This window comes from Herpailurus yagouaroundi, unplaced genomic scaffold (assembly GCF_014898765.1).
Source record: "Herpailurus yagouaroundi ecotype Mexico unplaced genomic scaffold, PumYag 162448, whole genome shotgun sequence".
Classification (NCBI taxonomy): Eukaryota; Metazoa; Chordata; class Mammalia; order Carnivora; family Felidae; genus Herpailurus; species Herpailurus yagouaroundi.
This window is the reverse complement of record NW_024423176.1, coordinates 1-72,089: the sequence shown is the minus strand read 5'-3', so window position 1 is coordinate 72,089 and position 72,089 is coordinate 1. Positions and strand designations below refer to the sequence as shown.

General features: G+C 36.5%; 1 protein-coding gene and 1 pseudogene across 1 annotated transcript; both read left to right on the top strand.

Moving 5' to 3' along the window:
- Positions 1-46,554: 46,554 nt before the first annotated feature.
- On the top strand, positions 46,555-70,903 carry LOC121026772 (thrombospondin type-1 domain-containing protein 7A-like). The gene is made up of 5 exons (XM_040469547.1): positions 46,555-46,762; positions 54,926-55,160; positions 59,829-59,944; positions 68,952-69,084; positions 70,733-70,903. The coding sequence occupies exons 1-5, from the start codon at positions 46,555-46,557 to the stop codon at positions 70,896-70,898; spliced, it is 858 nt and encodes a 285-aa protein (XP_040325481.1). The 3' UTR covers positions 70,899-70,903.
- LOC121026773 (uncharacterized) lies at positions 70,240-70,371 on the top strand (annotated as a pseudogene).
- Positions 70,904-72,089: the final 1,186 nt, after the last annotated feature.

Here is a 72,089-nt window from a genome sequence, read left to right as displayed (position 1 = left end):
GTTTAAACAATGCAATAATTTTTAAACTAGAAATATATTCAGGTGCTCACTTCAGCAGCACATATGCTAAAATTGAAATATATTGAGGGTGCTAAGGGGCAGAGCAGGTAGAGTTTACTTTCTACCTTGGAGGGTCACTGAAGGCTGTAGAAAAAAAGATGACTTATGTGTTAACTCAAAGGATAAATAAAGATTCTGAAGAAGGTCAGTATATTTTCAGTTCAGAGCAGCCTTACAGGAACATAGAAGTGTGAAGAAACTTAAGATATCTGGGAGCTTGTAAACATTTGTACTTTTCACTGCAGAATTTGTATTTGGAAAGTTGGAGGAGATGAGTCTCTGTGGATGGTACAAAACATGAAAGAAGCTTAAAGAGACTCTGTTTCATCCATTGGAATTAAAAGTGTTCTGCTAGGGAAGTGGTATAATCAGATCATTTAGAAATAGAACTCTAACTACAGAAGGGAGGAAGGGTGAGATGGACACTCTTGTTCTTTTTTAAACTAATCCAAAATTTTGTTTGTCTATAAAATAAAATTTGATCTAAGCATAACCCTGCAAATTTTACTGCCATGAAATTTGTTTTTAATCAGTGATGTTGATGTTCTCTTGTTCCCCTGTCACACATTAAATTTAGAAAGTGGGGAAATATATCCATATGTTGTAGAATTTATGTTCTATGTGAAGGACTTTTTACGGGCTGTCATAATGCTAATGAAAGAAGGAATGTTCCAAATGAGTATAATCTAGCAAGTGAATGAATAAAGAAGTTATATTGAATATTTTTGTTTTAAAGACCGCTGAAAATGTACCTATAAGAATATCTTTCATAATTATTGGGGAAATCCCTATTTGAGCTTAACACATACACTCTTCTGACATCTACATAAGAGTATGAAAGATTGATATAATAATATCGGTGAAAGCTGTAATTTTATAATATATTTTATGTGTCAGGAATACTTGAAACAATAATAGTATAATTATATTAATTCTGTTACTTACACATAGTAAGTTTCTTAAGCTTCCTATTGCTAAAATTGATCTATGACATTATTAAAAATGGTTAAAATTTGATAGTTCTTATCTTTTTTATTTAAAAAGCTATTTTTGTATATTTTCATTTGACATGCACACAATGTCATTTCTTATCAGATCGATTTAAATTAAGTAACGTTACTGTTGTTTAGATGCCATGCATTCTGTTTACATGGCTATTTAGATGGCTGTATTCTGGCATGATATACTGACTGCAGTTAAGGGAAAATAAAAAATAAAGTTGCATGTTGAGTCATAAAAGAATCCTTTACCATTGTTCACAGAGTAATATCCTCTTGTTCTAATTTGGTAAAAGCATTTTAAAATGGGTTTACTGATGGTTTAAAGTGTAGCTTTTGTCAATAGAAAGACTAAATGTGAAAAACACAATCATGTGTCTGAGGAACGTGTCTTGTATCCCCAGAAAATGGAAGTGTATATCTCCCACTAAAATTAACAAAGGCAAGACTGGTTCCCTGCTGTTTTATAAAAATAATTCCATAGTCTTTTAGTTAAATTCAGGAAAAAGAACATTTCTTTTTTTGAACTCTTCTTCTACAAAATTATTTCATGTTGATTTAGAGTATGCATTAACCACACATTCCGAATCAAATATATTTTGATTTCTTTACACATTCACCCTTCCTCATAGAAGAGAATGGCAGTAATTGTTTTGACGTAGAGTGGTTCCTGTTATTATGATACGTAAAAGGAGGAAAATAGAGTTCTGGGGCCATTCAGAGACCCCTAGAGAGCTCAGACTGTATGGAACTGTGTTTCTGGCTGGGTAGGTGCATGTAACATTAAGATTTAAAACGCCTTCACAACAAATCACCTTTCTACTTACCTTAAATACGCATTTATCTTGTAAAGTTCCTACATCCGGTCAAAGAGTATTCATCTTAACTGAATTAGGTTCAGCTAACACTCAAAAGGGTTATTCTAAATGAGTGGGGTTCCTGCCTTTTGTAAAACAGTACGTGTCGTATCTGCTGCAGCTGAGCAGTCAAGACCAGAAGCCCTCTTGTACTAGGAATGGACAACATGGCACAAGAGTAGGAGCCCCATCTCCTTCTGGGAACTTGTGGAGCCAGACTGTCATTTATCTGCAATATGAGTTGCAAGATGCCTCTCTCGAGTCCTCCACCACACAGGCTTTCAGCTTCATTAGGGGTAGGTTATGATCACCACCACAAAACCAGGAACCAATCTATGTAAACACTGCAACAAAAAGATGCAAATGGGTGAGACAGTATCTATCTTCCCCTATGTGTCAAGTCAGTAAAACAGCACCCAGTCCCATGAAATAAAAACTCATACGCAGAACTATTATGATATTTGGAATGTTGTTTAACAATGCATCCCATAAACCTCAAATAGGTTTGTCTATGTCACTTCTAGTAATCTGTTCTAAGGACTGATACCCACAGTGTGGATTCTTAAAGAAAAATTGTCTACAACATTTACTAAAGAAGTAAGCAATCCAGAACACCTAAAAGATTGCAAGAAAGAGTAGAGAATGATACAGATCTCTTTGTGTAAATAAAATGTATTAGTTTTACTAATCCCTATGTAGTAGGACTATGCAGTATGTTCTGGTCTGTTGATCTTCCTGTGTATTATTTTTATCTATTCCATTCTTTTACCGGGACTAGACTAGTTTTTTTTCTATAGTTTGATCATTTAAACATTCAGGAAAGCCATTCTTCCTTCCCTTTCCTAAAGTTTTAAAAATTCACTGATTAGTCATTTTCCAAAATGGAAATTCATCTTTTTTATAATATTTTGACTGGGATTCTGGAAATCTTGAATGAATTTAGGAAAAACTGATTTCTTTATCGTGTGTTTCCACTCCATCCAGAAACTTGGTGTATTCCTCCATTAGTTTTCAAGTTTTTCTTTATTTTTCCTGGTAGAGATTTGAGTTTTGTTACATAGAACAAAAATGCTCTCAAAGGAAGAGATGGAGTTGTATGATTATTGCTATTACTTTCATTTCATACTCCCTATGTCTCTCACTTTCTAAAAGCAAAAGTCAATATAGTAAGACTTAAGCCATATTGCATTAATTAAGATGCTTAATTAATTAATTAATTAAGCCAATTGCATAATGCATATTGCATTACTATAAGAGTGCCATTTTTCTGTAACTTTTCTTTGTAATTTGGGCAATTTCTTTGTAATTTTCTTTGTGATCTGGGTTTGTCCACCATAATAAACCTTTTATTTCCTTGGCTTTCACATTCTACAGAAATATATAAAGTGTCTTAATAGACCTAGTGCAGATTATCCTAAAAGAGACAGTGAATGTTTAACAAAAGAAAAATACAGTTAACCCTTGAATGACACTTTTGACCCTTGAATAACACAGTTGACCCTTGAACAACATGGGTTTGAACTGAGCAGGTTCATATATGAGGATTTTTCAATAAATGTACTGGAAAATTTGTTAGAGATTTGCAGATAAATTAGCCTAGAAGTACCAAAAATGGTAAACAAAAGTTAGGTATTTTGTAAGAATACAGTGTGTAATACATATACAAAATATGTGTTGAACAATGTTTTTTATTGGTAAGGCTCCTTTCTGGTCAACAGTAGGATATTAGTGGTTAAGTTTTAGGGGAGTCAAAAGTTAATGTGTAGATTTTCAACTTTGCAGGAGGTCAGTACCCCTAAAGCCTGTATTGTTCAAGGCTCAGCAGTATTGTGTGTACATCTTGATAGTTTTGACTAAATGTGTGCTATACATTGTTATTTTTGTTTTCCAAGTACTTACATTTTATGGTGAAAACCAGACAAACATTATCACAATAAGTATCTTCCCATAAGAAAAGTGAAAGCAATAGGCTGATAAAATTTTAAAGAACCCTTATCTTATTGTTTTCACAGCCTTGATGTGGTTCTTATATCAGTATTGTAGCATTGAACTGATCACTATTTTATTTTATCTTTATAATAATTTATAATGATGCAAGATGCCGTAATAGGAATAAAATTATTCTTTAACTGTCAACAAGAAGTTTTATCTCAGATTGTCTGATATGGTAGTAACCAAAAATTAAACAATCCAAGAAAAAAGAAGAAAAAGCCCATAGATAAATGAGAAAAATACTAGAAAACAGTATATAAGTGTTAAGTGTTATCTATAAATGTGAGAGTATGTGGAAGAAAACTGGGGTAAATCAATGTGATGAAATGAAGTGTATTATTTTTACTATACTCTGAACATTTAAGAAAGAAAAAGTATTGATTTCTACTAGTTCCTATTTAGGGAAAGTGACCTACTTCAACTGGGCATTTGCCTAGTGGCCTATGGGGAAACATGCACTTTTTTTTTGTTTGTTTTTTAATTTTTTTTTCAACGTTTGTTTATTTTTGGGACAGAGAGAGACAGAGCATGAACGGGGGAGGGGCAGAGAGAGAGGGAGACACAGAATGGGAAACAGGCTCCAGGCTCTGAGCCATCAGCCCAGAGCCTGACACGGGGCTCGAACTCAGGGACCGCGAGATCGTGACCTGGCTGAAGTCCGACGCTTAACCGACTGCGCCACCCAGGCGCCCCGTAACATGCACTTTCGGCGCCCCGTAACATGCACTTTTGAAAGGAAATGGGAAAGCACGTTTGGGTCTTGAGCTTCTTTTTTTTTTTTTTTTTTTTTTTTTTTAAATTTTTTTTTTTTCCACCTTTATTTTTATTTTTGGGACAGAGAGAGACAGAGCATGAACGGGGGAGGGGAGGGGCAGAGAGAGAGGGAGACACAGAATCGGAAACAGGCTCCAGGCTCTGAGCCATCAGCCCAGAGCCCGACGCGGGGCTCAAACTCCCGGACCGCGAGATCTTGACCTGGCTGAAGTCGGACGCTTAACCGACTGCGCCACCCAGGCGCCCCTTGAGTCTTGAGCTTCTAAATCGTAACAATATTGTCCTAGGAATAACGGGATTTTGAATGTCCTCACTCTGGCAAATAGTGCCATTTCCTTACCATTCTCTTTCAACTGAATTTTTCCCTGGCAATATCATGGAAGACTCTATTATCAAAATCTTTATGAAGTCCTAATTCTTGTTTCCCTAATTTCAGTCACACCTTACCTGGATTCAGGAGCTAAAGAGCTTAGAAATTCTAAAGTTTCAGGACTAACTTCAGAAATCTAACACAATCCTACATCAGAAAGGATTTATAGAATTCTTTTGGAAAATAATGATTAGATGTAAAGTTTTTTCCCTGGAATATATATTGTAACTTCTCTATACAGTTGCCTTTCATTATTTTTTTTTCTTTTACATATCACTGTGTATATTGAAGGCACTATCGCAAAACTCATGTTCAAGTTATTGTAATATGCATTAAATTAGGTAATATCTCCTTTATAAAAATTGTAGGAAGAAATTTACTTGTTTTAAAATCAAGGACAATTTTACATCTCCTGAAAACTCTGGATGAATTCTGTAATTAATCCCCCTTTGTGTGGACTGCTAAAAAAGATTATGAAGAACCTATAACCAATGTATGGGGTTTCATATACACAAACATTTCTATTAACCTCATTTCTCTAGTGTGTCTCTCTCTACTTTCTAAATAAATTTCCCATTTTTTAAAAAATTACCATTAGCTAACTCTTAGGTGATGTAAACCACATTAAAATTTGGGGGGAGGACAAGAACACAAAAATAATGTATTGAATTCCCATTTCTAGACATCTGCCTTAAAATTCTTAAAGTAAACCACTCAGAGGGTAGTGACTGCCTATACCTACTATGTGGCAATCCTCTTTTTCTCCCACATCCCAGTCATCTGAAAGCAAAGTCATACAATAAAAACATTGAGCTATGCAAACTTTTAAGAATGTGGCCCTATCTCACTGTCCTGAGCTTATAACTTCAGTGTCTCTAGAGAGTTCTATCTCAGAAATCACCTTTGCCAGTTTGTTAGCAAATGAATTTTTCAGAGTAGTGAATACATCTACACAGTTTTATGAAAATATGAGGCTATGCATATGTAGTTGGCATGTTTAGCTCCTTAAATGTCAAAGAGAATAAAAGGTGACCTAGATGACATTTTGTGATTGGAAAGTATTATAATGGCACAGCTCAGGTTGGGTACTTTTTCTTTATTTGTCTTTGTGTATATGTGTGTAGGGATGTGTTATGATTTATGAAATGGTTGAGTGTGTAGTATGTGTTCCTTAAGTGATCACCAATCATGATTGGTGATGTTCTGAAAATTCCCTAATAAAAGTACAGATATTCTAAATGGTTACATATTAGAGAGCAGTACTTGCGGGCTTTTTAGAAAGAAATAGTAGTCATCATCACTACAATTTCCTTTAAAAACTTAAGTGTATTTGAAGACTGGTGGTCTACATATTGATTCCCCTGCATCCATGACTAAAATTGATTTTCCCCTCCCCATTTGAGATCTTTGCCTGTCATCACACTTGCTTTTTTCTTGCGCCAAATCACATTTGATTGGATTATTCAACAGAAGACAGCTTACGTTGTTGAGGAAAATCAATATGTTGAGCAAAATCAATGTGTTCACTGAAATTATAGACTTTTCAGGGACTACCTTCAGAAATGAAACCTGGACTGGTTCAGGTTCTAGTCAGACTATACCAGACCCTGAAGATCTTTTACAACTGTAACATGTTTTATCAACCCAAAATAATATTCATCAAGTCTATTCCTAAAAATATTATGTAACTCGTATGTAAACATATCAGTCAACAAACATTTTCAAGTACTTCTTATATGCCAGATATGCAAAGGCATATATGTGGTTCTTACTCCAAAGAACTTTACATACCAGTGGCATATATGGAATATCTACTTAAAAGGTAATTGACAATAAAAAGGACATAATTAATTTTCTGTCATACTATCAATAATGATGGAAGTAACATCTACCACTTATGTTAACAACTGTTACTTACCAGATTCTTTACACTGTGTTCAGCTTATAACATTCCTATGTAATTTTTATAAAAGCTCTCCAAAAGAGTTAGTATTAACTCCATTTTGCAGACAAGTCATAAGTTAAGATTGTGCAGTTGGAAAAGAGTTTAAAATTCAGCTTCATTTGACTCTAATGTGTGCACTCTCTCAAAACACCACATTGCATTCCCATAGATGTTACAGATTTTCCGAGGAAGTTAGCGATTGCCTACAGTCATGAAGATTTGACAGAGATGGTACAAAGTGATTTAGCATTTTGTGGTATGAAGCATTCAAAACAGTTGAGAGAAGGAAGAAAGGGTTTTAAGTTGGTGATTACAGGCAAAAGGAGGAGGAGCTCCTGCATCCTGAAGAATTGAATATATTGATAGGTACCAAGCGAAAACTTCATCTGAAGGTAGTTTGGAAATAAATTTGAAGGGAGAGTCAATTAACATAAAATCATAGAAGGGCTTGTATGCCACCTAATGGCTTAGAATTAATTCTTGAGTGTACCAGACTTCCTGGAAGGCTTTTGGGGAAAAGTATAATACTATCAAATGGTATATTAAGACTACTATATTGGGGCACCTGGGTGGCTCACTTGGTTGAGCAACTTGATTTCATCTCAGGTCATAATCCCAGGGTTGTGGGGTTGAGTCCTTTGTCAGGCTCTGTGCTGAGCATAGGGCCTGCTTAAGATTCTCTCTCTCTCCCTCTGCCCCTCTCCCCGACTTGCACTCTCTCTCTAAAATAAAAAAAAAAAATTAAAAATTAAAAAAGAGACCTCTGTATTAACTGACCGGACTACAGGATAGAAGCAATGCATGAGCATCTGGAAGTAAAGGGAAGAATTAGGAAATGTTTAAGCTAGTCCAAAGATATGGGGCTAAGTTTCACAACATTCATGCATTGGAACTAAGAGTATGGTGAGAGACATTTTTAAGAACTGATCAGGTTTTTGAGACTGAATAATTCAATGAAGTTGATGCAAATATTGTCTTCAAGATTTGAGGCCTGAGTAACTAGAAAAACTATGTTACCATGAAGAGATTTATCTAAATTTATGGGAGCAAATGACTGAGAAAAAGGCTGATTTAGATGAATTTATGTGTGAGATATTGGCAGTACAAACAAGTTGAAAACAACCAGCAAATGATGAATACAGGATAGAATATCAAAAGAGATGTCAGAAAACAAAATAATGGCTTGTCAAATGTATGTAGATATATAAAGCCACCAGACTAGATCAGATCTCTCAATAAATAAAGTATGGATAAAGCCAAATATAATTCTAGTCTGAGTTACTATTATATGCCAAGTGTACCCTAGAAAATTTTAAAGGTAGTAATATATTTCCGTTTTGTAGAAAAGTCAACTGAGACTTAGGTTAAGCATCTTACTAAAGTCATCCTTACCAGCACTTCTGCTACTGGTGATGGAAGAGTAATAATTAGGACTAGTGATACTTTAAAAAAAAAAAAAAAACAATTAGGCAGGAAAAGTATGTTTATAGAATATATGAAAGCACTGGGGGAGCCAACAAGGCATTAAAGAATTACAGTCAAAGATCTGAGAGAAGAATGGCCAAAATAGAAGTTTGATAGTTGGATAGTTTTAGCTGTGTGGGTATCTGCACCTCCAGAAGGCAGTGGCTGAGAAGATTTGCAGAACTTTTAATAGTCTCATCATGCTGTGGAGACAAAAATTAGAATTCAGGGCCACTAAACAAGGAGGGTCTTAGTAAATTCATCTGTCTTTGGTTGGGACCCTCACCACGCCATTTATCATAGCTCTACCCTATGATAAATAAAAAGAATAAATTAAAAAATAGACCAATACGCAAAGAGTCTGAAGGCCACTTCAGTTATGAAAATTGGATTAAGTTGTCCAGGACTGCAAGACGTACGTACATAAATATTATATAAGATTTTAATAGACCATTGTCAATAACCGATAGAACAATCACTCAAAAATAGTAAAGATAACAAAGATTTGAAAAACACGATTAACAAATTTGAACTAAAAGCATACTACATCCAACAATTACAGAGTACTCTTCTCAATAGATGTGATATCTTTAAGTATTAGGAGACATAAAACAAGTCTCAGTATATTTAAAAGATTTCAAATCTTCTGGATTATGTTTTCTAATCATAGTACTATGAAGCTAGAGATGAGTATAAAAAAAGATTAATTCTTCATGTGTGTGGAAACTAAGAAATCATTTTCCAAGTAACACACAGAAAAAGTCAAAATGAAAAGTAGATTATATTTTGAATGGGTTTATAATGTAAATGCTATCTTTCAAACTTTATGAGATTCAGCTAAAGCCATGTGTAGAGAGAACTTTATAGTCATAAAGGCATATATGTTAAAAGTAAAAATAATACTGAAAAAAATCAGTGAGTTGAGTATCCTTCCCATGCACTTAAATAAAATAAAAATATAAACTCAAAATAATAGGAAGGAAGAAATTTTAAAGAGCAAAAATTTTCATGAAGAAAAGAATAAACTGGATAGGATAAATGAACAAAACTTTGTTTTTCTAAATCTATGCAGAGACAAATGAAGAAAAAGAAATGATAGCACATAATACTAGTTTCAGAATGAAAGAGGGGGCATCATTACAGATCCTAGGCATCACATAATACTAAAAAAAGGATATGATAAACAATTTCATGCTGATAGATTTTAAAATTTAGATGAACAGGGGGCGCCTGGGTGGCGCAGTCGGTTGAGCGTCCGACTTCAGCCAGGTCACGATCTCGCAGTCCGTGAGTTCGAGCCCCGCGTCAGGCTCTGGGCTGATGGCTCAGAGCCTGGAGCCTGTTTCCGATTCTGTGTCTTCCTCTCTCTCTGCCCCTCCCCTGTTCATGCTCTGTCTCTCTCTGTCCCAAAAATAAATAAACGTTGAAAAAAAAATAAAATAAATAAAATAAAATTTAGATGAACAGATTCCCCCAAAAATATAACTCACTCAAACTCTATCCAAAATACCCAGATGGCTTTACTGGTAAATACTGCCAAGATATTAAGGAAAAAACATTGCTAATCTTATAAAAATTTTTGAGAGAATGATGAACATTTCCAAACTTATTTAATGGTACCAAACATAGTATTAATACCAAAGTTAAAGCCAAAAATAGATTCCAAGATTATACACAAAAACCCTAAATAAGATTAGCAAATAATATCCAATTACACATAAAAAGGATAATACATAGTAACTATATGTCTTTTCCAGGATTGTGAAATCCATTTATCATTCAAAAATTAAACAGTTGATTCAACTAATTAACACAGCAGAAGAAAAAAAATTGTGTTAGTAGACTCAGGAAAGATATTTATTTGATCAAATTTAACTTTCATTCATGTTTTAATAAAACCCTGTAACAATCTAGTCATGAAAGGAAACATCTTTAGCTTCATAAGTATATGATAAAAATACAAAACATACATCATATAATGGTGAAATATTAAAGCTTTCCCTCATATAAACAACAGAGAAGGATGTACATTATCACCGTTCGCATTATCAACTTAAATTGATTTGCACATTTAACATATCTAGCAACTATAAGATTGTAATAAAAATTATAATGTATTTATTTAGTCACTCTTCAGTAGGAAACCTAGAGCTTGTCTAAAATTCATATGGACATTCAAAGGCCAGGAATAAACAATGCACTCTGGAAACAAAGATGGAAAAGCATGCTATATCAGAGAGCAAGACATAGTTGTCTTGGGACAACATACGCAATTAGGCCACTTGAACAGAATACATGGTCCAGAAAGAGAAAAATGCATTTATGGGTTCAATGTATGATAAAGTTTGCAAAACATAGGGAAAAACATTTTTTAAAGCCTATCTATTCAGTTTTACATATACTTTTTTTTAATGTTTATTTGAGAAAGAGAGACAGTGCAAGTGGGGGAAGGGCAGAGAGAGAGGGTGAGAGAGAGAATCGCAAGCAGGCTGTGCACCATCAGCAAAGAGCCTGATGCAGTGCTCGAACCCATGAACTGTGAGATCATGACCTGAGCCGAAATTAAGAGTCACATGCTTACCTGACTGAGCCACCCAGGTGTCCCCCCAATTTTTTCAATAAATGATAACAGGTCAAAGGGATAACAGTAAGAAAAAAAAAAAGAAACTTGATCCTTCTCACATGCAATAGACGTAAATCAATTCCAAATCAAAATATAAAACATAAAACAATAAAGTTTCTAATCTGGAAGATAATGTAGGAAATTATCTTTATAAACTGATATAGAGAAACTTGTCCTTAACAGCATATAAAGATTCATAAGCTAGAGCCAATAGATGCTATTAATCAAAACATGATCATAGAAACACAAGGAAAAGAATGAGGGAACATATTTGCTGACAAAGCTTTTGTATTCAGAATATATAAAGAACTGCTACAATTCAGTAAGAAAAACAGAATCATGCCAGTAGAAAAAAGAAGTCACAAGACTTGAACAGATTTTTAAAAATATAATTTATTGTCACATTGGTTTCCATACAACACACAGTGCTCATCCCAACAAGTGCCCTCCTCCATGCCCATCACCCACTTTCCCCTCTCCGCCATCTCCCATCAACCCTCAAGCCTTGTTCTCAAGCCTTAAGAGTCTCTTTTAAAAGACACACCCTAAGCCAATAAATATATTAAAACTTACTCTTATTAGTAACTGGGAAATGCCAGTTAAAACTAACATCCTATACTACCAAACAGTCACCAGAAGAGCTAAAATTAAAGTTAGACAATACCAGGGCACCTGGGTGGCTCAGTCACTTAAGCATCCAACTCTTGATATTGGCTCAGGTCGTGAGCTCATGGTAGTGTCATAGAGCCCCAATTTGGGCTCCATGGTGATTGTGGAGCCTGGTTAGGATTCTCTCTCTTCCCTCCCCCACTTGTGCTCTCTCTCAAAGTAAGTAAATATTTTTTTTTTAAAGTTAGACAATACCAAGAGTTAGTGAAGATACAGAGCAAAAGAGTTCTGAAATACAGTTGGAGAAAAGTGACATTTTTCCCATTACCTAGGCAAAAAGAATACATTCCTCACTGGTGACTTAGGAAACCCACAGCTAAGTATATACGAAAAAGAAATGTATGCATAAATTCACAATAATATGTAAAGAATGTTAAAAACTTATGACTTTCAAAACCAGGCAAAACTAAAAGACTGAGTTAAAAATAACACTAGTGGGCACGTTTAAGGAGGAAGGGAGGGGAAATAGTTGGAAAGGTCATGACATGGTACAGGTTCTTCAGGGCTGCTGGCAAAGTTCTATTTTGTGCTCTGAGGGATGACTATCCAGGTGTTTGCTTTGTGATAACTATTGAGCCATACATTTTTGAGAATGTTATATGTATGTTTCAATAGAAATATAAGTAAAACCATAATATGAAAGACAAAAAAAAAATATTCTAGCTGGAAAATTAAAGTAAAAGATTCAAATTCAGGTCTACCTAACTTCAAAGCCTTTGAATGAATTATCCTCATTCAGGAGAACAGATAAAAGTATTAACCCTGGTATATATTCAGATTTGGTATACAGAGTTGTCAGGAAGCCTATTTTAATGAACAGTGAAAATGGAAACATCATAAAATACGGTGACTGAAACATTTTCCTCCGTCCTCTCCTATTCTTAACTCTGATTTCATTTATAGTGCTACAAAGTTGCTTATTATTGCAAATGAGTTCACTTTATTCCGTGGACTAGACTATATTTCTAGAAACCACAAGTCATATACACTTGGCTTTTTTTTTTTTTTGAGAGAGCACGTGAAGTGTGTGTGAGCCGGGAGGAGCGGAGGGAGAGTGAATTCTAAGCAGTCTCCACGCTCAGCCCAGAACCTGAGCACTTACGGCTTAATGAGGGGCTTGTGGGGCTCAATCCAATGACCCTGGGGTCATGACCTGAACACAAATCATGAGTCGGATGCTCAACCGACTGGGCCGCCCTGGTGCCCCTGTATTTGGCTTTTAATTTTCCACAACATGTAGTTCTCAGTGCATGGCACAGGTATGGCAAATATTTCTTGTGTAATACAGTTTCGGAAAAAAATATCTGATACATGCTTGTGTGGTTGTTTTCTACTTTCTCTTCCTTGCTTCTACAAGGATAATTAACTGATTTCACTTTGTCAGGAAAAGAATATCTTATCCTCTTCACTAATGTGACCATTGTACCCAGAGTGGTGCCAGCACGCTCAGGAGTGCAGCTTGGTCCCAACCAAATCATTTAGTCATAAATACACTGTTGTGCTTCTCCATCAACTTAGAATACACTCTCTTAGCAATCTCTTTCCTTTGGAATTCTACTCCTTCTCATAAGCCAAGACAATCTCCAGAGTTTCCTTTACTCTTCCCAGTCAGAGCCAAATGCTTTCCTCCTGTCTTCCAGTAGTGATTTCTTTGTACCTCTGTCGTGACTTGCATGACACTTAGGTGGGTATTTTTCTGCCTCTCCAGCTTAAACTGTAAGAAGGTAGATTAAAAACAAAAGGCAAACAGGACCTAGCATTTTTAAATAGCTGTGTTGTAGATTCTGAGCAGAGTGACACTTTGGCTCCGAGAAGTTAGATGTCGTGGCCAAGGTGACACATCTAGCAATCAGGCTTTTATTTATACACAGGTCCTTGTGTTCCGAAGTCATTTCTCTTTTCACTTCTCTGTGCTGCCTCCACAGCACTCTGTCCTATCCATCTGGGTGGGAAGTATGCAGATTAGCATATAGAAATAATATATCTGTCAGTTTTCATAAAGCATCAGAAAAATAAACCAACTACAAGATTTTCTTCTATGTATTTCATTCTATGCATCTTTAAAATGTGCTTTATAGAAAGCATTTATGAAGTTGTGTTTCAAATAGTGTCGTCGTTGACAGCTCAGATCAATAAAATTCCCTTAAAATGGACTTGAGATAAAATGGCAATCAAAAGCTCACTCCAAAATATTTTAATATGTTGAGACTTTCTTCTTTTTCTCTTATCTGATTCCCTGTGGTTTTTTTTTTTTTTTTTTTTTTTTTACTTTATAGCCTGTACTTGTTATATTCCATGCATCTATTTTTAATGACATAGCTGTTTCAGGGAGGAAAACATTTTTTTTTACTATCTCAGTATAAGTAGATGTTGATATGTGGTTTTCTGCCTATTTTAATTATATGGAAATATGTCTACCTTGTCCTGCTCAAACTATTGACTCTATGAATGTGACAGATGATGTTACATTTTACATTTAAAAATAATCATTCGGATGGGGAGAAAATAATACTGCTTTCTCTCTTTTATCCCTTGGCATCACGTAAAGTCTTCATGTGACCATGACTATAATTCTGATAGATAACAGTAATATAAATAAAGATGCTTATGCCCTCCTCTTACCAGAGTGCTGAGATTACAGAACATTTGGTACCATATCCAAAAATTCAATTTCATTATAAACATACATGGTGTCTCCTAATGAATTACTTAAATGTATCCTGATTTTCAACTAAAAATTCATGTGTAATCTTTCAAATATGCTACTTAAATTCTGCTTGCTTATCTCTCCTGTAAAGAGTGGTTATTATGTAGAGATTTATATTGTCAGTAATATCCTTTTTCTTGAGAAAAAGAGAAAAAAAAGTTTTGCAGATAATTAAGAATTTAAAACCAAAATATTATTTTTAGCATTTTTACCCTGAAGCCAGACATTGGCCTTAGCACCTAGACAAAGTCATTTCTGCACACCAGCAAGGTCACCTGGCTTGTGGAAGCTTCTTTTTACAGGAAGGTGAGGATGGGCAGCTATATTACATCAGCAAAGTACAATTGAGTAATTTTTCTTCTGGCAGAGCTAACAAATCCCCAATAGGTCATCTGGAGTCATGAATCAATTCTCACAGAGTCATTTCTAGGGTACAGGAACAATATTGAGGCTTAATCAACTACTTTACTTATCTTGATTCTACCTTTCAATTTCAAGAAATGAGTCTATGCATTAGTTTAAAATTTCTTATTTTATGAGTATATTTTATGTATATATGTATTTTAGGAGTGAAATTACCATAACTCTTGGGTTTGAATTTATTTTCAGTAAGTTTACTAAATAACTAGATATTAGACTTTACTGTAGCTAGATTACAGTTTAAAATAAAAATGCAAAGATATAGTAGCTCTTAGAAATCTTTAATTTAGGAAGGAGAATTGACAAATAACTTTTTTAAAAAATGACCACAGCCAAAATTTCTCATATTTATATAGTGTAAGCAGTTTCCATCCATTACTTACTCACTAACAGTATATTCTAAATCATGACTGATTCTGCTACTTGAAGTATTTTGATAGGCTTTTTTTTTTAATTTTTTTTCAACATTTTTTATTTATTTTTGGGACAGAGAGAAACAGAGCATGAATGGGGGAGGGGCAGAGAGAGAGGGAGACACAGCATCGGAAACAGGCTCCAGGCTCCGAGCCATCAGCCCAGAGCCCGACGCGGGGCTCGAACTCACGGACCGCGAGATCGTGACCTGGCTGAAGTCGGACGCTTAACCGACTGCACCACCCAGGCGCCCCGTTAGGCTTTTAATGACATTTGGTCAGTCACAGTTCTCAAGATCCGGCTCAGCCAAAGCAATATTCCTTCTTTCTTCTCAGCAACTTGTGAAAGTCTCTCCTTGGATCCAGGGTGCTATGCATACAAATCATTGCCAGAGGTGTACTGGAAAGACTACTGAAATGTAAATAAAGAGACCTGAATTCTAGTCCTTACTCTGGTACTTACTGTAAAACACTGGACAAATCTTTTCTCTCATACCAAATTCAGTTTATTAATCTCTAAAACCAAAATATATATATATGGAAAAGATCCCTAATGGTCTGTAACAGTAACTCAGTATGTGGTAATGAATCCAGCTAAATGCAATGGCATTTTGTTGCTTTCATGATCAGTAGATAATGGGTGCAATTTTATTAAGAAGGTACATCATATTTGATGATATTTATGCTAATTTATGACTTAAACTGTCTGCCTTGAACATTTACAAGATCAGAGAGGAATTGTCTTCTTTCAGCTAAAAGATAGAAATGCACAGTGTGTAAAGTCAAATAGAAATTGTCAGAGGTCAACCAGAGATACATCATAAATAACAGGTAGTAAAATAAGATCAACTTGCCGTCATCATTTCCTGTGATTATTCACTGCCAATCATGGTGGAATTATGAATATTAAGTTAAAACAGTGCATGCCCAGCAACTAACTGTAATGTTCTAAGGCCAGCTGGGGCTGATCCAGAGTAAATTCCAGCAAGTAAATTCCATTGTTAGAAAAGGGACTAAAATTATGGCAACACTTTTCCATTTTCAGTTGAAAACATTTTAATATTTGTAATATTAAAGTAATTTTAATATTAAAATACTTTTATTTTTATTTATCTAAAAATAATTTTTAGTATTAAAAGTTTTAATGTTTTCTGATGGGCTTTCTGATGTGATTCCTGATTGTATGTAAATGTTTTTCTCTAGCTGGTGTTTCTACAAATTCATTTATCACTTTTTTTTTTGCCATTCAAAGCAGAAGAAAACAATTTTAATTTTATTTATTTATTTTTTAAATTCACATCCAAATTAGTTAGCATATAGTGAAACAATGATTTCAGGAGTAGATTCCTTAGTGCCCCTTACCCATTTAGCCCATCCCCCCTCCCACAGCCCCTCCCGTAACCCTCAGTTTGTTCTCCGTATTTATGAGTCTCTTCTGTTTTGTCCCCCTCCCTGTTTTTATATTATTTTTATTTCCCTTCCCTTATGTTCATCTGTTTTGTCTCTTAAAGTCCTCATATGAGTGAGGCCGTGATATTTGTCTTTCTCTGACTAATTTCACTTAGCATAATACCCTCCAGTTCCATCCATGTAGTTGCAAATGGCAAGATTTCATTCTTTTTGATTGCTGAGTAATACTCCATTGTATATACATAGCATATCTTCTTTATCCACTCATCTGTTAATGGACACTTGGGCTCTTTCCATACTTTAGCTATTGTTGGTAGTGATGCTATAAACATTGGGGTGCATGTGTCCCTTCAAAACAGCACACCTGTATCCCTTGGATAAATGCCTAGTAGTGCAATTACTGGGTTGTAGGGTAGTTCTATTTTTAGTTTTTTGAGGAACCTCCATACTGCTTTTCAAAGTGGCTGCACCAACTTGCATTCCCACAAACAATGCAAAAGAGATCCTCTTTTCTCTGTATCCTCACCAACATCTGTTGTTGCCTGAGTTGTTCATGTTAGCCATTCTGACAGGTATAAGGTGGTATAGAAGAAAACAATTTTAAATGAATATAAATATAAAGCAGCTGGTAAGGTGTTCAGGATTGGATGAAAACCTCCTTCCTGGTCAGTTAGGATGTACTAACAATACTAAAGGTTTAGTTTCTCCCACAAATGTTAGTGATTATTAGTTTTGGATCCTCCATGTGGTCCTAGCCAAACTGTCTCTATGTTCTTCTAAAGGGTAAGATAATATTCTTGAAAGGAGAAAGCAAGTAACTTCTTTGTTTTAAGTACACTTAGTATTTTTTAGATGTTACCAAATAATTATACTACTAACCTGTTTAAAGTTTTCTAAAGTATTTGAATGTATATAAAAGATCACAAGCAGTGTTATATGTCATGAATCATAGACACCTCATTAAAACATTATCCAATTAAATAAATAGAACATTACTAATAAAATTAAAGTTCCCTGGACCCCTCATGACCTCATCCCCCTGGCTTCTACTCAACCCCTCTCCAGAGTGAATTTCTAAATAAATTTTTTGTTTATCATATGGTTTTGCCTTATCATATGGTTTTACCGCAGGTGAATGTGTCCTTGGGCATTTTATGTTTACTTATTCTGGAACTTTATATAAATGATATTATTTTCAGTAAACATTAACTGATGGCCTCCTCTGTGTTAGGCACTGTTTTAGATATAAAGGATCATAACAGGATTAAGATAATGTCCCTGACTTCATTTTAGGGAGATGGGGACAGATAACAGATGAGTAAATAAGTAAAATATAATGAGTCAGATATAATCAATTCGGTGGGGAAAAAGAACACAGGATGAGAGGGATGGGAGAATGTATTATTGTTTTATTTTGAGTGGTCACAGTCAAGGTGGAACGTTTATGTTTATTTATTTATTTATTTATTTTAAGAGAGAGAGAATTCCGAGCAGGCTCCATGCTGTCAGTGCAGAGCCCAACACAGGGTTGACTGCACAAACCATGAGATTATGACCTGTGCCAAAATCAAGAGTCATATGCTTAACTGAGCCACCCAGGCTCCCCTCAAGGTGAAACATTTAAGCAGAGCCAGAAAGAAAGTCAGAAATAAGCCTTGGCAGCTGCTGTGGGAATTGTCAAGTGAGGGGAGAGTAAGTGTGAACCTACTCCCAACATGGAACATATTTAGCAGGTGTGAGGAATAGCAGGGGGCACAGCGTCTGGAGCTGAGGGTGTGTGTGTGTGTGTGTGTGTGTGAGAGAGAGAGAGAGAGAGAGAGAGTGTGTAAGAGACTGTGTGTGTGTGAGAGACACAGTGTGTGTGTGTGTGTGTGAGAGAGAGAGAGAGAGAGAGAGAAAGGGAGAAAGAGAGAGTTTGTGAGAGAGACTGTGTGTTTGTGTGTGTGTGTGGTTGTATGTGTGTACATATAGGGGAGGTAAACTGAGGCAGGGTGGTGAGTAATAGAAACATAGTAAGGACCAGATCCTACGGGCCTTGTAGACTGTTATAAACCATAGCATTTTTTAAAATTGAAGTAAATGCACATGAGAGTAATCATTTCAGAATGTACAAATCAGTGGCATTTAGTACATTCACAATGTTGTACAACTACCATTTCTATTTCTAAAATATTTCATCACCCCCAACAAATACCCTAGAGCCATTAAGCAGTCACTCCCTGTGTCCTTATCGCCCCCAGCCCATGATGACCACCGATCTGCCTTCTGTCTCTATCGATTTACCGAATATTTCCGAATATTTCCAAAAATGGAATCATATGATAGGATCGTATGGTTCTTTGGCTTAGCATGATGTTTTCGGAATTCATCTACATTACAGCATGTATTAGTACTTCATCCCTTTTTAATGTGTGAGTAATATTCCATATCCCCCCACTCATTTCTTCATGGACATTTATTTAGATGTTTCTACCTGACTAGTGTGAACAGTGCTGCTGTGAACTTGCTGTATGCAAGTTTTTATGTACATATATGCTCTCAATTCTCTTGAGCATATACCAAGGAGTAGAATTTCAGGGCCATATGGTAGTTCTATTTTAACCTTTTGAGGGATAGCTAAACTGTTTTGCTCAGTTTTATGGAGTTTCCACAGGCTGCACAATTTTATGTGCCTACCTGCAGTGTGTGAAGGTTTCTGTGCATCTACCTCCTCAAAGACACCTGTTCTTGTCCCCTTTTTGTATCATGACTATCGTTGTGAGTGTGAAGTGGTATCTCATCGTGGGCTTATTTGCATTTCCCTATGCCAATGCTGTTAAATTAAGCATCTTTTTCATGTGCTTGTTGGAAATTTGTATATTTTTTTGGAGAAATGCCTCTACAGTCTTTGACCATTTTTTAATTAGGCTGTCTTTTTCTTGTTCCTCACTAAGTGCCTTGTCAGGTACATTCATTTATTTACACAGCATATGTTTAATAAGCTTGTACCTTCTGCCCAATCCTTTTTTGATCCTTAGAGGTATTGCAGTGAGAGGTGAACAGGTAATATCCCTAATTTGGTAGTCCATGCATTCTAAAGGAAAGAGACAGAACAGAAACACACAAAAAGATACAATGCATCAACAAAAAAAATTGTAACAGGTACCTTGAAGCGAAAACAAAGAAGGTGTAGTGATGGAGGCTATGAGTGGGGAGAAAAGTATTTTAGTGAGAATGGTCAGGCAAGGCCTGTCTCAGGGAAAAGATCAGAGACTTGTCACGAGGGACCAAGCAAAGCACATACCAGAGAGAAAAGTAACACATCCAGAAGAAGAGCCTGGTCAGGAGAAGCTGTCCAGGAGCATGTATCACAAAGGCCAGTGTGGCTGAAACAGAGTGAGGCAGCAGAAAAAGGGTGGAGGCAGCCAAGAACCAGATTGTAGAGGCCTTTTGGGAGTTGGGAAAGAATCCTGTGTTAATCGGAAGCCAGTGGGAAATTTCGGCAAATGAATGACGGAACCTGAATTCTGTTTTAAGAGGATTGTTCCAGCTGCTGAGTGGAAAAGAACAAAGTAGAAGCTGGCACCTAGAACGGAGCCAAATCAGTAATGAAATAATCAGGTTATAGGTGAGACAAATGTAATTAATAGCCGTATGAATCCAGGGGAGTCCTTATAATTAGTAGTAAAATGCGTTCTCTCTGCTAAGAAAATATCTACTTAACAGAAAAACTTGAAAAAGTCAAAACATCGAAACACTTGTGCTTCGAAGTGCCTCTTCACAAACTTAAATTATCTGTATGCGCTGATATCTCTGCTTTAATCCTTCCGGACCTGTGCCTGTGCTCGAGGACCTTCTTTTTTTTTTCTTTTTTTTTTTTTTAACTTTTTTTTAAATGTTTATTTATTTTTGAGACAGACAGAGCATGAGCAGGGGAGGGGCAGAGAGAGGAGGAGACACAGACTATGAAGCAGGCTCCAGGCTCTGAGCTGCCAGCACAGAGCCTGATGTGGGGCTCAAACCCATGAACATGAGATCATGACCTAAGCTGAAATCAAGAGATGCTTAACCAACTGAGCCACCTAGATGCCCCTGAATCCTTAGCTCACTTTTAACCATGTAAAATTTCCCATAACCCTATTCACTGAACATGCCAGTGTTATATAAATTCCTGGGTTTTTTTACTCTGATGGGAAAAGATGATTCTCCCTCAGTTGTAAGGCTTTTTATTTTATAAATGGTCTAGTGCATTTGATTTTTTTGCCTCAAATGTATGTTCAAAATGCCCACTTTTAATTTGGGTGCTTCGATCCATGGCCAAGCTTTTCTCCCCAATTCAAGTGCAAGAACTACTTTGCCTTCTTTTTTTAAATTTTTAAAAATTTTTTTCTAATGTTTATTTATTTTTGAGAGTGAGAGACACAGTGAGAGTGGAGGAGGGACAGAGAGAGAGACAGGCAGAATCTGAAACAGGCTCCAGACTCTGAGCTGTCAGCACAGAGCTCCACATGGGGCTCGAACCCACGAACTGTGAGATCATGACCTGAGCTGAAGTTGGACATTTAACCGACTGAGCCACCCAGGTGCCCCAAACTACTTTGCCTTCTATCCTTGAAGTATCCTACTCAAATCTTTGAATTGAAAAAAAAAAAAAAAGTTCCTTTAAAATGTAATGTTAGTTTTCAAAAAATGTAAGTTTTAGCTGAATTCTTTTGAATACCTAAATTATTACTACTTTAAATTGAAAAGGAAAAAGGAAATTAGACTCTCATATCAAATATTAGAAATGGATGTTTGGAATTAGTGACCATTTATTTGAAAGACAATTTAAGGAGAAGAATTAGGATAGCTGATGAAATGAGCCTCAGAATTTTAATTATTTCCTTTTATCAATGTATTTTAATCCTCTGGTATTGAGGGTACTCAGTTCTGCTTTCTTTCAAAGTGTAATTGAATTTTGTTATCCTCTAAAGTTTCATAAATTCAAGACTTTTCCTAGGCAATGATATCCCTATCAAACCCACTTAACTGCCCATTGAACCAAATGGGCATGTGATGCCCATAGTTGAGTTGACAGTCAGGGGCTCTGAAACATGCCTGCATCAGTAGCAGTCTGACTAGGTCCCTCCTACATGAAACAAAGATAAACATTTTCTGAACAGAAGGTGCTCATAAGTATTGAAGATTTTTGACATCGCCTGGTACTACAAAAGATGTGTTTACCAAAAGGATGATCAGTGTTGTCCATGCTAATTTTGAAACAGTTGTGGATTAGGAAAACTGACTTTGTTTGAACTGCTTTCTTAGGAAGTACCTTATTTCTAATGTCTCCTAGTGAAGTGGAATTGGTGATTTATTATCAATACTATTTATTTTTAAACCTTGGGAGATGTACTTAGAACATCTTGCGTATGTCAGCAGATCTATATCCATTACTTATAATTATGGATATAATTACTATATCCAATTACCTTATTAATTTATTTTGGATATTTAATTTCTGGGCTCATGGCACCTCTGTTGTCTTCTGTCTTGAAGTCTCACTACTGTTTAGCTTAGGTACCTTTATTTACATAGATTCAGTGATTGTTATTATAAGGCCTATAGCATTGTTATCTTTTCCGCCCCCAAGCTGTTGACTTCAGCTTTGCTCTGGGCTGGCCGAACGTCTTGGTTTGTTTGGTTTCGCTTTCAAGAAAAATCCCATTGTATGTTTTTAACATTGTGCATGTTTGAGTGAGATTTCCTGCTTTTATATTTGATCTGTACAGTTTCCTTGTAAAAACGAGACAATTTTCAGTGCTTCTCAAGATGACTGTAAGCAGTTTACATAGCATAAGTATCTGGGCCCTTGAGAGAAGTGTAATTTATTTGTGTTTTCTTGGTACATCAGATAATTGAGCACGATGCTGTGAGGTAGTCTCTGTGATGGCCTTATACATGAGAAAATAACAAATGTTCCATCCCTAAACTGCAAGTCCATTTGGTCCCTGGATTAGTCTTGGAAACCCAACTCTGTTGTTAATTTACAGTGTGACCTTGAGCAAGTCTTGTCTTTTCTGCGGGCTTCATTTCCTAATCTTTACACTAGATCTCCACACATCTGTACTTTCCACATCTCTCTGATGATAGGCACAGAAGAGTGTTCTGTCGGAGAATCGCACAATAGGGTAGTTAAATCAGTCAGGTCACTCACACTAGTAAGAAACACAGCCTAGTGTAACCTTAGCCGCATTACTCAGCTTCCTTGCCTTAGTTTCCTTCTCTGGAATGTGGGTATAATAATTGTGTCCATCTCATAGGATTGTTGGAGAATTACATCAGTTAAAACCTGTAAAGCAGTGCCTAACACATAGCAATGCTCATAAATGGCAGCAATTATCAGTTCCAGACTGTGATTTTTATGTTTTGTAGACTGGAAAGCAGAAGCATGATATTCACATAAGAATGTAGCCATTTCTTCATCCTTCTGACTCACTAGAATTTTATCACTTAAAAAATTTATGATCTTCAAGAAAAGCTGACATGATTCTCCTCTTTGGGTCTCTATTGTTATTCTTTGCCCTCATTTTCTACTAACTTAACTTGTCTGAAAATCTTAACTCCCCAAATCCCCTATTATTTCGATTCTGTCTATTCCATCTCATCCATTTTCCCTCTGGCTTTGTCAGTCCATCCAAACCCAAGCCGAGTAGCTTATTATTCCTGCCCTCAGGGTAAAGACTTCAAAAGGCTCAGCACATGAGCTGTGGAATTCATTCTGCCTGAATCTTCTCTCCTTGTTTGATCAAATAGGCAGCCTCCGTTCCACCTTTCGAATGTACACACAAGCCAAGCACTTTCTAAGATTTCTCTAATTCAGTAATGGTTTTGATTTTTTTTAATGGCTTCTAGAGAACACTATCTTGGCATACAATGCTTGAAGATATGGTTTGACAATAGATAGTATTCAAATTGATTTTGTGTTGTCTTCAATAATACAGTTTAGCAGCTACTGTAGAATTGGGGAGTAAGAGAGCTGCCAGTTTATAAGTGAATGTGAGCATGGTTTCCCTAGTATTCAAGCTGATTTTTAGCAAAGGAGTTCACATGTGTAGGTGCTATCTTTTCCTCTTCTTTATTTATTTGCCTTTTTTTAACATATATCCTCATGAGCATACAGGGCCAATGCCTCCCAGAAGCTCACTTACCTAAGTATTGCATGTATTCTGAACCACAGATTATGAAGGTACAATGTAAAACAGCATATATATGGAGGGCGTTAAAAATTAATCAAAATAAAATCAAAGTAAAAAAATCAAATATAATTTCATCTGAAAAAGCATTGTTTTGGAACCCAGAGTTATTTTCGTTGTTTTGTTTTACTTTTTTCAACTCTCCTGAGTGTAATGTTTCTGGAAATTTATCAAGCTATAAGTTTGAAAAGAAAAATGTATCAAAGGTCAAGTTGCTCATAAATGTGTTGCTGAAATGCCAGAAACAATTATACTGCATAGAAGAGTAATCCCCCAAAGAAATTAAATATCCAGTTATGAAAAAGTTTTATCTGTACTGTGTAAATTTCTCAAGTGTATACTATTTATGATTTCCAGAATATAATATTCTGCATACAGTTGGTACATGTTAGGAGTAGGTTATGTTCCAAAAGGAAAGAGAAAAGTGTGTTTTGGAAGGTGTTGTAGTACATAGATGAAGGTAAAATATACACCCACTTATTTTGCCAGGGTTTAATCAAGTACCTGCCAGATGCTTGTGCCTGAAATGTATCATGTTATGATGGAGAGAATATGAGCTTTGGAATCTAGGAATCTGGGCTTGAAATCCTGCATCTACCATTAAGTAGCAGATGACTTGGGGCAATGGGTGGAAAGCTATTTGATTCTCTATTTCAAATGTGCAAGATGTGATTTAAAAAAATATTCACCTCTTGACTTGCTATGATGATCGTTTGCTTGGCACATAGTTGGTATTTAAAAGTATTTCCTTTCTTTTTATGTAATAGCATAAAACTATCATAGATTTTTAAACAGAAAAGGAACATCAAAGGGACATCTGGGTAGCTCAGTCGGTTAAGCCTCCAACTCCCGATTTCGGCTTAGGTCATGATCTTACAGTGTGAGGTCCAGCTGAGAGCCCGCTTGGAATTCTCTCTCTGTCTCTCTCTGTCTCTCTGTCTCTCTCTCCGTCTCTCTCTCCGTCTCTCTCCCTCTCTCCGTCTCTCTCCCTCTCCCCCCCTCCCCCCGCTCCCTCCTCTCCCCCCTCTCCCTGTCTCCCTTTCTCTCTACCTCTCCCTGCCTTCTCTCAAAAATAAATAAATAGGGGCGCCTGGGTGGCGCGGTCGGTTAAGCGTCCGACTTCAGCCAGGTCACGATCTCGCGGTCCGTGAGTTCGAGCCCCGTGTCAGGCCCTGGGCTGATGGCTCAGAGCCTGGAGCCTCTTTCTGATTCTGTGTCTCCCTCTCTCTCTGCCCCTCCCCCGTTCATGCTCTGTCTCTCTCTGTCCCAAAAATAAATAAACGTGGAAAAAATAAATAAATAAATAAATAAATAAATAAATAAATAAATAAATGAATAAATAAAGTTAAAAAGAGAGAGAGAGAGAGAAAAGAAACATTGAAGAAAAATGTTAGGTCATCTTACCTTGAATTACATGTGTAAGTAGATCCGTATTGGGAAGAAGTTTAAGACTCAATTGCATTGGGTTTTTTGTTTGTTTGTTTTACTTTATCTACTTTTGAATTATGATGAGAACACTGAAAATTAAGAGGACAGGACTTGTAAGTCAGTTGTTGATTGCACCCAGGGATTTTATTCATAGTATTTAACAAAATGTTCACAAACACAAGGCACTCACACTGACCCACCCATCTTCACAGATGCAATTGTTTTCTTTTTAAAAATCAGCATCCCTGCCAAAGGAACAGCACCACCATAGTTACATGAGAAAATTGTACAGTATCTTTAGCCTAATCTAGTTACTTTTCAATTTTAGAATATATTTACTCCTGTAAGAGCCCAATTCCCACAAATGTACATTCCACGATGTATTATTGCTTTTAGATTTTGGATCAAATTATATTATGTGTGTATTGATTTAAGGGTGTGTGTGTATGTGTATGTATTCTTCAGAGCAGCAATTGTATTTTATTGATTCATGATTAAATAATCCCCCTAACATAAACTAGAAGATATTACCCTCAAATGTCTCTGTTAGGAAACCTCTACTATAAAACTTCATTACTTTGTTCATAGAAGACTATGAAGTAAAAATGATCCCACTCTGATTTACTTATGTCTCCTTAAAATACATAAATCATTGATTCAATCATTGCTTGAGATAAACAACAAAAAGAGTTATTTGAGATAAGTTAAGATGGTACAATGGGCCAACACTTTTTATTTTTAATTAAATATGTTTATATAAATTCTAGTCACAAATAAGATTTTGAGAATTTGGTTCCATTAACCCTTTCTTCCAACATATTCGAATTTAATCAGGAATAAGTAGATCAAATACCTTCTACACACTGATGTATCAGAATCATTCAGGGATTTGTTTTTCTTTTTTTTTTACCTCCAACTATGTTGATATATAATTGACACACAACATTTTGTAACTTTAAGATGTACAAGATATTTATTTGATGCACTTACATATTGCAATATGAGTCACCATGGTGTTAGCATTATGTTAAGTGAAATTAGAAAGACAAATACTGTATGATCTCACTTATATGTGGAATCTAAAGAAGCTGAACTTGAAGAAACAAATACAATGGTGGTTCCCCAAAACTGGGGGTGGAGGAAATGGGAAGATATTGGTCAAAAAATACAAACTTCCAGTTAGAAGGTGAATATGTTCTGGGGACCTAATGCACAGCATTGTGACTATAAACATTACTGTGCTACATATGTGAAAATAGTTAATAGAGTAAATCTTAAGTGTTTTCACCAGAGAGAGAGAGAGAGAGAGAGAGAGAGAGAGAGAGAAAGATGGTATTATGTGATGGGATAGAGGTGTTAAGATATGTAATGGAGGTGTTTAGAATTTTTTTTTGTAACTGAGGGGAGAATTGACATATAACATTATATTAGTTTCAGTTATACAACATAATGATATAATATTTATATACACTGTGAAACAATCACCACAACAAGTCTAGATCCCATGCATCACATACATAGTTATAAAATTTCTTTTTCCTGTGAAGAGAAATTTTAAGATTTATTCTTTTAGCAATGTTCAAATATACAATATACAATATAGTATATACAATATAGTACAATATACAATATAGTATATACTATATTGTATACAATATACAATATAGTATATACAATATAGTACAATATAGTACTATTGTATACAAATAGACAATTTGTTCATCACATGCTCTAATTACATTCCCATGACTTATTTATTTTATAACTGAATTTATGTCTTTTAACCTCCTTCAACCATTTCGCCCACCTCACAACGCTTTCCCCTTTGGCAACCACAAATATTGTTTCTCTGTATTGTTGAGTTTGGTTTTGTTTCATTTTGATTTGTTTATTTGTTTTGTTTTTACATTCCGCATGTAAGTGAAATCATATGGTATTTGTTTTTCTCTGGCTTATTTCACTTAGTATAATGTCTTCAAGTTCCACTTATGTTGTTGCATATGACAAGGTGCCACGCTATGTTGTGGTTGAATAATATTATGTTGTTATATTCTTTATATTATATTATATTATATTATATTATATTATATTATATATATGAATATGTTATATTCTTTATATTATATTATCATATATTATCATATATTATATATATATGAATATATATATATATATTCTTTATGCATTTGTCCATCAATGGGCACTTAGGTTGTTTCCATATCTTGGTTATTGTGTATAATGCTGCAGTGAACATGAAAATGCATATGTCTTTTTGAATTAGTATTTTAATTTGGGGGTGGGGGGAGCGTATATACCAGTAGTGGAATTATTTCATCATATAGTGGCTCTATTTTTAATTTTTTTGAGGAATCTCCATACTGCTTTTCACATTGGCTAAACCAATTTACGTTCACCTCAAGAGGGCAAGAGGGTTCCTTTTTCTCCACATCCTTGTCAACAATTATTATTTCTTGTCTTTTAGATTCTAGCCATTCTGACTGGTGCAAGGTGATAATCTCATTGTGGTTTTGATTTGCATTTCCTTGATGAGTGATGTTGAGTATCTTTTCATGTGTCTGTTGGCCATGTGTATGTCTTCTTTGGAAAATGAAGTCTGATCTAAAAATATCACTGTCAGTAAAATATCAAAAAGCTTACCACTTATGTTTTCTTCTGGGAGTGTTATGGTTTTAGTTCTTACACTGCAGTCTTCAATCCATTTTGAGTTAAGATTTGTATAGGATATTGGGGCGCCTGGGTGGCGCAGTCGGTTAAGCATCCGACTTCAGCCAGGTCACGATCTCGCGGTCTGTGAGTTCGAGCCCCGCGTCGGGCTCTGGGCTGATGGCCCAGAGCCTGGAGCCTGTTTCCGATTCTGTGTCTCCCTCTCTCTCTGCCCCTCCCCCGTTCATGCTCTGTCTCTCTCTGTCCCAAAGATAAATAAACGTTGAAAAAAAAATTAAAAAAAAAAAAAAAAGATTTGTATAGGATATAAGACAATAGTTTCATTCTTTGTATGTGGCTGTCCAGTATTCCCAACAAGATTTATTGAAAAAAACTATCCTTCCCCATTTTGTTGTAAATTAATCGACCATATATGTGTGAGTTTATTTCTAGGGTCTCTATTCTATCACATTCATCTATATGTCTGTTTTCATGCCAATACCTCCTATTTTGGTTACTATAGCTTTGAGCACAGTTTGCAATCAGGGAACATCAGACATCCAACTTTGTTCTTCTTTCTCAAGATTGCTTTGGCGATTCAGCGTCTTTTGTGTTTACGTACAAATTTTAGGATTGTTAGTTCTGTTTCTGTGAGAAATGTCATTGGAATTTTCATAGGGATTGCATTAAATCTGTAGATTTCTTTGGCCTATATGCACATTTTAACAATATTGATTCTTCCAATCCTTTAGCATGGAACATCTTTCATTTATATGTGTCTCCTTCAGTTTCTTCCATCCCAGTCTATTATAGTTTTCACAGTACAGGTTTTTCACGTCCTTGATTAACTGTATTCCTAGATAGTATATTCTTTTTGATGTAATTATAAATGGGATTGCTTTCTTAATTTCTCTTTCTGACAGTTTTATGCTATTGTGTAGAAATGGAATAGATTTTTGTATATTGATCTTGTATCTTGCAACTTTACTGAACTTATTTAGTAGCTCTAACAATTTTTTGGTGGACTTTTTTGGGTTTTCCATATATAAAATCATGTAATCCATGAATACTGACAGTTTTACTTATTCCTTTCCAATTTTGATGGTTTTTCTTTATTTTTATCGCCTTATTGGTCTGGCTAGGGCTTCCAATACTGTGTTGAATAAAAGTGGCAAGAGTGGCACTTGTCTAGTTCCTGATCTTAGAGGAACTAGTGACTTTTAGCTTTTCACTATTGAGTATGATATTAGCTGTGGCTTATCATATATGGCCTTTATTATGCTGATGTTTGTTTTCTTTATACACACTTTGTTGAGAGTTTTTATCATAAATGAATTTTGAATTTTGTCAAATGCTTTTCCTGCATCTGTTGAGATGATCATGTGTTTTTTTTTCCCCCTTTATTTTGTTAATGTGGTATATCATGTTGATTGATTTACAGATGTTGAACCATCTTTTCATCTCCAGAATAAATTCCACTTGATCGTGGTGTATGATCTTTTTAATGTATCGTTGAATTTGGTTTGTTCGGGATTTTTTTTTTAATTTTTTTTAACGTTTATTTATTTTTGAGACAGAGAGAGACAGAGCATGAACGGGGGAGGAGCAGAGAGAGAGGGAGACACAGAATCGGAAGCAGGCTCCAGGCTCTGAGCCATCAGCCCAGAGCCCGACGCGGGGCTCGAGCTCACGGACTGCAAGATCGCGAGATCGTGACCTGAGCTGAAGTCGGACGCTCAACCGACTGAGCCACCCAGGCGCCCCAGGGATTTTTTCATCTATGCTCATCAGGGATACTGGCCTGTAATTTTCTTTTTTGTGTGTGGTGGCCTTTCTGGTTTTGATATCAGTAATTCTGGCCTCATAAAATGAGTTTGAAGGCATTTCCATCTCTGCAATTTTTAGAAGACTTTGGCAAAAATTAGTATTCATTTTTTAAATGTTTGGTAGAACTCACCTGTGAATCATCTGGTCCTGGACTTTTGCTTATAGGGTGGTTTTTGATTACTCATTCAGTCTCCTTACTAGTAATTGGTCTATTCATATTTTCTATTTCTTCATGGTCAGTCTTAGAAGGTTGTGTGTGTCTACGAACTTATCCATGTTGTTGGCATATAATTATTCATAATAGTCTCTTGTGATTCTTCATATTTCTGTGATGTCAGTTGTAACACCTCTTTCATTTCTGATTTTATTTTATTTTGTTTTTTTCTTGATCAGTCTAGCTAAAGACTTGTGAACTTTGTTATTTTCAAACAACCAGCACTTAGTTTCATTAATTTTTTTCTATTTCCTTTTTAGTCTCTTTTTTATTTATTTCCTCTCTGATCTTTGTCATTTCCTTCCTTCTACTTACTTTGTGCTTCATTATAGTTGCTTGAGGTATATAGTTAGACTGAGATTTTTCTTCTTTCTTGGGTATAGACTTTATTGCTGTGAAGGTCCCTATTAGAACTGCTTTTGCTGCAAGCCATACGTTTTGATATATTGCTTTTCACTTTCATTTTCTCATGATATTTTTCGATTTCTCATTTGATTTCTTCATTGACCCATTGGCTGTTCAGCAGCATGTTGTTTAATCTCCACCTATTCGTAATTCTTCCAGGTTTCTTCTTGTAGTTCTTTTCTAATTTAATACCATTGTAGTCAGGAAATCTTAAATTTATTGAGACTCAAGGAAAATTCCATATGTTCTTATACCTACTCACTTCGCCCTGCAGCTATGGCCCCTCACCACCACCTCATGGCAGACAGTCTCTTCTTTACTGTCCTGTTTGCTGCTTCCTTGGAATGTATTCAATAAACTTCTGTCTCCTTTAAAAAAAATATTAAGAACTATTCTTTGTCCTAACAGGTCATCTGTCCTTGAGAATGTTCTATGTGCACATGACAAGAATGTATATTCTGCTGGTTTGGGATGGAATGTTCTGTATATATTAAGTCCATGTAGTCTAATGTGTCATTTAAGGCCAGTATTTCCTTATTTATTTTTTGTGTGGATGATTTATCTGTTGATGTAAGTGGGGTATTAAGGTCCCTTACTATTACTGTATTGCTGTCTATCTCTTCCTTTAGGTATGTGAATATTTGTTTTATATATCAGGTGCTCCTATGTGCATTGCATAAGTATTAATAAATTTTATATCTTCTTGGATTGACAACTTTATCATTATGTAATGCTTTTCTTTGCTTTTTGTACAGTCTTTGTTTTAAAGTCTATTTTGTCTGTTACAAGTATAGCTACCCCAGCTTTTCTTTGGCTTCTATTTGTATGGAACATCTTTTTCCATCCTTCACTTTTAGTCTGTATGCGTCCTTACATCTGATTGGGTCTCCTGTAGACAGCATATAGCTGGCCAGCTTTAGCAAGGCAGAAGAAGAGTACAAGACATCTCCTGCCAGCTTTAGTGAGGCACAAGGAGAGTACAAAAATGGTGTTGGCAAAACCTCCATCTCTGGAGAGAATCCACCAGGCCCCTACTCCTCCAGTAGATGCTTTAACATTAGTAAGTGAATCTCCTTCACATATAGGCTGAGGGCTTTACAAACTGCTGATTCTGCCCTGGGCCCTGGGACGAGTGAGACTGCATGAAAGCCCTTCAAGAGCAGTCTTGCTGTTCACAGCAACCTTACCCAAGTGTCATGGACACAAACCCTATTGGTTTTCAAAGCCAGATGTTTTGGGGGCTGTCTTAAGGATTGGGGTATCTGATATAAAGGTGTAGGACTTAAGGGTTGGGGTTTCTGATATGGAATACAAATTCTGCTCCCCAGGGAGAAGTTTCAGATTTGTGAAATCCCTCCTGATTGTGTGTTGCTGTGTCAGAGGCAGAATGTTTGATGAGACTCTACCTCCCCTGCCTGCTTTGATGTGGCCCTTTTCTTGCTTGATGCGAAGCATGTCTTCAATTAGTTTTCAAGTCATTTTCAGAGTTTTTTCTACATGTAGTAGTTTTTCTACATGTAGAGTTTTTCTACATGTACAGCATATCTGTGGAAGGAAGTCAGTTCAGGATCCTCTTATATTGCATCTAGCACTGCCCCACACCTACCTTAAGGATCTTTTTTTTAAATGAAAATTTCTGAGACCTCGCTTGGTAGATCCAGCTGAGTAGTTCTCTAACAGGACCTAAAGACAGGTTTATTCAGAAAATCCTCTACCAGATGTGGAACTAGAGTAATTTCTCTATCTTTTGCCAGTCCCTGTTCTCACGGTCCTTTAATTTTGACATATGTTGACTGCTTCCTGAGTTCCATTTTGACCCATCTCAGACTAATCACCTCCTTCGTTATCATTACAATATGAATCCTTTAATGGAACTCTCAGATTTTCTTTTGGCAGATATTCATTAGTCATGGTTTGCTTTTTTTTTTTATTTATTTAACAGGAACTTTCTATCTCAGGTATTGAACTGATGATGCTCTTTCTGTATCAGGTGCATACACTTTTACTACAAACTCTTAAAATTGCTGTTAACTCCAGGATGGCCCTGAACAGCTTTTTATAAATGTTAACTGTTGATGAAATAAGCTAGGGGTTCCTAACATGTTTGTGGTTTTCAGCACAAAAGCAAATAGCTTTCAGACCAATTAACAGCATAACACTTTCTCCATCATTGAAACTTCATTTTCCCTGAGATTATTTTCTTGTGATTTAGTGGCAGATATTCCACTGTAACTATGAAGAAAAAAAGGGAAATTATCACTTAATATCCTATGGCTCTCAACCTAGTGTTTGTTTATGCTCCAAAGTTACAGTGTTTCTATATGGATTCATCAGAGAACAGAGGGGAAGATCTTGGAAAAGTTTAATGGTGACAATTATTTCTTTGAATTCGTTTCTGCTTCAGAGTCTTCCCACATAGTCCAAACTCCTCCCTTTTTTACTGCCTCTTTTCTTCAGTTCCAATTCAGCTTTCATTTCCTCAAAACTGTTCAAATTTCAGTGTTCAAAATGTGCCCTTATATAAACTGTGCCATATCTAATCATCTCATCAATCCAGTCTCTATTGGTAACCAAAATTTTATGCTATGATTATTGGTGCATATTTTTATGGGGTAAATATAATATGTCTAAGTCATTTGGTCTTCTTAATCCTCGCACAATTACAAAGGCCAAATATATGTCTGTTTACCTTTTTTTTCTTTATACTTTTGCCATTACTCTGTAGACTTGCTTGCATACCATGATCTTTGAACAACTACCTATAGAATAACTATGCTTTATTTTTATTTATGTGAGTATGTAAGAGATCCCAAAATGTAGGAGTGCAGACAGAGAGGTGGTAAAAGTTGATATATGTAGAGAATCATCCTTTTCTAGGCAATACGGTTTCCTGGGCCTCGTCTGGTTGCAACTTTCCCCAGAACATGGCAAATGGACTTGTTAGATAAGATATGTCAAGTGAGGGCAGTTGGTGGAATGTCTTAAAGCACAACAGACACAAATGCATGCTTGATTTGGAGAACTACAGGTAGTCATTTGAGGGTGTAATGTAATCACAGCAGTGTGGCTGGCAGACTCTTTGGTTGATAATTTGCAGGACAGATTGTAAATATGAGACTCCCTCAGAGAAAGACCTGAAACCAAGACCTGGGGAATAAAAAAAAGAGAACAAAACAAAGGGAAAGCCATTCCAAGGGCGCTCATTCAAAGAGAGCCCTGCAAGCTTCCGTGAGGAACTGACTGGGATAGAACCCACAAGATGCATTGGTGTGAGGGAGGATGAGGCTGGAGAGATCAAAACAAGAGTTGTACTTCATCAAAGAGGCAAATGGAATACTGTTGCAATACTTGATGTGGAACTCTCTTTTTACATAAGCTTTTAAAGGTAATTAAACCAATAGATTATAATAAATGTGGTTATTTTGTTGATTGTATTGATAACTCTTCAAAATAAGCCTGCTACATAACTCGTTTAGTACTGTAATGTAGTTCATTGTACTACATAACACTTCTGAAAGTAGCTTTTTTTTTTCTTGTCTAGAAGATGCTGAAGCCTTGAAGACTGAAAGTAATTGTGTGCAGCTATTTAGCTTATACTGTTTAAGTCACTGTATGGGCACCTGGGTGACTCAGTCAGCTAAGTGTCTGACTTCAGCTCAGGTCATGATCTCATGGTTCCTGAGATCGAGCCCCGCATCAGCCTTTGCACTGACAATGTGGACCCTGCTTGGGATTCTCTCTCCCTATCTCTCTCTTTCTCTCTGTCCCTCCCCTGCTTGGGCTCTCTCTTTCAAAACAAGTAAAAAACAAAATTTAAAAAGAAAAGTCAATGTAAATGATTTAATCCATCAAGGGAAAGGGCACTAAAAGAGCATTATAAGATGCCACATGTCTTGGTACTTCTGCTTATCGCTGTGAGCTCAATATTCTGTAGTTTAACTTTTAATTAAAAATTTTATTGAGGGCCTGGGAATGCAAGCTGGTGCAGTCACTCTGGAAAACAGTATAGAGGTTCTTCAAAAAACTAACAATAGAACTACCCTACTACCCAGCAATTGCACTCCTAGGCATTTATCCACGGGATACGGGTGTGCTGTTTTGAAGGGACACATGCACCCCCATGTTTATAGCAGCACTATCAATAATAGCCAAAGTATGGAAAGAGCCCAAATGTCCATCTATGGATGAATGGATAAAGAAGATGTGGTATACATATACAATGGAGTATTACTCGGCAATCAAAAAGAATGAAATCTTGCCATTGCAACTACTTGGATGGAACTAGAGGGTATTATGCTAAGTGAAATTACTCAGAGAAAGACAAAAATCATATGACTTCACTCATATGAGGACTTTAAGAGACAAAACAGATGAACATAAGGGAAGGGAAACAAAAATAATACAAAAACAGGACGGGGGGAAAAACAGAAGAGACTCATAAATATGGAGAAAAAACTGAGGGTTGCTGGAGGGGTTGTGGGAGGGGGGATGGGCTAAATGGGTAAGGGGCATTAAGGAATCTATTCCTGAAATCATTGTTTCACTATATACTAACTAATTTGGATGTAAATTTAAAAAATAAAAAAATTAAATTAAAAATTATTGAGGGCCAAAAGTATCTCTAACTCAACTATAAATAATTTTCAAAATATGAACTATAACATTTAATACTCATAATTACACACATTGGCTTTTCCTGAGTTTTCTGTATTTCCTCACAATCTTAGCACTTTAACAAATTGTTAAGTCAGATCGGTAAAATTGTTCTTACTTATACCTTATAAGGTATGGTAAGCATGTCCACTTATAAGCAGAATTAGGGGAAAATAATAATGCACATTAATTCAAGTTGACTGAAACACAGTGGAGCACCTCCATTCTTATCATGGTGTGGAAGGAATGGTCAGCTACTCCACTGAAAGGAGGTGAGGAAAGTGGGCATGGTGTTGTTAAAATAGAGAACATTTTTCAACTATGTACCAGACACTGAGCTAGGAACTTAATTTTTTAAAAACTCATTTAATATGCATAATAATACTGATGAGGTTTGGGAGTGGTGGTAGGATTCAGAGCCAGTGATCAAGAAAGAATTCTTGAAAACATCTTTGGTGCAAAAAGGTGATTTTATTAAAGCACGGGGAAGAACCCATGGGCAGAAAGAGCTGCCCCAGGACCCTGAGGAGAGACTGGTTATATACTATGGAGTTGGAGAAGGTAAAGTCTAGGGAAAGTTTCCAAAGGATTTTCATATGCTAAAGAAGACTCACAGGATGCTGGAGGCCTAGCTATTGTCAAGCTAAGGTGGTTTTTCCTTCTAGCAAAGTATTAACATTAAGACAGTAGGGAGTCCCTTTTCTGTCTGCCTCAACTATTTGTCATTAAACTGCAGATTATAAGGAAACTTAATTTAGCTGCCATTTCCTTCTTACCTTTGTTCCCCACATCACTATGGAGGAGAGGGTGATACTAGGGACTCTAGGAAACTGAATCTGTAGGTTTCTGGAGATTAGGCTATTGATAAGATTGCCATTTTCTTGTAATTTACTAAGACATTTGTAAACCAGTGGAGACCTATGGCCTGTATGACTGTGATCTATCAGTTAATCATTTGTTTTCTTTCCTTTCCTTTGTTCTTGGACCGTCATGAGTGCTTGAGGAATATCACACCATATGCCCCCTGATGGGAAGTGGGGGTGCTAGCTTGTGCTTGGCCTTCAGCTTTCCTTATGGTCCCTCATCTGTACCATAAAATAAGTACTATTATTAGCCTCCATCTGTGGATTATGAAACTGAATCTTAGAAAAAATTAAATCATTTGCTCCAGGGTACATAGTTAATAGGTGGTAAAGCTAGAATTTGAACCAGGGAAGTTTGACTTCTCATTACTAAAAGGGTAAATTTGGAGGAGGTGAAATTAACATTGTAGATAATTTCAAACTCAAAAATAATTAAGAATAATGAAGCTGCAAGAAAGAACTAGTCTAGAATCTCTAGAATAAAAATATGCAATGAACAAATCTGGGAGAAATAAGAACAAATAAAACTGTTTAATTTAAAATCATGCCAGTGGGGCGCCTGGGTGGCGCAGTCGGTTAAGCGTCCGACTTCAGCCAGGTCATGATCTCGCGGTCCGGGAGTTTGAGCCCCGCGTCAGGCTCTGGGCTGATGGCTCAGAGCCTGGAGCCTGTTTCCGATTCTGTGTCTCCCTCTCTCTCTGCCCCTCCCCCGTTCATGCTCTGTCTCTCTCTGTCCCAAAAATAAATAAACGTTGAAAAAAAATTAAAAAAATAAAAAAATAAAATAAAATCATGCCAGAGATAAAGTTATTATTTGAATTTTCTGGAGTTTCCATAGTGCTTTTAAAAACATGAGTCTCAGTTCACTTTTTAGTCACTGAAAATAAACAAGGCTGGGTAGTCTGGGGCTTTCAGGCAGACACACAAATAGATAACAGGAAAGTCATAAAAATGAAGTATTAGTTTCAGTTAAATGAAATTAAGTAAACACGTCTCACATTTTTATTTCAAAACACATGTGCTTTCAGTTATATGCTTAATATATTACACACATAGAGAGCATGCATAAAAAATGTGTCACGATAGTTGATACTAAGCCATGTGCCTGATGTCAGATTTTGCAAAGTATAAACACGCCCTTTTTCCTTTTTTTCAGCCCAATCCCAAGTGAAGTCCTCAACCTGAATTATTAGGGAAGTAAATCATGGATGTAGTGATAGTTGTTTGCCTACATGTACGGTTTAAACTAGGAGTACCTAAAATTCAATGAAGCATAAAAATGCAGAGTTGTGTATGGATTTAGCACAAAATTTTCATCATTTATTTCTAACAAATGTTAGTTACTATACTTTGTTAGAATGGGCTTCATCTCAAAAATGAAGTTAAAGGTTGTGTTAATGACCATATCAGAACATAGATTTGGAAAGTGGATGCTGCTGGGGAAAGGAAGACAGCTTTTTTTTTTTTTTTTACCTCAGCGTCACCTGATGCATTTTGCAGTACCATGAAGGAATGAAAACAGAGACTTCAAGTAACACAACAAAGATGAAAGGGAAGAAAACATAATGAGAATATAAAAGATACACTTATTGGAAATGGAAAGGTTTTGAAGAAGATGATGAAAGAGCAGGAAGATCCTAAAAATAATTATAGTATAAAGATTCTAGATTGCTTAAAGGTATTTCAAAGTTAGTAGGTGAATACATAGAATTTTTTTAAGATGAAAAGAGAAGAATAAGCTTATGGTAATAAATTGGATGTGAATTAGTTTCAAAAACTGCACCAAACAGAGTTGCAAACGAAGACTTTATTCTAAACTATTACAACAGAACTGAAATCAACTGCAAAAAAAACAAAAGGCAGGAATGTTTTTAAGCATTGGGTGAATTAGTGAGAAAGCAGTTGAGGACCACAGGGAAGAAACTGATGAATGGGATGTGTTGGTTGAGTACATTCAGTTACTCCTGAGTTTGCAAATATTATTCTCAGTGAGTAGGCCAAGTCTGTTTGCTAACTGCCACCCACTGAAGAAGTCTGAGACCTACTATCCTACAAAGACTGAGGTAACAGGGCATTACCTCCTTTGATGTTTCCTTGTCTAAGAGATGGTTCCCAAATCCTAGAGAAAGATATTTCCTGGGCTGTGAGACTGAGAAGAGATTAGAATAAATTTACATAAATTTCAAAGGGGCAGAAAAAGAATTTAAAATTGCAAGGTTGTTTTTTTTTTTTTAATAAATGTCTTAAGAAAGGGAAGGTCAGGGACCTAGAGACAGGAAGGAACCTGTCAGGCTCAGACAAGCTAAGGGTAATGTTAAGGCCATCTTGATCAGGGTCCAATAGACTAAAAGTTGAAAATCTATAAACACAAGTGGCCTTTTCAGAAGAGAAAAGCGTGTCCTGGGATTTCTAATCCTTTTTTCCCCCTCATCCAGCAAACATTTGCTGCAAACCTCTTTAGTTTTGATAGTAACTGAACCAAAGACTTCAGATATAAATATATTGAATAAGACAAAATCCCTGACCAGAAGGTTCTCATAGGCTAATTGGAGGTAAAGGTGAGTGAGTAAAAAATTATCAAACTTCTTTAAAATGATATGTTTACAGTGTTGTGTGAACAGAAAGTGTAGAGCACAACTCCCTCTGGGGAACTTGAGAAGGTTCACAGTCCTAAAAAGTGACTTAGCAAGAGGGTGGGGCAAGCAGACATGGAGAACAGTGTACAACAAATAGCAGAGGAATGAGAGAGCAGCATTTCAGTTCCTAGAGAATCAAATGGCTTTCTCTGGATAGGATGTAGGGAGAACGTGAGGCAGTGACAGAAGATGAGGATTTCCTGTATCCCACTAAGGAATTTGACCCTCAGCTAATAGGTTGGCCTATGTTTGCATTTTAGAAACATATTTGGGGGGTCAGAATGGGTGATGGGCTGCAGGGGAAATGGGAGACAGCAGGAGGTTGGAGGAAAGTACATAATTGCCTAGAAGAAAACATGGGGTCAGGTGATGCTTAGTATATTGAATAAATCAGATTCACTACCTGGATGTGATAGGTGAGGGAAAGCAGGGTTTAAAAATTATTTGGAAACTTCCCATGAAAGATGAAGAGATAGGAAGCTTCTTTTCAACAAGAGGAACAAAGAAAGAGTTATAAGACTCCATTCACTGGTCTTTTACTTGAGTAAGCTGAGAGTGATTCCAGACTTATATATCCTACAGTTGTTATAAAGTTCAGATAAGATGGTTATATGAAAATGCTCTCTGAAAAGATCCAAGCAAATACAAGACTTCATTCTTTTCCCGTCTCATTTCTTTTGTGAATTTATACTGGCTATCAATAAATAAGTAAATATACAAATAGTGAATGCCACTATCAGAAGTCAACATGAATTTTTAAGACAATTTCTGAAGAATACAAAAGACATCAACAACTCAATAATAATTCTCAGAATTGCTATAGAGTTTGTGTAAGTCTGGCAAGGAAAATCTATCCCAAAAATATGGTACTAGAGGCTTTCTAAATAGTGTGCTTTTTAAAAACCTTGGCTCTGTGTCTGGTTTCTCTCTGCTTTACTGTCTCCTTTCTGTTTATGCCCCTCTCAGGTCCATTACATTGGTAAGTTTCAAATCGTCAATGCCTTCTGGAGGTACATTGCACATAGTACTACCATGACTGTTGAAAGTCAACTATCACAATCTGAACATTTCTATGATTAAAACGAAATGAGAATAATGCAAGGAACATTAAGGAATAGTGCTGAACATGTATATGCCTTACATTAAAATATAATTAATTATATTTTTACTGTATTAATGTTGTGTTCTTTGCTCATCTCCTAAGCTATAAAAACCTTGAAACTATAAAAACCTTCATAAACCAAGATTTATCTTTTATATAACGTTTAAGCTCCAGTACAATGAATGTAATAAACTTTCAGTATATACTTTTACTAAGAAAAAGAAGTGTATCGTCTGATCATTCTTCTCATTTTGTTTTATTTTTATGGAAATTGTCATGAATTTTTAGTGTAACTACTTCAAACAGATGTTCAATTCTCTTATCCTGATAATAGGAACACAGTAGAATGAAAGGAGATATTTCAGAAGAGTTCATGAGTTTGGTGAATTTCATGAAATAGACCAAACAAGGGGAAAATTTGGAGGTTACTTTAAAGATGTCAAAATACATGTTTAAATTGATTAAATGATGAATTATTTTAAAAAATATTCTTGGGCGCCTGGGTGGCGCAGTCGGTTAAGCGTCCGACTTCAGCCAGGTCGCAATCTCGCGGTCTGTGAGTTCGAGCCCCGCGTCAGGCTCTGGGCTGATGGCTCGGAGCCTGGAGCCTGTTTCCGATTCTGTGTCTCCCTCTCTCTCTGACCCTCCCCCGTTCATGCTCTGTCTCTCTCTGTCCCAAAAATAAATAAAGTTTGAAAAAAAATAAATAAAAAATAAAAAATATTCTTAAAACTGTATTTGTGAAGAGATAGGAAGGCACCCACTTAAACACTGAAGTCTTGTTTTGAGTTCAGAAAAATAGCTAAACCCAAGTGTATTCATTTTATTTCTCAACCTTTTATAAAAGTTTATATAAGTTTAAGCCAGATATGCTTTAGTTAAGCTTAGTTAAGGCTTCAAAATAAAGCGGAAGTTTTAATATGTAGACAATGGTTCATTCACTTCTTTCTGTGTTATATAATTCATATGAAATATACATTTTTGTAGGTTTAGTTAAGGTATATAGAGCTTCATAGGTGGAAAATACAAGTCTCATAAATATAAGCCAATCCTTTAAAACTTTTATGTTGGTAAATGCATGCCAAAAACAATATATAGTATATTTAATATACAAAGGCAAGTGTGAGGATTCTAAAAGTTTATGACTTCATGTTTAGTGCCTAGCTAAGAAATCATCCCCAGAAAGACTACAGAAAGCAAACCAGGTTGCACTGGTCTTCACCTCCATGAAATGTAGAGCCACATCATTCACTATTATGATCATTAGATCTGTCTGCCCAGATTTATTTGGATGCACACTCAGACAATCAAAATCTCGAAAGGTTCTATAATGGGGACATATGGTAGTTGAAAATGTGATAAGAGTAGGGCAGTAGATACGGAAAAATAGAATTTCCCAAATGCTCGGCAGTAAAATTTTCATTCTTCTATATGGAAAGGATTTACATGAACCTGATATTTGGATATGTACATAGATTCTCTGAAATAATGTCATGCAAAACAGTTCTTATCTAATTAAAATAGTGTTTATCAATCAAAAACAAGTTTTAATGTGAAGAGGAGGGATGAAGTTATTTTCTGCAGCACTAATAAATAGTGACTTTAGTTTTCTGGGTCGCTTTTCATATGAACAATAAGATAGAAGTTACACTCATAGAAAGTGACTGGAAAGACAAATTATGGAATTACCTGTGATAGCCATAAACCCAACTTTTCTTTCCTCCGTAATGTTTCCCTGATGACTTGTGCCTGGAGTGCTCCTGGAGATTGAGCTTAAAAGAGCACACTTCAGGGGTGCCTGGGTGGTTTAGTTTAAGCATCCAACTTTGGCTCAGGTCACGATCTCGTGGTTTGTGGGTTCTAGTCCACATCCGGCTCTGTGCTGACAGCTCAGAGCCTGGAGCCTGCTTCACATTCTGTGTCTCCCTCTCTCTCTGCCTCTCCTGCTTATACTCTGACTTTCTCTCTCTCTCTCAAAAATAAACAAACATTAAAAGAGACAGAGAGAGAGAGCACACTTCCTAAGGGTTCCAGTTAGTGGTCAGTTAATTGAGTTGATTAAAGCACCTGTCAAAACCAAAGTCAAGGATCTAAATAATTTCATATTTTCACAGATCCATTGCCATTTTTCCAATGGCTATAAACCAAAATAGGTAACCTTGGACATGTCAACATGCATACTCTTTGTATTTGACACAGTATACCGCCACCCCTATGCTTCACTTTGCCCTGAGAAACAATTTAGAGTGCCAGTTTCTTGACATCTTTGTAGATAAAGACTCATCCATTAGTAACTCTCTTGGCATCCCAAGTTCTCCATATTACCATGCCACTTAAAAAAGTTGATTGGCATGGTGTCTGGGTGTCTTAGTCAGCTGAGCTCTTGTTTTAGGTTCAGGTCATGATCCTAGGGTTGTGGGATCAAGCCCCATGTTGGACTTTTCGCTGTGCATGGAACCTGCTTAGGATTCTCTCTCCACCCATCTCTCTCTCTCTCTCTCTCTCTCTCTCTCTCTCTCTCTCTCCCTCCCTCTCTCCCTCTCCCTCTCCCTCTCCCTCTCCCTCTCCCTCTCCCCCCTTCCACACCCCCACCCCCTGCAGCTCATATGCACACATGCACTCTCTCTAAAAAAACTGTAGATTAGAAGTTGACTAGAAAACATTTAAGATCCCTGCTTCTTTAGTTAAACTTCTGCTCTTTGAAACAGTAAGCTTAAACTTTCTGATCTTCATTTTTTTTTCCTTTAAAGTAAAAATTAGATGTTAATATCGGTATCAGAAGGTCATTGTAGGGATGACTGGGCAGCTCAGTCTGTTAGGCATCTGACTTATTTTCAGCTCAGGTCATGATCTCACAGTTTGTGGGGTTGGGCTCTCAGCTGACAGCGTGGGATTCTGTCTCCCTCTCTCTCTGCCTCTCTCTCTCTCAGTAAAATAAAATAAGCTTAAAAAAAGAAGGTTGTTGTGAATGGTCCAAATCCAGTTACGTAATAAATGAATCATGGGGGTGTAATGTACAACATGGTGACTATAGTTGATAATTCAGTAATGCATATGTGAAAGTTGCTAAGAAAGTAGATTTTAAAAGTCTTTATCTCTTGAGAAAATTGTAACTGTATGTGGAAACAGATGTTAATTAGACTTATTGTGGTGATTATTTCACAATATATACAAATATTGAAGCATTATGTTGTGCTTCTGAAACTGTTACAATATTATATGTCAATTATACCTCAAAAAAAGCTCATTGTGACAATTAGCTGAGATGATGTATATAATATTCATAGTACAGTGCTTGACAAAAGATGGGCAATCAGTAAGTATTCACGGAATGAATGTTTTCCTCTAAGTACACCTTATATGAAGAGAAGTATAAAAGGAAGTTCCACAGAGAAACAATTGATGTTAGGTATGTAATCCAGATGAATTTGTAGCTGCCCCTTTCAAGAGGCAGTATGGTGCTATTCAAAACACAAGAGGAGTAAGGCAGAAAAATCCTAGAATAGTGCTTCTCAGATTTTATGTACATGCACATCACCTGGGGATCTTTAGAAAATGCAAATAATGATTCAGTGGATGGGGTCTGAGAGACGGCATCTCTAGCAAACGGCAGCTGGTGCATATGCTGCCTACCCACTGAATACACTTTAACCAAGTCCTGGAGCACTTGAATGTTTGGCAAGTTAAGAAATACTTTACTTAAATCCATGTTATTCTAGTCCAGCATTCTGTTTCCTGATAACAACAGGTTAAAATTAATTCATTTGTTCATTTAAGGGAAGATTATTTTGTGCCTGTTTTGTACTAGGCACTGTTTTAGTTTCTGAGTATAAAATAACTCAGATAAAGATCCTGCCCTCATTGGGCTTTTAATCTAGTGGTAGGGTCAGAAAATAAACTTGTAAACAATTAATTAAAAGTTTCCCATGGTGATTAAAGCTGTAAGAAAAGTAAAATGAAGTCACTGTGAGTTTGTGTATGATCAATTAAGCCTCCTCTAGGAAGGAGACAACTGAACTAAAACCCGAATATTGAGAAGTAATCTCTGAGGAAGTCTGAAGTTTTCATACAAAATGAAGAGACAATGCCAAGGCCCTGAGGCAGTGATGAGATTGATCTGTAGGAGACGAGAGGAAAAAGCCATAATGGCTGGAACATAATGTAATTATTTGGATGCAAGACAATGATAAGCCATTGGGAGCAATCAGGGCCAGGGGCTTACCTGGCAAAGCTGGGGAGAGTGAAGAAAGGGCTGAAATCTAAGGAAATATTGGAGGTTGGATCCAAGGTGAGTCTTAATAGCTTTGCAGAGGATTAAAATGTACTCTAAAAGGGGGGTTGTCTAGGTGGCTGAGTCACTTGAGCATCCAGCTTTGGCTTAGGTGATGGTCTCAGGGTTTGTGAGTTGGAGTCCCGCATCAGGCTCTCAGATCCTCTGTCCCCTTCTCTCTCTGCCCCTCCCCTCTCCTGTGTCAGCATGTGCACTCTCAAGCACTCTCCTCTCTCACTCTCAAAAATAAACAAACAAAAAAGAGACATACTCTAGAAGGATTGTGCCTGGCCAGAAATACACCTGGCTAAGCAGAACAAGGTGAATGAAAATGAGCTAACATAAGGTATCAGACACAGGTTGTAAAAAAAAAAAAAAGAAAAGAGAAGAAAAAAAAGAATAACTTGTAAAGTAAGAAGCGTTCAAATTGTGCATCCCTTAAGTTTATGGTATGAGAAAGAGAAATATATCATTTATGCTAATGCAAATTAATCTTATAACACATGTAGCACAGTTGAATTGTTGCAGAATGAGTTAAATTTTTTTGAGTAGAAATCATTAAGTAACTATTAGAGAAGAAATAAAACTGTAATTCCTGGCTGACTGTAGGCTGTAGCCCCAAATTTGCCTGACTTTTCACAGGATACTAGAAATGAAAGTAAAAGAGAGTAGATGGAACATTAAAAGTGGCAATGAAGAGGGGCGCCTGGGTGGCGCAGTCGGTTAAGCGTCCGACTTCAGCCAGGTCACGATCTCGCGGTCCGGGAGTTCGAGCCCCGCGTCGGTCTCTGGGCTGATGGCTCGGAGCCTGGAGCCTGTTTCCGATTCTGTGTCTCCCTCTCTCTCTGACCCTCCCCCGTTCATGCTCTGTCTCTCTCTGTCCCAAAAATAAATAAACGTTGAAAAAAAAAATTTTAAAAAGTGTCAATGAAGAAAATAAGGCATGCAAGTCCCCTCTTGCACTCAGAAAAATGTCTACTAGGAAAAAGAGTCATCATTATTACGTAAATTGAAGAATATTAAATGGCTTGTACTATAATGATTTTTGTACTGAACCTTCAGTACCTATAAATCTACAGTCTATCTTCATAGTGTTTTACTGGGAGATAGGCCAAACCCAAAAGCCAATAAAAGCAGAATTAAAAGAGATCACACAGATCATAGTAACTAAAGAAAAATGAACAATATAATGATGAGTCCAATTGTCGTTTCAGTGAGTCTTACTAGTGAGCAAATCTAATAACTTAAAACCTTGCAAAGTAATGGCTGTTAACATTCCACTTGACTTCTGATTGTGTCTAATGATTTAAAGCCCTGCAAACTAGTAGCTATTAACATGTTAGGGCCTTTCCAATCGATGTTTGATTTTTTGTCTTGTTTTTCAAATATATGAATAAAAGGCTGTACATTAACACGATGCTCCTGACCTTCCATTAGTGAGAAACAGCTCTGAGTTGTTTTTCTAACAGCAAAGAAGAATAGCACAATCAGTCACTCTTTCTCCCCTGAAAGCATAATGGCCCAAGGCACACGTTCTGAGAGAGTCATGTACAATTATGGTCATATTTTGTGGCAAAATAGTAGATGAAATTTTGGTTGTGTTTCGTTTCACTCTGTTCCGTTGACGTCATTAGCACCTGACATTAACCAACTAAGCCATAGAGTTCATTTCATCTTCTATTTTGGTCATTTTTTGTAATTCTTTTGGTTATCTTTGGCATTTATTAACCTCAACAACATTTTTTTTTTCTCATTGGCCTTTTGTATATCTCATTGTATTCATTCAACAAATACTAAATGAGTGCCAATCTGTAGAGCTCCCAGGGTAAGGGAGGGAGTGGAGTGAGATAAAGCTGGGAAGAGAAACCACAGCCAGGTCATTTGAGGTCTTATAAAGTATTAAATTGCTCATCTCTATCTTAAGAGCAACAAGAAACTTCTGAAGAGTTTTCAGCACAGGAGTGATGCCATCTTCTGCCATTTGCTTACTCTGTCGTGTTTCTCCCCCTTTCCCACCAGGCCCACCTTAAGTAGTGGGCTTATAGTGTTATCCTATTATTCACATTTCCTGGCTATTTCCAACTAACAAAATATTTTTTATGAAAGAAAAAGGTTGCCAATCATACAAAAATAAATTCCCTGTGAAACAGAGTTTGCAAATAGAGATACCTGAGTTGGTTCATGAGAACATATGGTACATGTTATGGATAGAGTTGTTATCTGTAAATGATGACTCATTTCCAGCAATGCCATAAAGAGGGGAACACAATTCATTGATGCTCCTTATTGCAAGGTTAATATTATAAATATAAAAATCACTTACCAGGTAGGTATCTGTAGTATAAAAACACTTTCAGCACTGTGCTTGATTGACACACCTAAACTTCTGGTAATAAAAGAAGCTCCACTGAAGGATATATATTTACTCCTGGTGTTCTTTTAACGTCTGGCTGTAGTACACTTTGTTTTAGCTTTGTTTTTAACTAAGAACAAAATAACCTAATTTATCTTGGTGCCCATCTGGTTGCAATTGCTCATTTTACATTTATTTAAAAAATGATAGATTGTTCGTGGTGATGTCTTCCCCAGGAGAAGAAGTTGACAGACAGCTGTGTAGAGATGCCATCTTCCCCATCCCTGTGGCCTGTTATGCCCCATGCCCAAAGGACTGTGTGCTCAGCATGTGGTCTGCGTGGTCCTCCTGCTCACACACCTGCTCGGGGAAAACCACAGAAGGGAAACAGATACGAGCACGATCTATTCTGGCCTATGCCGGTGATGAAGGTAAGGTTGGCCACCAGCTTCACGAGGGATTTGGATTCCTTCCAAAAGTTGGAGTGCCCCCCCCCCACCCTTTTTTTTTGTCTTCCCTGGTTGAGGTGATGCTCTACAAAAATCTTCCGGAGATCTACTTCCAGAATCCCAGAAATCAAGGAAATTTAATATCTGTTAACATATTTAGCAACTTACTCCCATTCCCCAAAGTTAATCTTGAAAATAGATCCTTATTAAAAGAAGAAAGACTCTTAAAAGTAAACTCACATTGCCTTTCTACCCTCCTAATAATTGCTTTCCAGTTTAAATGGTAAACCTGGGAAGAAGTCTGAAAGAGGCTCCCCAAATTCCAGATGTCAGGTTTGATTATTTTTCTCTATTTCAGTAGTCAGTTTTTGCTTTTGAAATCTCATTCTACCTTCTCATAAATAGGCATATATGTTCAATAGTAAAGGTGGGATTTTTATTATTTGGTTTTTATGTTTGTTTGTTTTTAGAGAAACACTAGCACAGCTATTGGTTGACTAAAAATTACATGTATTATCTGCCATTCAGGTTACTGAACATAGGTTCTAAGATCCAGAAGTCTCATATATGTAGACTGTGTTCATTTAAAAAACAATTTTTTTATGTTTATTTTATTTTTGAGAGAGAAAGAGAAAGCACAAGTGGGTGAGGGGCAGAGAGAGAGAGGGAGACAGGATGGAAGCAGGCAGCCTCCAGGCTCTGAACTGTCAGCACAGAGACTGACACGGGGCTCGAACTCACAAACCGTGAGATCATGACCTGAGGCAAAGTCAGACGCTTAACTGACTGAACAACCCAGGTCCCCCTGATTGTGTTCATTTTTAAAATATGCTGCTCCTTAATCACCTCATCCTACTGGGGAAATAAAATATGCTGTGTCATAAATTCATACGTGACTTGTATAAGCTTTATTGTAGAGAAATACAAGGCTCTTGATAATTGTCTCTCAGGCTTACATCCAAATGCTAATTCGGCCTCTGTGTGACTGGGTGATATGTTATACTTAATGTTGCCATTCTTGAGAATATCATAGGAGTAAGGAAAACATAGAAGTCATCAAGTTCTATCACATTAAGGCATGTTCTGTCTCAAGAATATAGGCACATATTATTGAAACATTATCAAGCTGAATGAGTCTTCTCCTCTTTCCCATTTAGCACATGTAAATAATGATTTCTATTTGTAGCATGCATGTGTTTCTCTGTGTGTATATCCCCAAATAATAGATTGGGGAGGAATTTTTATGCTTCCAGTTTTATTTTTGTATTCGTGAAACATTTTCGTGATGGAAACCTGACGGTGTTTTCCTTTGGCCAAACTTGCTGTCTGTGAATATAATAGCTATGCAAAAATATAACTACCTTGGTCTTAAGACATGAGAGAAAAATTTAGCATATTTGACACAGTCAACCCGTAGCAAAATTTATAATTGTCTTTAAAGTGTCCAAAAACCTTTTCCAGTTACCTTAATATAAATTTAACTGTTTGCAACCCCCTAAAATAGTGTATCATGGAACCAAACAAAAAGATAGAACCTTTTAGGAAGTCATATTCCTTGTCTTGTCAAACAATAGCTCTAACCTTGTATAGATTATATTCGGACTTCAAACTCTATCAGCTCAGATTATGTCTTGGACTTCATTAGAATTAGATCTGTGGTCACTGTGCTTCCTATAAATCTATTATACTCTGCAGACACTTGCTGTGTGACTAGTAATGAGTGACTTTTTGCCCCGTGAGTCACATGGCAGAGATTTTGCCATGCTTGCAGAACTCACCAGATCATTATTTCTATAGACATGATGCTTCACACTGAAAGGTCATGAAATGCTTTAAAGGCAGAAATTTATGATTGCTCTTTGGTATGTATCATCTTCTTAGTTTGAAAGGGTGAGACTTCGATAATTTTTAATTAAGTCTAGTAGCTGTGTCATAAGCAAGCTGTGCTGGAAAATTATAGATGTTTATAGAGTAAATCATAAAGGCATGAATTCAAAACATAATTTTACGTGGAAACCATAGAGGAAACTGTCAGTAGGGAATCTGCTGATGTTTGTCTCTGTTAATAACAGCTACAGAAACTTGTATAATTATATGAGGTATTTAATGAATCTGTCCTTCAAAAACTATTTAGTACCGATTATTTGCTAGATACTGAAACATATTTTCTCTTTCACAAAAAGTCTCATAATTTTGAGCTATTTTTGAAATTATTTAAGAACTTTGTTTGCATGAAGTTTTAAAATGTGTTTCCCTGCTAAGTAGGAAACCCTTTATAATTTTACACAAAAGTAGGTCTTTCTGTTATTCCCCAAGAATTAATGTTTTGTAAGTGTCATGAATTTTCTTCATTTTCTAAATCAGAATATTACTATGATAACAATAAGGGAAAAGTCACATTATTAGAATTATATATTGCATGCTTAGACATATAGTTTTCTAGTGAAATAACTTCTGTGCAAATCCATGTGCAAAGTATCTATCCAGATTTACACACAAATCTGTGTGCAAAGTATTTATCTGGATTTACAAAATAAATGCTGCTTCACAAAATAAAAGATACATTTTTATTTACCTCAGTCATAACTTCACTGTTAAACATTATATGCTGAAGACTACACAACCTCTTGTATTAATTAGAGCAGCCCAAGTTGTGTTGCAGTAACAAACAGCTGAGAAGCTCAAAACCTTCAAAGAGAAATTATTTTTCCCTTATGGGAATTTTGCTGTGGTGCTGGGTAAGTTGCTAAGACAGTCGGCATTGGAGTGTTGAACCTCCATATGAAGACCTACGTCTTCGTCCCCATGCCAGTGGAAGAAGAGTTGAAGAGTCTCTCTGCTGCTTTCAGAACATCAGCATTAAATTCTTCCATCCAGAAGTGATATATCATTTCTACTGCCATTTGATTGGCAAAGCAAATCATATAATCACAGCTTGAAGTTGAACCTCATTTCAATCATGGCAGGGTGGGCCGGGAATATAATCCTGTGTGCTAGAAAAAGGAGTGCTAGCTCCTGGTCTTACCCTTGATTTACTTCGTCTTCTTATGATGTGTGCATGTCTTGAGGAACACTTTGTAACCTATTATCGGCAATACACAAAAATTGTCATAAAATGATTCTTATCCAAATGTCATTTGGAAAGCAAATACAAATGGTAGCAACTAGAGGTAGGTAGTTAATATACTGAAGAAAATAAAAATATTTTTTTCAACTTAAAAAAATAAGTGTGTGTGTGTGTGTGTGTGTGTGTGTGTGTGTGTAGCTTCCTAGGCCTTGACTTCTGGTTAAATAAAATTGGAATTTCTTTTTTAGATTTGTATGATACCTTGAGGTAAAAATCTTCCTTATATTGGATAAACTGTATATTTGGGTGGGTCCCAAAGCTTCTTTAAAATTATGCAAGGAAAAGGATGCAGAGATCATGCCAAGATTTTTCTGGAGTTTTCCGTTGCCTCTTTGGCTCACAAGGCCATCCAGGCCCTCAACATGCGCTGGTTTGCTGACCACAAGGTGGTAGCCAAAGTGTACAACCAGGGTTGTTTTGATAGCAGTGACCATTCGATGTGACCTTGACCCTTTTCCCTGGACTTGCACTAGCTCCTGGTTTCCTCTGAGTTTTATAGAGTCATTCGTTGGTGTCTCAGGCCTAGCCACCCAGTGAGGGGATAAAAGTGCTGATGCTCTTAGCCCTGAAAAAAAAATGATGTGGAAAGATCTAAAAGGAAGCAATGTTTTAACACTTCATTCTGGCATATTTTTAATATAACTAATAGTATGTTGAATTGGAATAATAAATTAAAAATTGATGTTAGATTTGTAGCCTTCCGAATTTTTTGAACCCATGTTGCAGATCTCTTAATAAACTTAGCTTAAAAGAAAACATGATTTTCAAAATGTTTTCCACTGAGTATGATAACAACTTAAGTCTCATTATATAGTTAATTATCCTTACACAGCAAGAAATGAGCTTTTTTTTTTTTGCAAAGTTCAAAATGACCTGATATGATAATTTCATCAGCCAAATTTTAGTGTGTATTTACACCTGCTTTAAACATACAGAGAATAGATGCAAATTAAAATAGAGTTGTGCCAATTTTTTTCACAAATAATTAGCAGTCTTCAAAAATTGTATTTTAAAGTACAAAACATTGGGTAGAGGAATGTTTATATTTTAACTTGGGGTTTTCACAGTTAAAAGCTTTTAATCCTAAGGGCCAGGGAGCGTTTTTATTCCTGGACAAATCTGAAGAACTCAGGATCCATTATCTAGGTATATCCACACATAATTCTGCCTTCTAGGTAAAAGTGCTGTTGCTTCCTCACCCTCCCATTCTAGACTTTGAAACAGGAGTCGTCTGTCCCTCCATAACCACCAAACAAGATTTATGCAGACTCCATGGTGGGAAGTCTTCTATCTCTTTCTGCAAGGAAAAACAAAGGGGAAAAGGAGTAGAGATGGTGTGCTACAGCAGAATCTTCTGAGGTTCTCTCTGGCTAACATTCTTCCATTTCAGTTCCCCGAAATCATGCCACTGCCAGTGTGCTTTTCACTTAGAGGTGGTCGGCTGTCAAAGGGTTTGGGGCTGCAATAAGCAGTAAAAACTACGAGCACTTTAAAGCTATAATTCATAGTACACTAATAGCCACTTAGCAGGAACCGGTCCACTTCCTTATACTGAAGGCCAGTTCCTTCTCTGTGTGAACTTTGCACCCTAATGGACGGTATCAACATTGCAAATTCCCAAAATCATATCTGCCTGTATGCCTTGCCTTTTATTTTTTCTTCTGCCTCAATAAAATTTTCCCTTTTTTCTCTCCCTTCCCAGAACTCTGCTTGTCAAAATCCCACTCCTTCAAAACTCATCTCATTGCCTTCTACCTGAGGCATTTTTTAGTCACTCCAAAACTAATGGAATCTATACTTTTGAATCCCAATTATACTACCTCTCTTAACATTATTACTATATTCTGACTAAAATTATACCCATTTGTGTGTTTGCCTATGCCTACTACTTTCCCCCACTGCATTATAAGATTCTTGAGAGCAGCAAAAACTATTTATAACCCTGCTAGGTATCTCTTGAAGCGCTGGACATAAACATTGCCTACTATAACACTCAATACACTTGTATTAATGTTTCGAACACGGTTCCTTTATCTTTTCAGTCTTTTCAGCCATTTAAATTGTAAGAACTTCAATGTCAGAGCCAGAAACCCAGGAACACCATAGCTCTGTTCAAATGTATGTTAACACAGCTTTTAGGGACTTGATGTGGGGAGGAAAAGTTACTTTTTCATTTGTTAGAGACGTTTCGCAAATAGTAGTTGGTGTTTTTATATGAGCATGGACATTTCTTTATACAGTAGAATTTCATCAGAGTAATATAAAGTCTGTCCACTTGCCAGAATGATAAAAAGCCTAAATAGTCACATTAGTATGAAGCATATATTTTCATGTATAAGAGGATTTTTTTAAGAATACCATTTATCACTAATTTTGTCATGGGTGACATTTTATAATTTCCCCAGTACTATGGAAATATTCCCACGTGTCTAGAATTAGATCTTCCCATAAATAATAAATAAATTCAACATTATATCTATCAATTTTTCTACCATAAAATTATTCCCAAAACAACAGAACGGATGCCGCAATGACTGATTACCCCAAGCCATGCTTTCAAAATTCCCGTATCGTCATTCTAATTAAGAACACATTGGGGCTTATCTGTGCGAGTATCCTGACACCAGTCCAAAGCTGCTGATGTGGCTTTAATGTGGACTGGGGCAAGAAAATAAATAGCCTTTATGTCTGTAAACTTAACAACCATCTTGCAGTTCCTCAACACGTTACACTGATGTTGTAGAAGTTTTTTTCTTATCATTTGTTCCAAAGCCAGCCAGTCAATTCCAATGTCAAAAACAACTGAGGAGTTTTAGAATCACAGTTTAAACAGCATACATACACTCACAGTAAAAATGAGGTAAGTAAAGAAACACTTTTTTTGTAGATCAATAATTTCACTATTAAATTTAAGGTATGGTTAAAATGGTTGCCTAAAATGTGCATATGAATGTTTATAATTAGCATGTGTTTGTCTGAGAGAGAAGATTGGATAAATCTAGAGCCTCAGGGAATGGGTAATAAGAGTGCTCATTTACTTCTCCCCGATCCAATTAGTATGTTTTAGAATCCATTCCTATTCAAATCCTAAACTTCTTTTCAGAGGCTGCCAGGGTCACTGAGCTGTGTGATGGAGGATAGGCTATGATCTGTGACAGATGTTTTCACCATCATGAAGCAGGGACATTAACGAAATGCTACTTCATTCTGATGTTGATCCCATGCTCACCACTGTATAAATGATTCTGAATTGCAGTTAAATTCTCATATAAACTGCCTACCGATTTATTTGCTGAATTAGAGGGATGCCCTTAATTATAAGTGAAGTGATAAATGAAGATCATCTCGGAGTGTGGTTTTGTTTATGACTTTTACCCACATCTCAAATTTTGGAGTTGTCTTCCCTGTTAGGATCACTAGCTATTGAATCACCTTTTCTTATTTAACAACCAGGTATTTTCTGCCCCTAAAATAAAATTCAGAGGCTACATAAGTTCAAATTGATTAAATTGTCAATAAAGTAAGCAATAAATTGCTCCCCGACTCTGCTTTTAACGATACAAAGCTTTTTATTTTTATAATTGGCATTATAAATAGCATAGTGGTAAGACACTGAGCTCCATAAATTCTTAACTGTTACTGTTACGTCATTTAAGTTGCATTAGTTCATTCGCCTTATAATTTTTAACTTGTCAGGCAGTTTGGGGTATAAAATAATGTCCCACATACAGAGTACTTATAACAAGGCTAGCACATAAAAAATGGTTCCAAAATGATAACTTCACACCATATTCTGTTGATTAAAAGACGTATCCCTTTTACCTTTTATTATCTCTGTAATTATTACATCTTACAATGGATGCGTTTTAAAACCACTATAGCCAGACAGAAGTTATAACATAGTTGTCATTGCTAGTACATGTGAATTGTGTTGTTATTCCTGGTGACAATAGCAATTCCATGATATGTCTGCTAAAAATAAAAACAGCAAAGAACCATTCTTCGTTGCTTGCTTAAATCTTTTGTTGACAACTTCTGGTGCAGTTAAGAACGCAACAGCATCAAAACTTAGAGATGGGAAGAAAGACCTGGAAACAACAGGGAGTACTCTTTTTAAAGAAATCCTACATCATCAACACTTTTGAAACAGGATGATGGTTCTGTATAGGAGAACAAACTTTGATTCATGTGAGTTAAAAAGTGACTCAAGAGATTTGGACTCTGAAAATGAGATTGAGGAATGTCTTCCCTTTTAATGTATGCAATCAAGTGATATATTTTTTTAAATGTAAATAAATCATACAAATGGATTTCAATAAGCATCAGTAAAAAATAGGATTGAAAAGAAAGCAATGTATCCTAGTTTAACTTGTAGCCATTGCTCTTTCTTTGAGGAATAAAATGATGGTATATCTCTCAGCCAGTGACATCTTAGATTTCAATAAATATGGTACTATCATTACTACATGGCTTTCCCAGTAATGCTGTAGAAGATCAGGCAGCATCAACTGATAAAAAAAAAAAAAAAGAAAGAAACAAAAAAACACACAAAAAAACCTGTTTCTAATTGCCCAAATGCCTAATGTATTAAAAGAAGCAATACTTCAAAACACATATTTAAGATTTTCAATTTGGAAGATAACATTTGAGAACACATTGGGTTTTCACCATGCATAGAGTCTCAGTGCCCACATTTCCCTGGGCCAGCAATCCATAGGGTCCATTTGTACCTCATTTTCAGCTTCTCTGGAGAACAATGGCCTCTCTCTTTAAGGTGCTCCATAGTTCCCCCCCCCCCACCACAGGCAAATACCATGTATACTGTATAGCTTAAATTTTAACCTGGAGGATGCCAAATGACGTAAGATTAATATGTAATTTGCCTTCCTAGCAGCATGCTGGTCACAGGCTATGTGCTAATAAATGGCGGGTATCATTGTTATCGTTAATTCCAAAAGAGAGAGAACAGTAAGTTTCCTGTTAGCACCATATCTAATCCTCTTTGTTCATTTTTATAGGTGGAGTTCACTGTCCAAATAGCAGTGCTCTACAAGAGGTACGCAGCTGTAATGAGCATCCCTGTACTGTGTACCACTGGCAGACTGGCCCCTGGGGCCAGTGCATCGAGGACACTTCCGTATCGTCCTTCAACACAACTACAACTTGGAATGGGGAGGCCTCTTGCTCCGTGGGCATGCAGACGAGAAAAGTCATCTGTGTGCGGGTCAATGTGGGCCAAGTGGGACCAAAAAAGTAAGGGCTTCAGAATGACAGCAGTAAATACTGTGGTCAACCATGCAGGGGATTGGCTCAGGCTTCACTTGCTTCATGAAATGGAGCATTTTGATGCTTGTCACACCTGTCCTCAAGAGTAAGATTTGTTTGTTTTGAACGTCAGCCACTAACAAAGTTCTAACGGCTCCGGAATCTTGTGCCTGGGATCTATGAATTCCGTAGAAGTATTTCTCTGTGCTATCTACTTTCATTTTTCTAGTAGCGCTTTCTCCTTTTATGAAGCTAGTGAGGCAGTGAGGGAAGTGCTTGCTCTGGGCCTGGCTGATCGATAATGACCGTATATGAAGTCCTAACAGTGCAGATGATCCATGACCTCCCATGTACCCGTAGGCTGTGGAGTCTGCCGATCTAGTTTAATTGGGCTGTAGCATTCTATGATCTGCCTTTCATTTCCCCTGGAAAATACTATATCAAAAATACTGAGGCCAAACTTATTACATCTTTTAATGGTTAAATGAATAAGCCATTTACTTCTAAGAGAGAGCCTTGGGATAGGATGCGTGTTATGATAAGTAGAAAAACCATCCGTTTCTCACTGTGGTTACAAGTAGTATAATAACCAGGCAAGCAATTTGCTAGAGAGAGAGGACAAAGAACTAGAGAGTTGACATAGTATACCTACCTTGTGCAAGATATAAAATGAAGAAACGTGTCATGGCATAACTGAGCTAATCAATTTGGGAAAATTAATAAGTCAGTTCTAAAAACGTATCCCTTTAAGGGGAAAAAAACACTTTTATCTGTTGAGACTTAGCATAAATCTTTTAGAATTCATATCTTCTTAGCCATATGAAACACGCAAAGTAAAACCAGTCAATTTTGCATTGGTATTAAAATGTCCATAATTTCCAAATACTTGTCCAGGTGCATAACTGTGATGTGTCACCTTCAGCATGCTACTTAATTGATTCTGGCCTTAGTTTTCAATGTTTATTGAAAGGATTTAATGCAAAAAATAGTCATGTGAGCACTCAATCTTAGAAAGTATTATTTTCTCTTAAAAATTTGAGATCCTTCCTAGTGTGTTTTAAGGAAATGATAATAGTGTACCTGATGTATGAAAAACTTTAGGGCATAAATAATATTCCTATTAGGAGTTGTTTTTACCTGGCCAGGATTCCAGACATTAAGGATATTTTTGCCCCATACTTTATTTGACTATGTAATTTGATATTCTGAAATATTAGAAAAGATAGGCCAGGAAGACTTGAATAAATTGAGAAACTGTTCCGCATCCTTAATTGGTAGCCCCAAACCAATATTTTAATAGAAATAACGCTAAAGTTGTGATGAATCTAACCCAGGAAGTTAACATGCAGCATATTAAAATTATCTGGCAGTAACAGTAGGGGCAGAAATGCCAAATCCTGAGGATTCTGGGTCTTGCTGGGACAAGTATGAAGATAGAAATATTCCCTGCCCAGGGTTATGACCTGAGCAACCGGGCACAGGATTGAGGGCTATCATGCCAATCTGCTATGAGTAAGCTCACTCTGTTCCTATTCTACTGTTAATCACTTTGCAAACATTGCTGTTGATATTTCCCTCGCTTATACAAGTTCCAAACTGTTTTTGCCAAGCACTAATATACATGCATATAAACTTACGTGTGAAAGAGCCTGATGGATTAATGTCATTAAATCATTCAATAGGAAGGGTATCCTGTAGCCCCATGTCAAACCACCACAATAATCCATTAAAAATTTGCTTTGCCCTTGCAGCCTTTATTCAATGACCTGGATACATGTATAGATTTGTTAAATTAAATGCACTTACTTTGCCATTAAAGTTCTGAAAAATTAAGCAAATGCTGTGAATTCGAAAGAAAATGTTACTGCCTTTATCCCTAAAAGCTAGATTAAATTCAATGAATGCTTTTCAGTGCAAGGCATTTGAAACAAAAATGCAAATAAAAACATTGTTTTAAACTCCTCTTAATAAAACAGATTACTCTGCAATGGTAAAATCAATGTTATTGATCTTATCTATCCTCAGAGTAACAAACTTCAACTCCTATCACATCTGTTTAATTTGACCTTGAATAAGATTTGGGGGGAAATCAATTCCTTGATTTAAACCACAAACACTAAATACAAACAGTACAAAGGAGAAAAGAAGCATGTTGACTGAACCAATTGCTTCACCAAAGGAAGTCTGAATTCATTTTATTGGATGTAATCTAGGCTGTATAATTTATCTTTGTGTGTTCATTTAACGGCTTTGTTGTTAGTAATTTTGTTCTCCACAGTTAGCCAAGTATCTTGCTGTGGATATTTTTAAACTAAAACAGAATTTTGGAGGTTGTCAACGATAACACTGTAAATTCCATTGATTTATAAAAGGGCTAAAATTTGAAGAGCTCACAACTGAGTAATGCTCTCCCATTATTTTTTTTTAATGTTTATTTTTGAGGAGAGAGAGGGAGAGGGAGAGAGAGAGCATGCATGCAAGTGGGGGAGGGGCAGAGAGAGAGGGAGAGAGAAGATCCAAGAGGGGCTAGAACTCACAAACCACACCACAAGATCATGACCTGAGCTGAAATAAGAGTCAGCAGCTTAACTGACTGAGCCATCCAGACGCCCCTGTTCTCTTACTATTAGAGTTGTAAAATTGCTTCATTGCAAAGGAGTGCTCCCAAAAATACTAATCAATAATTGCATAATTTCAAAAGAATTAACAGTATCATAGGTGGGGTTTTGCCATATACTGTTTCCTAAGAATGCAGGTTAAATTAAAATTCTAGTGATTTATAATCTCAATTGTAACAATTCATTAACTTCTATGACTCCCATCTAAACTTCTTTGTTGTCCATGACTTTGAGTAGTCATAGCAATTAGGAAAATCCAAGGTTGGGGCTTCTGGGTGGCTCAGTCAGTTAAGCATCTAACTCTTGATTTTGCTCAGGTCATGATCTCATGACTCACAAGTTCAAATCCCACATCAGGCTCTGTACTGGATTCTCTGTCTCCCTCTCTCTCTGCATCTCCTTGCTTATGCTCTCTCTGTCTCTCTGTCTCAAAAATAAATAGACATTTTTTAAAATGAAAATTCAAGGTTATCCTCAACAAGGAGATTATTTTTTTTGAAATGTGGAGTCATATATAATTTTTAAATCCACTTCCAAATAAACCCTAGTGTTACAGAGTGAAAGGGGAAAGCATATATCTGTATAATTGAATAGAACATAATATTTATGTATGAGATGGGATATGTAGATAAATTATTATAATACAGTGATATAAAAAGTGAACTGTCAGCAAAGTGCAATAAAGAAATTATGGGAAGGAGATTAATGATGTTGGTATTTTTTCACTCATACTTCAGTTCTGAAATCCTGGTTAACTTACTTGTTAAAAGATAATTTATCCTGACCTACAGAAAATTTGGCTTCTCCCGTAGGGAGTATTTTTAAATCCCATTTTTCACTAATTTGCCAAGTTATTCCAGCAACAGTAATACTAGTTGTTCAGTTTATTTCTTCTCTGCCTCTTAGCTTCTTTGTCAAAGATTTATATGACATCAAAAGATAACTTCTTAGGAATCAGAACAGGAAGTTACTTTTAGTCCTACGATTTATGCTATTATGTTGTGTTGTCTTTAATTTACCTCTTCTTCCAGTGTTAATGCTAGTGATCAACATTTGACCACCAATAGTAGAATCAGGTCTTGAAGATACAGAGAAGAATTGGGAAATTGAAAAATCATTTAAGTATACATAAAAGTATACTTAAAACTCTTACATCACCTTCCTAAAGTTATCTTATAAAAAGTGCAAAAGCTTATATGAAGTAAGACATTTAAAAAAAAAAAGACATTTTAGTATATTGGATCATCATCTTTCTCATGTCCATAATAAATATTTTTACTGTATTTTTTAAGATGATTAATTTTACTATAATTTGTCAAGAATGGTGTTTTATTTTTCTTTAAATTGATTGGCTATCTTTGATTTATTTATATTTACTCTTTTGGTCCAAAACATATTGTAACTTATAAAAATATTTAAAATTCCATAATTCTTTAGAATAGAGATACTAAATGAAACCAGGACTAAAGGAAAAAACTGCCTATCCTAATGATCTGTACACTTTTATTATTTTGTTATTATTATGAAATATATAGCTGTAAATATAGTATCATTTTTGAGCATGCACTATGTATTGAATATACTCCATTATAAATTTATGCTACACATATTTTGTGAAAATAAAACATAGAATAACCTGGAAACATAATCAGCAATAAGCTTATTTACCTATACAAAGATGTAGAATTAGTTCTTAAATTGGTAATTTGAATTCCCATAAATTTCTTATAGAGCACGTTAGAAAATATTTTTAATAGAAAGATTATTATAAGGGGATAAGGTAAATTATATTTTGTTCTAATAGCACGATTACTATTATTAAATTTATATATCCTGCCTTGAGAACTTTTTGAGGTCTAGTTTGGAAGAAATAATCTAGTTATATAGTTCTTATCAAAAGCAGACTGGCTCCTGGAATTTAAATAATATAGATTAGTGACTCTTTAGCAATTTTAGCAATGAAAGACTTAAAAACATCAAATTACGTAGTTTTCTGGGTTACTAAAGAGGCCTAGTAATTTCCCTCTGCATTTTCTAGGTGTCCTGAAAGCCTTCGACCTGAAACAGTGAGACCCTGTCTGCTTCCTTGTAGGAAGGACTGTATTGTGACACCATATAGTGACTGGACATCGTGCCCCTCCTCATGTAAAGAAGGTATGATGAGCTAGAGTTGTGAAGTCTACCTACCTAGAAAACCCACTCACCAGGCAGGACCTCCAAGTTCTTCTAGATGAGCAATATTTATAATTCTTATATGAGGCCATGTAATCCTGGTTTGTCATGAATGTCGTAAAATTCTAGTTTCCTTCTAGAAGATAATACAACTTTAAAGAATCAAACAAATGAATTTTATAACAAAAACCGATTTAAGACTCTTCGATGTAAGTCACAATAAGAGATGCTTTTGAGAGGAGGGTTAAGATGGCGGCGGAGTAGGGAGACCCTAACCTTGACTCCTCCCTCAAGCACAGCTAGATAAATATCAAATTTTTCTGAACACCCAAGAAATCTATCAGAAGTCTTAGAGAGCAAAACTGCACATCTATGATCTGCATCAAAATGAAAGAATTATAGGCTTTATCATATTAATAAGATTTCCTTTAACATTAATTCCAAAAGAATGTGTAGTGTCCCTCCATATTTCTTTCTTTCTTTCTTTCTTTCTTTCTTTCTTTCTTTCTTTCTTTCTTTCTTTCTTTCTTTCTTTCTTTCTTTCTTTTAACATCCAAGTTACTTAGCATATAGTGCAATAATGATTTCAGGACTAGAATCCAGTGATTCATCTCCTATGTATAACACCCACTGCTCCTCCCAACCAATGTCTTCCTCAATGTCCCTTGCCCATTTGGCCATCCACCCCCACCCAAAACTCTCCACCAACCTTTAGTTTGTTCTCTGTGTTTAAGAGTCTCTTATTTTTTGTCCCCCTCCCTTATTTTTATATTATTTTTGCTTCCCTTCCCCTATGTTCATCTGTTTTGTATCGTGGGTCTGGGCCCCTGGCTACCTATTTCTTGTCAGTAAGAGGGTTGGAAATCTTATCAGTACTGATACAGATTCAATTATGTGACACCCTCCCCCCCTTCCAGGATGAGAATAAAAGAAAGAGGAAAAGGGCCAGATTGTACCTCTTCCAATACTTACCATAGTACGAGGCCTTTTTACAAGATGAGGATTTGTTCCCAGTTCGGTTTGGTTTTGCTTTTATTACTTACAGAGACTCTTTCAGTATCATGGCAGACACTTTGATCATTCTTTACTCTCCAGGATGGGGTCCTTTCTTGTTGCTGCTGAGAAAGATTTCATTATCCTCCAGTTGACTTATGCAATACTTGAGCAAATTTTCTCTCAGTGTCACAAGTGACACTGTCTCCTATTTAAAAAAAACTTTTTTTCAAATGTTTATTTTTGAGAAAGGGAGAGACAGAACATGAGCAGGGAAGGGGCAAAGAGAGAGAAAGAGACAAAGGCACTGAATTCGGAGCAGTCACCAGGCTCTGAGCTGTCAGCATAGAACCCGACACAGGGCTCAAACTCATATGAGATCATGACTTCAGTTGAAGTCAGATGCTCAACCATCTGAGCCACCCAGGCACTGAAACGGTCTCCTATTGTTTTATTTTACTCTCCCAACAAATAGATAGTTTTTCTTAAATTTCTTTCATACTTTTATTTATTTATGCTTCTTGACTCTTACTAAAGAGATTGAGTCAATTTCTAGATTAACAACTACTGTAAATTGTTGAAAATTATTTAAATTGTAATAAATTATATGAGATTATAAATTTAACAATGGATTATTTTTAGAGTGTGATTGTCATTTTATACAGTTAAAACATAAGTTCCATTTTATGCTTTTAAAAAAATATTTGGTACCCTTGAAAATATCAAATAAAATTAAACCATAAAGTGAGAAAGAATACAAAATTTTTATTTTAAGTCTTTTAAGACATCTAAACAGTTTTTGATGCAAAAAGTTATAAGCATTAATGTTTTTAAAAAAAAATTTTAATGTTTGTTTATTTTTGAGAGACAGAGTCTGAGCAGTGGAGGGGCAGAGAAAGTGAGACACAGAATGTGAAGCAGGCTCCAGGCTCTGAGTTGTCACCACCACAGAGCCTGATGTGGGGCCCGACATGGGGTTCAAATTCACAAAACTGAGATCGTGACCTGAGCTGAAGTCAGACACTTAACTAACTGAGCCACCCAGGCACCCCCAAGCATTAATGTTTTTAAAATAATGTTAATGGTATTCAACTTAGTAATAAACCAGTGTCACTGAAAGTTTTTCCGGATTTTCTTCTCTTATTTTCTTAAACTCTAAATAAGATGAAATCATTTGGTTTGGTCATAAGCAGCAACAGAATTGTGCTTTCTTATCAGTCAGTATTTCTTTGGTAATTATTTGTTTACTATTAAATAATTTATTACTTGATATTCATCCCTACAATAAAAAAGGTTATTTATTACATGAAATTCATGTACTTTCAAATTCTATGCTTAATGTTGTTATACTTAAAGTTCATGTTAGTATGAAATAAAGCCATTTAATAATAATCCCAAAATATTTTTGGTTACATTTATAATCATATAATTGAAACCTAACACAAATCTCACATTTTTAAGTGAAATATCTGAAGATGGAAAAACCTTTGCCTTTTGCATATATGAAATATTTCCTTATATTAAGTATTTTAAAATAAAAGTTGAAATGCTCTAAAGTATTTCAAGAAAATAAAGTTGAAAAAAATGAAATATTCCATTAAATTGATTCTAGGCAACATGTAACACCCATTTAGTTATGTCTTTAAAAGGGGATTGCTCAACACAGTTGGCATTGTTTCTCCAGCCGTGTTAGTGCAGAAAAAGTGTGACAAAATATTTGCTTTTGATTAGAGTTGGGGCTTTCCCAGGAGAGAACAAGAAAAAAAGAGAGGAACAGGGAGTCAAGGATGTTTTCAAGGGAGGATTTCTTGTAATAGTGGGGTATAGAATCTAAGTTGGTTTGGGATGGAAGTGAGGTCATGAAGGGAATGGTAGATAATGAAAGAGTGAGAAGGAAAGTGGACTGGCTGTCTCAATTGCGTTTGAGGAATTTGAGTAAGATGAGACCTGAAGCCATTTAACTGGAAGATTAGGAGGAGTGTCCAGAAAGTAAGATGTTTAATGATGAGAGTGCGTAAGTACTAATAATAATAATAGCATCAAGGGATGAACAGAAGGAGCTAGTGTTTGATTTGAAATGGAGGAAAAGGCCACTGAAGGTGAGGAGGTACAGTGATTCAGAGCGCAGTGCCTTGCATGGAATAACCATGTGAATACCAAAGCCACCCAAGTGGTGCCAGGAGTAGGAAGAGAAGATATTACAAGGAGGGACATTCTAAAGTTGTTAACTAGTGAGATGTTGGTAGCTGGCTGCTACCAGGTGGATAGCTGATGGTCAAGTTGATGACAGAAGAGTTGGAGATTTTTAAAGATCAACGGAGAAGGAAAGATGGAAATGACTAGAATCAGCTTCCATTGGCAAAAAATATGAAGGAAAATTTCCGAGACATAGAAGATGAAAGGCCGTGTATTCTATGGGTGTCAAGGTGGAAGGATTAGAGAGGATGGAACAAAATGAGAAACTGAAAATCGGGTTATAGGGAGTGCTGTGGGTTCAGTTGATGATGGCAGGCATGCAGGGGTGGCAGGAGCAGGTGCTAGCAGGGATGCTAGTTTCTGTGGTGAGTGACAGGTGACATATAATGAGTTTAGTTGGGCTGGTCTCTTGAAGGGTTTAGTAGCTGCTGTAAATAAAATGCACGGTGCCACTGGGATGCTCTTCTACCCTGGAGCTCCTGGGTAGTGATTGCCAAGGAGTACACGAATGCCAGCTCAGAAATCTACTGTCCTGTGAGGAGCAAGAGGCTCTCTGAGAGGCAGGGCTGTGTTTGGTTGAGCATAGGTCATCTCAGCAGGAGCAGGAGATCAGCCCTGTTTGTTCTCTTTGGAAGCTCTGTATTGAATCTCCTCTAACAAAAGACTTTCAGAAACCCTGAACTTAGGCACTCAGACTTAAAAAGAATAGCTCTAATTGTGTAATGAGGAAATAAAGGCTAGGGTGTGGGAGAGGGGGTTGCTGTTGGACAACACTGCCAAGATGCTTTGTGCTCCTGGAGAAGCCTTTTCTTTTCTTTTCTTTTTTTTTTTTTTTTTTTTTTGCCTGTGGACTGCTGTAACAACTGATAATAATGATACAATGGTGTTATAGAAAAGTAGCCTTTTGTTCTAAGGACAATAAAAAAAAGCAATGACATGTGGTTAGTTTATTTTTTCATTATTTGGTATGAAATGGGAACAATCTCAGCTTCATTGAAATAACACCGACTTCTGCACACAATTAAAACTGGTAAACAGAGTTGGGGTGCCTGGGTGGCTCAGTTGGTTAAGTGTCTGATTTCAGCTCAGGTCCTGATCTCAGGGCTGGTGAGTTCAAGCCCAGCCGTGACAGCTCAGAGCCTAGATCCTGCTTTGTTTGGATTCTGTGTCTCCTTCCCTCTCTCTCCGCCCCTCCCTCTCCCCCAAAATGAATAAACATTAAATTTTTTTTAATAAATAAATAATGGTAAACAAAGGTCAGTGTCCAAGGATACATCATAGCAATAGAAAACTAATTCAAGATAGAGTGGTTCTTTTAAATTTAATTCTTCAGGTAAAGTCTAAATCTTATTAGAGTTTTGAACTTATGAAAATGGAGAGCTCCTCCTTTAAAAAATCACTGTAAAGAGGTAAAATTACACTATAGTCTTGCAAAAGACAGAATAGAAAAGCCTAGTATTACAGGAAGAACAAGAAGAATTATTTCAAATGTTATTCAGCCTCTCTCAAGATATGTGTTGAAAAATCAATGCTGATAAAGATCAGTATTGAGTAGAGAGTAATTTTAATCCTCAAACCCATGCCCTTGTTAACTTGTCCCAGATTTTTACAAATTTTTACAAAGGACTTTCCTAAAAAAATAGGAAACATTTATGCATATAAATTGTTGACAACTATAATCTTAAAAGTATCATTACTTTTGATGAAATAATACATTTCACTGTTCAAATCCTTGGTTTCTAACTGCATTTATTGACTTGAGAGCGAGAAGGGATATTGCAGAAGTATCTATCCCATCTTGATGCCCTTAAGCAGTACAGCACTAGAATTATCCCAAAGATGTGAAAACTACTGTTATATTTTGCTTCTTGCATGAAACCTTTCCCTTTCAATTTCCTAGCACTGTGCTTGCTGCTCAGCCTGCCATCCATCTCACTTCCAGTTTAAATCTTAGTTTTACCTGCCCTTTAAGTCCTCCCATCAAGTAATTTCTCTGGTGAAATGTATCTTGACTGTCTTAAAATCTGTAAATTGACGTAACTACATGAGAGATTGCATGCCCTTTGAGTCTGTGTCCCTCATGACCATCATTATCACATAATTGTTTTCTGAAGGTATAATCTTTTTTTCCTATTCCTATCCTAGATATATATTTTCAAGTATAAACACTACAGGAATATTTCTTTGTTTTCCCCATGTTTATCACTTCCAGTAAACAAAACAATCCCTTATATTTTATTGATCCTCAGTGCACAGACTTCATACCCATGTGCGTCCTACTATGAGGAAGTGGGTGAAAAGAGATAGAGGACACTAACTTATACTCCAGTCGAGAAGTGAAATAAATGTGTTTGCTCATTCAGCAAATATTTATTAAAATATAAATGGAAACAATACATGTCTGTCAACCACATAGAATAAATTGGGTGTAAAGATGTGCAGGGAACTATGAAGGTTGTAAAATTCTGAGTTTGTCGGTTCAAGTTATCAGTGAGAAACCTTCCACTTTTCTTTTAAACATGTGCTGTAGCTCTTCTTTTGTCTGCATTCTGATCTGAGGACTCTGTAACGTGGCTGAGTTCCACAGTGCTGTTTCTTTGAGTATACAAGTAATTTCCTAACTGACATCTAAGAAGAAGTGAACCTCCCAGTGGATAGAAACATGGATGTCATGACACTTCCTGTGTAAACCCATTAAACTTCCTCCGCAGGTGTTACAGCTTTGGAATGTTCTGCTTTCATCAGCTCACAGTCTGTTCTGTGGGTTGCACAAGGTTAAGGTATTTGAACTTCTTTAAAGAATAAAGGGATTGCCATTGTGGAATCAATTGTGGAAGTGGAAAGAGTTACCGTGATCTTATATATCAAATACAAGCCCGTGGATGTTGTGATGAAAAGGCAGTAGAATGTTTCAGAGTTGTACCTGGAGTGAAAAATTTCCTTTCAAGTCAAAAAATGAAGTAGGATTGAAACAGTAACTGCTGCTTCTCAAATCTGAACAGCCCTGCCTATGTCCCCTGCGATATCTAGACAGATAGTGACCAGGAGCTTTACTGTATAAAGTGCCAGTGATGCTGAACTCGTCATCTCCTCCAGGCTCCAGATCCCTGGGTCTCGATTCCATGTCTGTTGTCTACCTGCAGGCAGGGAAGGGCTGGTGAGTTATTGACTCTAAGAATCTTGACCACCTGGGAAACGAAGACCTGCTCCTCTGTGTTCTCTCCCTTTTTTCCTTGTTCAACAAACACCTCCCTTCTTCCCCCAATGCTAAACAAATGATAAGAATGGTTATTTAGTTTATATGACAGATCATAACACTAAAAAAAAAAAAAAAAAGAAAAAGAAAAATAATAGAAAGTGTAAAAGAAGGTAGTAAATGGAGTTGGAGAGGGGAGAGGAAGAGAAAAATTGTACTATAAAGTCAAAGTTAAGGTGAGCTCCTGCAATTGAGGAGAAAAGTAGCCCTGAGATTCTGGTGAACAAAGCAAAAAGTTGAAGCATGTAAGATTCTTAATAGATTGTCAAAGGAAACAAAATTTTTCCTAGCTCTGTATTATTAGAAGAATTTATTACCTGGACCTTAAAATAGGGGCCACTGGACAACATAATGGATGGAGGCAGCATTAGCAATTTTATTAAAACTCCGTCCCATTGGCATTTCTTAGATCTTTCCTAGATAAATTATATTTAATATGTAAAAGTTGCAACTGACACTCAAACTGCTATTATTATGTTAAAAAGTCTATGACAATTTTTTCAAATACTTCAGTTCTCTACTACCCACTACCTCCAGCCCCTAATTCCCTGCTTTATTACCTGTAGTATTCTGATTATTCATAGTACAGGTTTCCCCCCACAATGGGAATAATCCTAAAAAGGCACATGTGAACCCTAGAATCTTAAATTGGTATGTGACATACAGGGTCATCTATTCTAGTAGATCTCAAACCTGGCTCTTCATCATAATTCCCTGGAAAGCTTTGTAAAAATCAGATCCCCAAACCCAGCTCACAAAGATTCTGGTTTAGTAGTTCTGGGTTTTGGCTGAGAAATCTGTTTTGGTTTTCCTTTTTAATGTTTTGAAAGAAACTATTCTACATAGACATTTAGGAATCATTAATCTGATTCATCCTCCCATCTAATATGGAAATTTTCAGTCCACACTGCTGAGAGTCCCATGTTCAGGGATACCCCAGCTTCATGAGAAAAGATGTCCCTTATAGGAAAGTTCTGATTGTCACATCATATTTTTCTACTGACTCAGTTACTTTAAGAATGTTTCATTTAACGTCTTGAAAGATTTTTTAAAGTTTGTCTTTGAGAGGGAGAGAGAAAGAGAGAGAGACACTGAGAGAGCCAGGTAGGGGCAATGAGAGGAGAGAGAGAATCCCAAGCAGGCTCCATACTGTCAGCCCATCGTGGGGTTCAGTCTCATGAAACATGAGATCATGACCTGAGCCAAAATCAAGAGTCTGACACTTAACCAACTGAGCCACCCAGGTGCCCCTCATTTAATTTTTTTTTTTACTAACCATCCATTGTTAGGGACTGCTAACCTTTCTAAATTTTTCTGTTCCTATAACTGCATATGAAATATTTAATGATCTTGCAAAAAATGTAAATGCATCGGGGAGCTCTATTAACATAATTCTTTAGGGAATTCTTTTAAGTAATTTACAATTTACTTAAGAATTTACAATTCTAGGGGCGCCTGGGTGGCACAGTCGGTTAAGCGTTTGACTTCAGCCCGGTCACGATCTCGCGGTCCGTGAGTTCGAGCCCCGCGTCAGGCTCTGGGCTGATGGCTCGGAGCCTGGAGCCTGTTTCCGATGCTGTGTCTCCCTCTCTGTCTGCCCCTCCCCCGTTCATGCTCTGTCTCTCTCTGTCCCAAAAATAAATAAACGTTGAAAAAAAAAATTATAAAAAAAAAAAAAGAATTTACAATTCTAAGTAAAATTGTGCCATGTGGCCATCCATCCTTAAAGGGTATATATTGTAAATTGGAATATCTTTTATTAAAGTTGACAAGTCTTATACCTTATCTGTTTCAAATACAAAAATATTTGGACATCTTTATATCAGTAATACTGTCAAGCTGATATCTTCATTGAAGGTAAATTTTAATTATTTCCATTGGTTTTTTAAAATGTAATTTGGATTTATTTACTTACAGTAATTACTATTTTGAATGCTTCTGTAAAAATTCTGCTTCTAGGAAACCACTTTCATTTCACTAGTTACAGTCCTGATGTTTAGAATGTGACCTGAATTGAAGATCTTAGACTGTTTAACATGAATAATAAATGACTAGAATAATTTATGAGGTATGCATTTCAAATTAAGTGAATAACAAAGAAATAAAATTTCACATTAAAACATTGAATATAGTCTCCTAAGAAAGATTCATCAGGACTGTATGAGTCCCATGTGGTAATCAGGACTATGTGAAATGGCATAAAAATAAACTTTAGGTAGAGGAAAATAAATTAATTAGATCTGTCATATTTCTCAAGGGGAAGGAAATATATAAAAGAGCATTTACTTTGTGTCTGCACATCAGGAAGGCTAGTTGACTATGCAACTGTTTTCTCTCTTCTTCACATTTTGGGGATATAAATTGATCAGGTGTTCAGCATAAGAGTCTGGAGAAGTTAGGAAATAATTAGAGTGGATGAGGCCGCTCATTCACAGATGCCAAAGCATATATAGCTGGAATCCATGTAATGTCTTCACACAGGCTGCTATTTGGATATTGTTTGTCAGTGCAGAGTACAGCAGTTAAAAAGCTGCTTCCTTCCAGGGGACTCCGGAGTCAAGAAGCAGGCTAGGCACCGGGTCATCATTCAGCTGCCAGCCAATGGAGGCAGGGACTGCACGGACCCGCTCTACGAAGAGAGAGCCTGTGAGGCCCCTCAAGTGTGCCAGAGCTACAGGTAATAGAGTTCTAAACAAAACCGTTGTAAGCTGTGCACTGAGCACACACTACAAGACCATTTTCTGTTCGACGATGAGAGAAGGAAGCCAGCGCTGTTCCCCAGGCTCAGTGGAGTCTGTATGATGTATGGCTGTGCGTGCCATCTCTTGCCTCTTTAAAGTTGCTGCTCCAGCACTGGAATTATCTCCAGGGAGACAAACGCTTGTGTACGTTTCCAAACTGTATCACTAGCTCCGGGGAATTGGGGAAGTTCCTTATGTTGATATAAACTATAAGAAATTCAGAAAAGTGGGGGCACCTGGGTGGCTCAGTCTGTTGAGCGCCCGACTTTGGCTCAGCTCATGATCTCATAGCATGTGAGTTCAAGCCCCGCGTGGGGGGCTCTGTGCTGACAGCTCAGAGCCGGGAGCCTGCTTCGGATTCTGTGTCTCCCTTTCTCTCTGCCCTTCCCCTACTTGTGCTCTGTCTCTCTCTCCCTCTCTCACATATAAATAATAAACATTTTTAAAAATGTTTAAAGAAATTCATAAAATGGTTAATAATTATGAAACACAAAAGCAGTTCCATTCCAGATAGAGGAATAAATAGTCTAAGCATGCTTCCCCTGGCTCGAAAGAGCACCTGTTCCTCATATGTGCTGGCATTCTGGCTTACAAAATGACATATTTATTTCAGTGATGCTAACAAGGTGTCTGTTCTGTTCATTTGTGGCCACCTCAAGGAAAACTAAGGTGATTCAAGCTGTTTATCATCATGTTGATAATTATTAGGGAAAATTTTCCCCATAACTATGAAAAGAAGGCACCTAATTGAAACTTTAAGCGGTATATCGTTGCAATCTGATGACAAATGAAGCATTAGGGCATTAATTGATAGAAGGTGTGATCAAAACTAACTTAAGGTGTATCTGATGGCAAGTCTGCCCTCTTAATTTACCTGTATTTAATGCTGATATGACAGACGGTATAATCACATGTTTACTATGAACACTGCCTGACAACTCTCAGCCCAAACTTATTTCTTTGGGGGATTTGTTTTTGTAAAATGTATTGTAATCGCAGTTTCTGATTTACACCTACATTGTTAACCAAATGATAAAAGGCTCCTGACCTGAATACAGTTTCATAACTTGAATATAAAATAAACATAACCTAGCTTTGCGCAGTGGTAGTATCGTAGCCAATGAGGTTTACCCGAGGCGCGATTATTGCTAATTGAAAACTTTTCCTAAAATAAACATAACTTATTTAAATGGGATGCATCACTTCTAGTACTGTAGCTTACACTGATGCCAGTCCTAATCAATAAAAAGGCTAAATGCGGTTGTACTTGAAACTAATGTAAGAAGTATTAACTGTACTTCACTTTTTTAACAAAAGGCTAATAAGCGCATGGATAGAGTTCATTTCTGTAGAAAGCGACCATGACGGACTCTTGTCTCCACTGCCATAGAAAGTACTTTTATAGTTAATGCTCCTTTTTTCTGTGTCTTGATAGAGATCTAAACTACACTTACATAGGACTGAACATATTGAAATAAATTCCCCTTTGCAGCGCTCGGAGTCATGTTTCCGTGCCACCATAGGTCTCTGGTTCGCCTTGTGTGTTTGCTTCCTCTGTGTGAGGCTTCTGTTCTCCTCTTGTAGGTGGAAGACTCACAAATGGCGCAGGTGCCAGTTAGTCCCTTGGAGTGTGCAACAGGACAGCCCTGGAGCCCAGGAGGGCTGTGGGCCCGGACGACAGGCAAGAGGTGAGAGGCCCCATCCCACAGCCGATCGATTTGCTTTTCATTCTTCAACGTCGCTAACTTAACCACTAGCTTAATGAGTTTGCCACTTTGATGCTATGCTTAGCAAACAGAGCAGATGACGGTCTCTTACCACCCATTCTACCTAACACAGGAACATGGAAAATCATCGTTTTAAATTTGTCCCTTGTTGTTTCACATTAGACTATAACTCCTCTGGTTCAAGTTTTCTTTCATTCCTATTTAAGATAAAATGAGCTCTTGAGAAGCTCATGACTATTGTACCCTGCACCTTGTTTGGGATTTTTTGGTTAGTTTTTGGGTCTTGGTATTCCATAACAGTTTGTTTGTCACCTTAAGCGTCAATAAGATCCTTGGAGTGCCTGGGTGGCTCAGTCGGTTAAGCGTTCAGCTCAGGTCATGATCTCACAGTTCGTGAGTTCAAGGCCCACGTCGGGCTTATGCTGACAGCTCGCTACCTGGAGTCTGCTTTGGATTCTGTGTCTCCCTCTCTCTGCCCCTCCCTTGCTCACATTCTGTGTGTGTGTCTCTCTCTCAAAAATAAGTAAAAAACATTTAAAAAAAAAGAGTCAATATGATCCTTATATCCTTGCCTTTATGTACTATACGGGTGCATGCATGTAATATAATTGGTTAACTTACCAGAAATTTTCAGCAATGACATCCCTAATGTTGTCATGGCTATGCCCAATTCTATTCATATTCAGTACTGATTTTTAAATGGCAGATTTATTTACTCAAAATCTGCCATATGTGGACTGCAATCTGTCTGCACTACTAGATAATACTGAATCTTGCAGAAATGAGAGATGGAATCATTTCCAACATTTACTGGATAGTATGATTATTTACTAGATACCGTGGGTAATACATTTCAAGCTCTGGAACATGTTGTTTATACTTGTAGCAAGTTCAGTCTTTAGATACCATGATTGTTTTTACTCATATTGACTTATAGCCGTGTAGTTCCTGATACATATTGAAAATGTAGCTGAATACATAATTGAATACCCAGCCACCTTTTTTTTAAATTCATACAAATATGTTTTGCCCCTCATTTGTAGTTACATATGTGATAGTGATGCAAAAGTCTGGGCACACAGAATTCCAGTTTTTGTTGATAGTGATCCTTTACAGTGAAAGGATTGCTTCTTTTTAAGTTTTGTTTTTTTTTTGTTTTGTTTTGTTTTGTTTTGTTTTGTTTTGTTTTGTTTTGTTTTGTTTTGTTTTGTTTT

What these genes read in the sequence shown, in the direction of transcription:
- LOC121026772 (XM_040469547.1), top strand. Translation starts at nt 46,555, where the DNA reads ATGTCTTCCCCAGGAGAAGAAGTTGACAGACAGCTGTGTAGAGATGCC. An exon ending in GGCCTATGCCGGTGATGAAG is followed by an intron (nt 46,763 to 54,925) that starts GTAAGGTTGGCC and finishes TCATTTTTATAG; the next exon opens with GTGGAGTTCACTGTCCAAAT. An exon ending in CCCCTCCTCATGTAAAGAAG is followed by an intron (nt 59,945 to 68,951) that starts GTATGATGAGCT and finishes GCTTCCTTCCAG; the next exon opens with GGGACTCCGGAGTCAAGAAG.